Source organism: Micromys minutus (genome assembly GCF_963924665.1).
Source record: "Micromys minutus genome assembly, chromosome: 3".
In the NCBI taxonomy this organism is placed as follows: domain Eukaryota; kingdom Metazoa; phylum Chordata; class Mammalia; order Rodentia; family Muridae; genus Micromys; species Micromys minutus.
The window spans coordinates 51,082,629-51,154,717 of record NC_137972.1 but is presented as its reverse complement, the minus strand read 5'-3'; the positions used below and the strand labels follow the sequence as shown (position 1 = coordinate 51,154,717).

The window sequence follows — 72,089 nt, the reverse complement described above, 5'->3', positions numbered from 1 at the left end:
TTGGGCCCATTGACAAGTCATTCTAGCCTAATTGTTGAGCTCCATGTTCATCAGAAGACCCTGTCTCAGAAAACTAAAGTAGCAAGCAGTTGAGGAAGACATGAATGTCAGCCTCTGGTCTCCACACACATACGCACACATACATAGTCCCTTACGCACACATGCATAGACCCACTTGAACATGAACATGCACCATATACACATACACAAAGGGGAAAATGGTCAGTTATTTTGCATAACATTCCTCAATTTATGTCAGTGTGCTGTTTCCTCAAGATGAAATTTAAGCTGTATATTTTTGGCAATGATGCCACTGGAGCACCTGTGGGTGCTTACTTGCTTATGACACATTTGATAGTGTACATTTTCCCACTAACTTAGCTCTTGTTATTAATGTCACACATCTGTATTTATGAACTATAATTTTAATACAATGGAGAAATGTCCTTTCCCTATTTCATTTCTTTATTCAATTACTTACGAATTTTTTATTATTAATTATTATTTATTAAAAAGCTAACAACTTATTTTATTCAATACTTATCAGTTATATACCTTTGGGAGGGGTGCTCTGTGTAGCCCTGGCTGTCTGAAACTTGCTCTGGACAAAGCTGGCCATGAACACACAGAGATCTGCCTGCCTGGGTGTTGGGATTAAGGGTGTGTGTGCACCACCATCCGGCTCAGTTATATGCTTTCTTATAAGTTACTTCTCATGCAGCTCTACAAAATGCCTGACAAAAGCAACTTAAAGTACAAGGTTGGTTTTGGTTCCCAGTCCTAGGCTGCTGTCCTTGGAGGTGGAGTCATGGCTGCAGGAGCTTGAAGCAGTTGGTCACACTGTGTCTACAGCCAGGAAGTAGAGAGCAACGAGAGCTCGTTCTTAGCCTGCTTTGACCTTTCTATGTAGTTCAAGAGGCAGCCCGTAGAATGGTGCTGCACACATTTGACGCTGGTCTTCCCATACCACACTGGGTCCTCACAGGCATGGCCAGAGGCTTGTCTCCTGCCACAATGATATGAACCATTCATTACACCTTGTGTTAGCTGTTTGTTTACTTGGTACCAACCTATATCATAACTATTTAATTCTTTGCATGCTATCCGTAATTGTCACATTTTTATTACTCATCTTGTTCCACCTCTGTTCACTGGGTGACCCTCCAGGTGGCTTCTACCCCACCATTTGTTCATTGCTTGATTTCTTTATTCCCTTTCTTCTTTGTTTTTTGTACTTCCCTAATTTTCTAGACTCACAAACTGTACAGACTCATCTTGTGCTTTCGCTGGCACAGCCCCAGAATCAATCATATCTGTAAGAAGCCATTGTCCTTTTCACTGGGAAATGTCCTTGACACCAAGGTCTAGGCTCTTTGTGTGGACAATGTGATATGATGTCATGGTTTGCATTGTTTCCAAGTTCTCAGAGCAGAAAGAACCAGAAAATATTTATATGTGTGTGTGTTCTAACAAACACATACACAATACACTTATAATTCTGTAACTATCATTTGTCTCTGTTTATCGCTATCCGTGAGGATATATTTTATATACATAAAACCATGGTACCATACCAATAATTCCAGTTTCAGTTAGAGCTGCTACCCTTTTCTTATTTCTCATCCTCAGTTTTTGACCAGCAAATATATAATCTCATGATATATAGAGAAATCTAAATAGGAGAGTAGGTTTTCAGCATGTGCAAAGCCCCTAGGTTGATCTCTCACAACAGAATAAAATAAAATAATAATGTATTCATTAACTTGTTCTGCCTTTTAATGAATGTAGGTTCAGAATTAATAATCTGCACCCCCTGGAAATTTAATTTTCTATAATTCTTTATTCCTGCAATGCATAGTAAAGACTGCTACCATCCAGTTTTTTATAGGTTACTTTGTCTCAGCCTCTTCCCATCTGCAGGGATGGCTGTGTCACTTGGAATACAAGGCCCTCTGTTAGGCCCTGTTCTGTCTGGTTTCCCACTACATCCTGATTGAGTTCATCTGAGTGTTCATGTTTCAATATAGAGCGCCCACAGTTGGACACTGTAGAGTTCTTGCTCAGGTGTCATCTCTCGTCCACTCTTCTCATGGTTTCTTGTTTCTCATTAAACAAAACAAAGCAAAAAGAAAAACAACAACAAAACAAAAAACAAAAAAACAAAAAACTCCAAAACCCAAGGTTACTTTTCTAGTATTGAGATTCAAAACACCATGACCAGGGAAACTTATAGAAGAGCTTATTTGGACTGACAATTCTAGAGGGCTAGAGTCCATCCTGATATGGAACCCTGGCAGCAGGCACTGTGGTAGAAACACTTGAGAGTTCACATCTTGAAGGCCAAGCAGGAAGCAGAAAAAATTAAGTAGCATATGTCTTTAAATTCTCAAAGCCCGCCCACAGTGGCACTCTTCCTCCTGCAAAGCTGCATATGTCCTAAACCTTCCAAACAGCACCACCAACTGGAGATCAAGTGTTCAAATGCCCAAGAGTGTGATAGAGGGACACATCATTAAAAGTAACACAGGTTCTTACTGTCTAGCCCTGGCTGACCTGAAACTTCCTATGTAGAATAGGCTGGCCTTGAACTCATAGAAGTCCACCTGCATCTGTCTCCCAAGGGCTGAGATTAAAGACATGTATCACCAAGCCTGGCTCCACTCATTGTTTATGTGTGTATGCAAGTACCTGTGGAGACTGGAGGACAACCATCATTCCTGGAGGTCATCCTCAGGAATACCACCCTGTTGCAGGAAATCTCCAACCCCAATAAGCTCATGCAAAGGCACAACTTAAAATATTTATAAGTTGTACTCATACATCGGGCAGATCCACCACTGCACTACTCTGTTCCCCAGCTATGAGGTCCCTGCTACTTACAGCTTCTCTGGGCCAAGTGGTTCTGCTCCATCTTCCTTCCATTTCCTCTTCCTCATCTTCTTCCTCTCTCATTCCCTACTCTTCCCCTCTCTCTAAAACCTCCAATCCCACCTGTCCCTTCCACTGCCCTATCGCAGGTTCTAGCCTTTATTTGACCTGTTAGAATGGGGAGAAGGTTCTCATGAAATCACCTGAGTACATGATTTATTCTTCCTCTTGAGGAAGCAAAATTAACAGTGGTATTTTCTATTTCCATGTTCTCATTCTTAATAGCTGAATGGTATTCCATTGTGTAAATGAGCCACATATTCTATATCGTTGGTTGAGGGACACTTGGGTTATTTCCAGCTTCTGGCTATTACAAATAAGACTGCTGTGAACATAGAGGAACACATGCCCTCATGGTATGCTGTGGTAATTTTTGGGTATAGGCCCAAGAATGGTATTGCTGGGTCTTCAGGTAGAACTATTTCCAGTTTTCTGTGGAACCACCAGATTGATTTCCAGAGTGGTTGTACCAGTTTACAATCTCATTAGCAATGGAGGAGTGTTCCTCTTTTTCCACATCCTTGCCAGCATGTGCTGTTGCTTGAATTTTTAATCTTAGCCATTCTGATTGGTGAAGGTGGAATCTCAGGGTCATTTCGTTTTGCGTTTCCCTGATGACTAAGGACTTTGAACATTTCTTTAGGCGCTTCTCCACCATTTGAGATGCTTCTGTTGTGAGGTCTGTTTAGCTCTGTACTCCATTTTTAATTGGGTTATTTGGTTTTTTGGAGGTCAACTTCTTGAGCTCTTTATATATTTTATATATTAGCCCTCTATCTGTTAGTGAAGATTTTTGTTTTTGTTTTTCCAATCTGTAGGCTGTTGATTTGTTCTAACAGTGTCCTTAGTCTTACAAAAGCTTTTCAGTTTCATGAGGCCCCATTTATCAATTGTTGATCTTAGAGCCTGAGCCATTGGAGTTCTGTCTAGAAAACTTCTGTCCCATTAAAGAATTTGAGGCTCTTTTCCACTTTTTCTTCTATTAGATTCAGCATACCTGGTTTTATGTTGAGGTCCTTGATCCACTTGAAATTGAGCTTTGTGCAAGGTGATAAATATGGATCTATTTTCATTCTTCTACATATAGACAACCAGTTAGACCAGTACCATTTGTTTAAGATACTTTCTGTTTTTCCACTGTATGTTTTTAGTTTCTTTGTCAAAGATCAAGTGTCATAGGTCTGCAGGTTTATTTCTAGGTCTTTGATTCTATTCCATTGATGGACCTATTAGCTAAAAACTACAGAATACCTAAGATACAGCCTACAGACCATAGAAAGTGTAACAAGCAAAAAAGCCCAAGTGAGGATGCTTCAGTCCCTCTTAGAATCAGAAAGAAGACAATCACAGGAAGTAGAGGGAGGGCAAGTACATGGGTGGGAGAGGGGAGGAGAAAAAAGGGGAACAGGATTAGGTATGGGGTGGGTGGGGATAGGAGAGATGCTCAGAGGGCCAGAAGATTGATTAGAAATATGCAGTCTCAGGGGTGGGAGGTGGGGGAGACCCTCTAGAAAGTACCAGAGACCTGGAAGGTGAGAGACTTTCAGGATTAAATGGGGGTGACCTTAGCCAAAATGCCAAAAATTGGGGAGAAGGAACTCGAAGAGCCCACCTCACTCCAATAGATAGACAGGCTTCAAGTGGAGGGGCAGAGTTAATCCACAGTCAAGATTCTGAGCCAGAATTGTTCCTGTCTAAAAGAACTGCAGGGACAAAAATGGAGAAGAGACTGAAGAAAAGGCATTCCAGAGGGAGTCAACTTATTGGTGGTGGTGAACCAAAGCCTGACACTATTTCTGATGATATGATTTGCTTCCAGACAGGAGCTTAGCATGGCTGTACTCTGAGAAGCCCTATCAGCAGCTGACTAAGACACAGATACTTACACCCAACCATTGACTGAAGTCAGGGACCCCTATGGTTGAATTAGGGGAAGAATTGAAGAAGCTGAAGGGGACGGCAACCCCACAGAAAGGTCAGCAATCTCAACTAACCATGTAACCATATACACAGGCTGGTCTGAGGCCCACAGCACATTTATAGTAGAGGACTCACTGGTCTGGCCTCAGTGGGAGCAGTTGCGGCTAATCCTGGAGAGAGGGGGGAGGCCTGGTGTGTGTGGGGGGAACACCTTCTTGGAAGCAAGGGGGAGGAGAAATGGGATGAGGAACTGTGGGAGTAGGGACAGGGAGAGAGGATAATGACTGGAATGTAAATTTTTCAAAAGTCAATATGTATAATTAAAAAAATGGTGTTTGATACTGTTCATTCAAGAGTTCAGGAAAGATGAATTTATCAGAGACTCCAGGATGGGGTGGAGTGCTAGTGGTTTTGGTAAGAGCCACATTAGGATGTGTTCTTTATAAGTAAGAGATGTTAACAGATCTGAGCTGACATGCAAACCTGTAACAGTTCGGAAAACACCACCACCAAAAACAAAAACAAAAAACAGTAAAAACAGATAAAAAGTGAAGTCTCTCCAGGTACTTGGAATCACATGTGGGTAGATTTACATTGAGTTGAGGTTCTTTTTTAAATTTAATTTTATGTACATTGCATCCATATATGTCTATGTGAGGGTGTCAGATCCCCTGGAACTATAATTACAAACAGTTGTGAGCTGTCATGTAGGTACTAGGAATTGAACCCAGGTCCTTTGGAAGAACAGCCAGTGTTCTGAATGGCTGAGCCATCTCTCCAGTCCTGAGTCAAGAGTTCTTTTATTTTTTCATTTTAAAATTAACTTTTATTTGAAATTACTCTTCCCCACATGCATTTCAGGATCCTATACAATAACCCATGTCCCAATACCAAAACTTCTAACAGCAAGTTATACAATTTTCTAGGTAATAAATAAAGGTTGTCCTTCAATGATTAAGGGAATACTTAAGTTTCCGTAAATTTAACTTAAAGATCACACTTTAAGTTTATGAGGTTTAACATGTAAATTCAAATATAACATGTCTTGTAGGAATTACAAGTTTTTAACTTCTAAAAGGTGACTTAATTTTTAGGTTCAAAGTTATCTTTAAAAGAAATATCCCACATTTTCTCCTAGAGCTTCAAACTTTCTGCATTCAGCTGTTCAACTGTTTCATGCCGCTCCAGACACACCTGACCTGACTGACCTAAAGTGTTATTTATCTTCCCCAAAGATTAAAGAGCAGTTTGTCATAACCACAGACTTCTAATGTCTACTACAATATCCATCAGAGAGAGCTTTCAATAAAGCGGCTTCTTTCCTCATAGTAAGAAGCTGGCAAAGAAGAAGTACAAAGCGTAGCATGGCGCTCCTTTACTGAGATGTTCAACTGCTAAAGAGACAGTCACACCTTTAAGAGTACAACAAAGGGTGGGAAACAGCAACACCACTGGCCATGAATAGATTAAAATAAACCAGATTTTTGTTGTTGTTTTTTAAAGGACTGGGAAGCAATGGAAGCTTGGAAATCCAAAATCAAAAAAAAAAAAAAAAAAAAGAAAAGAAAAAAAAGAAAGAAAGAAAGAAAAGAAACAAAGTCCTTGAGCACAATCACTCCAGTATTAATAGCGTCTTGGGCTATAAGAACGGGATCTTGATCGTAACCTGTAGCGACTGTAGTAAGGAGAGGGCGACCTTCTTCTGTACCGGTAATCATAATCTTCGTATCTGTCACAGCTTCGATCATATCCTCTATCGGAGTAAGAATCTCGTTGTCTGCCTCCGCCACCACCGCCACCGCCTCCGCCACCACCGCGTGAGTTGGTCTGCCCATGTAAATGCCTGGCGTAGGTGTGTGTGCTCTCTCGGTGATAGAATAATCCACGCGAATTCTTCTACCATCCAGCTCCATCCCATTTGCTCTTTCCATAGCCTCCTTGGAGTCCTCTATCCTCTCAAAATACACAAAAGCAAATCCACGTGACCTCCCAGTTCGCTGATCATAAACAACATTAACACCACTCAGAGGTCCATATCGAGAAAACACGTCACGAAGATCTCTCTCTGTTGTATACAGACTGAGGCCAAATACTCCCAGGCAAGTGTTAGGATCTGGGTTAGCTCTGCTGCCAGTGTGCCTTCTGCGGTTAGACATTGGAGAGTGACTCCGGTCCTCCACCACCTATACTCTGGTGTGTGGGACCTACTTCAAGATCGTCTCCTATGAGAGTGCGACCTGGATGGAGTGTAGCGTCTATGAGAATGCTTCCTTGACCTTGACCTGGATTTTGATCGTGATCGAGAATGGGATTCAGAATGTTTGGAAACCCTTGATGGACTACGAGATCCTGACCTGCTCTCTGATTTTACACGAGCAGGAGTTCCAGTTGGAGATTTTGACTGAGAGCGAGACTCTCTGCCCTCGAAGTTGTTCCCCTCTACATCGCTCATGTTGGCCAAGTGCTCCCGAGAACTAAATAAGAGAAATGTCTCGGCTTGGGGGCCGACTTGCTAGTTAGTCACCGTGCGGTTTGGACTGTGGGGAGTAAGAAGGCGGCTACAACGGTCGGTGCGCTCCACTCCCACTAGCTCGTACATTCAGGCAAAAGGGCCAAGTCAAGAGTTCTTAAGAGAAGACATTGATGTAAGATCAAATGTAAGACTGGTGAGCCTTAAGGCCTGATGAGCAGTTCACCAAAGAGGGAAAAAAATACAGAAAACCGAGAGATACAGGCATACCCCACCACCAGCCCCTGCTGTGGAGAAGGAGGTTTTCAGGAAATGGGCCAGAGATGCTTGAGGTAAAGACCATGTACAGTGCCGGAGATCCCTATGTTATATCGTGGACTTATTGGTCATCTATTTGTGATAAAAAAATTTTCTGGAAGCAGATGTGTCTTGGTTCTTGGTGTCCCAGGAATATCAAATGCACAGTGGATAGACCTGCATAGATAACAGTGCAAGTCAAAGACATTAAGCTCAGAGGAGGAGTGGGCAGCTGTCTCCTCTGAGGAAACCGGGTGCACTTCTTTCCTGGGTGCAGAGAGTGTTCATTCAAACTAGTAGAGGGGTATAGGTCTAGCCTAGGAGTTGGGAACAGGGATAGCTAAAGAGGTGAGTGACTATTTCTCCATTGACCGTAGGCTAGACTAAGCAGATAAAGCTAGTCCATGAAGTTCACTAGGGTGAAGGAAATGTACAGCGACTCAATAAAAGTGCTCCAGGATGCACCATCCAGGTAACTAATCCCATGGATGAAATATTCTCATGCTGTTATACTTTGCTGAGAGCTTGCCTTAGCATAGACTCTTCTCTGTGAACTTCTGTAACCACCTGACAACTTCTCAGAACAAATTACAGTAGACTTTCTGAGAGTCCCCTGGTCTTATTGAGGAGACCAAACTTGGTTACAGAATGGGGGCTCAGGACTTCACACTATTGTCCTGTTTGCCCTCTACAAAAATGTCTCATTCAATATACATAACCTAAGTGGTTTTCAGATATAGAGACACATTTAAGAGATATTCCAGTGCACCCAAAGAGTGAAGAGAGAAATTGATTCATAAATAGTAAAAATGGGTATTATAGCAGAATAAAAAGAGATGCTCCAAAGCCTATGCTATTAAGAATCCCAGTGCTGAGAATGGTTTCCTCCTAAGGAGTTTTTGGCCAGGGAAGCCCTAGACACTCCTGAAACAATAAACATTATTACCAGTGATGTTGGTCACATTCCAGAAGTGGATAAGACCCTATCTCAGAAGGCATCACAGGCCTTGGTTATAGGACTAGAAGAAAGATTAAGAGTGAAGACTAAGAAGTCTAAGATGAATGTGTCCCTTCCCTGCGGTCTACTCCGTATAGTGCTAGAATGTGCTGTTAAATTGCTATAGATAATTATTGCTCAAAGTCCTTCTCAGCTGTGGATCCTGTCTGTGCCAGATGAAAGTGCCAGACACTATGTGTCAGCTAGAACTATTACTGTGTGAGGGATTATGGAGAAAACTAATTTTCTGATTGGATTTAAGGGCCTGCTCCACAGGGAAAACATCACAACTGGTTCTAGGAACTGAGATAAGTGTGTGACCAGGGAAATAATAGGCCCTCAATGGAAAAAAAAATTGCTTTAGTTTCAATAAATAAATATGGCACACAGGATAAGATACTTTCCAACATTTGTAATTACAACCAGAGTATGACATAATTATTGCTGATGATGTTCATTTATATATTTTTCCTGTTTCAGATTTTCTTCCTTTTCTACATTTGTATTTTATAGCAAAAGAAATACCACTAAGACTAACCTCTCTAAAAACAGACAGAATGATTCCTACTTGAGTTAGAAGACTAAAGAGTCAGACTTGTATATCACTCCACCCAATGGATCATTGCAGAATAGCACATGGAAAGGATGCAAGAATAGATGGAGTGTTGTATAGCAGTTTCCTCCAAGATTAAAACTTTCTATTTTGGGGGAAAACTTATAAGATATAGGATCTGAAAATTGAAGTGAGGCAACAGGATGTTCTAAGGGAAGGTGAAACATTCCCTTTTGCACAGAAGTAAACAACTCAAAGGTTTCAGGAAGTCCCTGAAACTCACCAGATTCGCTAGGCTCTTCCTTGTTCAAGCACATATACGCCATAAGGGTTGCTTAGAGACATTTGCAGACAAACCAACCTTCCTGAAAGGAGCAGATTCTAGCCTAGGTAGCTGCCTGGAAGAGGTTCAGAGCAACTGAAGTAACTGGAAAGGACATTCTACAACCTGTTGAGTTGCTGTTTGCTTCATGTTCCCGTCTTTTGAGAGCTGCTACCCATGCTTAGATTGGGTTTTTGATGATGCAACTGTATTTGAACCTTTCTGTTCCTGTAACTAACCCCTTATCCACATTCCTGCAAGTAACCCCAATAAATCTCATTGGTTCACTAAGTTAGACTCTGGTGGTATCTTTACTTTGGTGTGTCATAAATTCCCTATTTGGGATAATTAGATCTTTGTTCATGTCTCCCTATGAATAGTATCATATTACATTTTCTTATTTCCCATGAAAGCTGACAGGTTATAATATTATGTTGTCTCCTCCCCACTTAATCCATATTACTGGAAATAACTTTATATCCCTTCATGGTGTACCTCCTCATCTATATATATATATATATATATATATATATATATACAATATTAATATATTGTATAATATAATATATATAATATAATCGCAGCTCTTTCATGTATATTACTCAGCCACTTGGCTGCATGTGGCCAGTGAAGCATTTTTTGATATTTTGCTGTGATTGACAATGATATAATAACTTGTATGTGTTTTTATATTTTTTTGAATCATAACTTCAGTATCATTTTCTAAAAAGGAAATTACTGAGTTTGAAGGTAAATTGATATGTAGTTTTATTAGATAATCCAAAATGCCCTCCACAAGGATTGTACTGGAGTGAATTCTCACAGCAGTGCCAGATGATGCCATCTTCTCTTTTTATTCCTTTCAATGCTGACTTGCCAGAGTTTATAATCCTTATAAATCTGACAGTAGAAAAATTAACTTACTTTTAATTCTGTGTATGTGTGTGAGTGTGCGCACAGAAATGCAGGTCTTCCTGGAGCTGGAGTTACAGACTGTTGTGAGCTACCCACCATGCCTGCTGAAAGCATGACTCATTCCTTCTGCAAGAGTATGTGCTCTTAACTGTTGAGAGCACAGGAATTTTATTAGCCCCCCCCATGGTAGTTTGATGCTGTTTTAATTTTTGTTTAGCTAACTAGGAGGGAATTTGAACACATAAACATTGGGGCCATTTGTGTGTATACATATGTATGTGTTGAATTATGTTTCTTTGTTCTGACTCTCCTCCTCTTCCATTAGGTTTTAAATCTTATTTCATAAAAATAAAATGCTTTGGAGACGTTGTATTATGTAGCCAGGGGTGTCCGCAAACTCATGGTCTTCCTACTGTAGTACCATAGCCTCCTGGGTAAGAGAAAGGATCTTGGATTTGTTTGGTTTTTTTCATATATGTGTACACACACACACACACACACACACATACACGAGGGTTTGATGATCTGTAATCCTGTCTGAACTCTTGGAAGTGGAGGCAAGAAAACCATGAGTTTTCAAGGCAGCTCTGACCCTGTTTCAAAACCCAAACAAAGACATGCCAGAAGAGGGAGGAGAAAAGAAAGAAGAGCGGGAGGAGGGAAGATGTCCCCAGGGATTGCTTTTGGATGTGGAATGTCTGTATATGATGCTCAGACCTATGGCAGCCTTCTCTCAAACTGATTAAAGGCTCAGAAAAAGTAGAGAAGAAGTAATAAATATAAGGTCTAGAACTTTTCATGTTTTAGTTCAGGTATTGAGGCCAGAAGAGGGTGTCAAATCCCCTGGAGCTTGAGTTCTAAGTGGCTGAGAGCCATCATATGTGAGTGCTGAAAATTAAATTTGGGTCCTGCAAAGGATATGCTCTGAACTGCTGAGCCATCTCTCTACCTCTTATGAAATATATTATTCTTGACCTTCTAGTGCTCTTTAAAGCACCAATTCTTCAAGACCAGTTGGGTTGCCTTGTTTATTCTGCTTTGTTGGTGTAGCAAAGAGGAAACAGGTCTCATCTGTCACCTTTATCTGCAATTGTCCATCTTTAGCATGCAACCATGTAGTCCAGGGGCTACTGAAACACGCTGCTAGACCTGCTGGCATAGCGCTCTACTCAGAGAATAGACACTATTATACTACATTTAGTAATGGACTTTATTTTTGAGACAAGGTCTTACTAGATAGCAGGCTGTCTTCAAACACATGACCCCCTTGCCTCAACTTCTTGAGCACTAGTCTAGAAAGGGTGTGTTGGCACACCCAGCCAATGATAGGCAAAATGAAAGCTCAAATAGAGGCTCAAATAGTTAAAAATTCCTGTTTCTCTTGCAGAGGATCTGGATTTGATTCCCTGTATCCATATCAATGGTTCACAGACACCCGTAACTCCAGCTCCAGGCGAGCTTCTGGCTTCTAAGGACACCTGCGCTCTTATGCACACACCCTCCCTTGAGACACACATACATACACATAATTAAAATAAACAAGTGAAAGAAAGCCCAAGCATATTATGGTTTCTTTTGATATCAAGAAATATAAATCTTGGAACTGACTATATAAATCTTGCAGCTTGCTGCACAATCGTAAGGACTAGAGTGCAGATCCCAGCACCAACAAGCCAGGCATCTCTCAAATACCTTGTAGCTCCAGCTCCAAGAGATCTAGTACCCCTTCTGGCCTCTGTGTGCATAGAATAGTGCATCCGCCTACCCACACATCACTACTCTCTCTTTCTCTGTCTCTCTCTCTCACACACACACTCACACACATATGCACAAATGTTCACATACACACAAATCAGTCTGCAAAAGGAAACATAGCTATCATTTTGAGTGAAAAATTTATTTTCTTACATCATATTGATGATACTGTGTGTTACTGTTACTATTTGTTGCATTATTACAGTAACATAAACAATTTTTCCAAGATTTTTCTAAACTTCTGTGTGCTCATGAATGTGGGAGGGTGGGTGTGTTTGTATAAGTGCAGGTTATCCCTGAAGGCTAGCAGAAGGTGTTGGATCACCTGGAACTGGAGTTATGTGAGGACTGGTCCATTTATAATACTGAATTTAACTTTTACCAACAAGGACATGGAAGCCCAGGTGTATCTTAAGCCTTTCTTTCTCTATATCATAAGAATTTGAGCATGCTTTCTTCTCTCTTTGTGGTATTTCTATTTGAGCATAAAGGCAACCAACTGCTTCATATTCCAGAAGGAAGGGAAGAATTTATATTTGGATGTTATATGTCCATTATCTCACACATAAAAGAAGGTCACCCTGCAGGGGCAAAGTGAGATCCATTCTGTCTGTGTCTTGACTATGAAAGAATTGATTTCCAGGTATATGTGCCCCCCTTAGTCAGAGCAGCCCCTGTTCTGCTGGGACCTTAATGTGATTCACATAGAATCTTCAGCAGATATCATAATTATAATCTGGCTTGAGTATTTTTACAAGGTAGAGTCTGAGTCATTAATTGAGGCACATAATACAATTTTATTTTATTTTACTTTCAATTTTATTGGATATTCTCTGTATTTACATTTTAAATGTTATACCCTTCCCCCCCACTCCCACCCCCACTCCCCTCAACTTGTTTCCATGAATGTGCTCCCTCTCCCAATCACCCTCTCCACTTCAGTGCCTTGGCTGGTTGGTGATGTTGTTCTTCCCATGTGGTTGCAAACCCTTTCAGCTCCTTCGGTCCTTTCTCTAGCTCTTTCATTGGGGTCCCAGTGTTCAGTCTCATGATTAGCTGCAAGCATCCTCACCTGTATCTATATGACTCTGGCAGAGCCTCTGAGGAGGCATCCATAGCTGGTTCCTGCCAGCAAACACTTCTTGGCATCAGCAATAGTGCTTGGGTTTGGTGGCTGCATAGGTTCTCCAGGTGAGGCAGTCTCTTGTAGGTCTTTTCTTCAATCTCTGCTCTTCTATATGACCTTGTATTTCCTCCCATGAGTGTTTTGTTTTCCCTTCTAAGAAGGACTGAGGCATCCACATTCCGGCCTTCCTTCTTTTTGAGCTTCATAAGTTCTGTGGATGGTTTCTTGGGTATTCTGAGCTTTTTGAGCTAGTATCTGCTTATCTGTGAGTACATACCATGAGTGCTCTTTTGTGACTGGGTTACATCACTCAGGATGATAGCTTAATTCCCACTCACTTAAGAAACAACACAGGGCTGAGTGGTCCATTAATGTCATTGTTCTATAGCCTTTAACCCTTCCAATTTGTGATGCTTCCCAGCCCATGGAGCTTCAGGTTGGAAATAGGAAAATCAGAGAAAAGATTCAGTTCTTTTCAGAGCCAGAAGCTGGAATTTGTATATGATACCTCTGTGTGCATCCCATTCACAAGAACACTCTGGTACCATCAGTTCTGAGGGTGTGTTCTCTAGTCAGGTTGCCATGTTGAAGGCATTAAAAACTGATTTGGGAGCTTCAAAATGGGGTGGGAAAGATATGAAGCATTGTTCAGCTTTGAGCCATGAGCCAGTCATGAGGAGGGTCATAGACCACTTACCAGCCTTACTTGACATGTTGACATATTTTGATGCAGAAGTAGCCCTGGAGAGGAGGGGCAAGTGTTCTCCTCTTCTTCCAATCACCTTTCTCATTGGCCAAGGTTACCCCACAGGGAGCTAAGTCTCCTCCTTCTGTGGCATGATCCAGCCATGGAGGCATCCCTAGGAGTGCACATACCATGCTCCATGAGTGGATAAGACAGCCACTGTGAATGGACAGGGGTGGGGAGGGGTCACAACAAAGAGAACCTAAGAAGTTTCCGGGATCTATGTTCCAATCCAAAATGCCATTTGAGTTTGTTGAAAACTGTTCTAACTAGTTCCTCTCTTACAGTAGATGATAAAATGAAATAAGTAATCAGAGGCTAATAGAGAGAAGGAAGTTCCCATTGATCTTTGGACAAACATTCTTACATTATAGAAGAATCTTCTTCATAGAAGGGGTTTTGTCTAGCATCTCAGGAACCTAAGGAAAAAGTCCATCTTTCTACCCTTCTGCCCTGTGGGTATCAATTTGGATAAAATATCTGTCTCCCTCCTCTCCTTTCTCTTTCTCCTTCTTTCCTTCCCTTTAGTCCTTCCTCTTGAATGTCAATTATTTTATTAAAAGCTTGTCCTTCATGGCACTTCCTTTCCTGGAAAGCAAGCACAGCTCACCATTCCAAATGGTGCTCAAGCAAGTTTGCTTGTGTTTTAGGCTGTTTGTGAATGAGCCTGACATATTTGTCTACTGTTTCAGTACTAACTGTGGGGTAACCTTAGCCAATGAGAAAGAGGTGATTGGAAAAAGAGGAGAGTACTTCAAAAAACTTAGAAGCACACATAAATCAAAAGCAAAACCAGGGGCTGCAGAGATGGCTCAGAGGTTAAAAGCATTTGTTGCTCTTGCTGAGGACCTGGGTTCAATTCCTGCCACTCACATGGTGACTCACAACCATCTGTAACTCCAGTTTCAGAGGAACCAATGTCCTCTTCTGCCCTCTCCTAGGACACCAAGCATGCACACGTGTGTGCACACAAACACACAGACACACACACACACACACACACACACACACACACACACACGAAGCAGTGTCCAAGGATTCTGAAACTCCTTTCTTTGCTTTCAAAACATCTTTTAAAATAGAAATTTTCTCCTAGTGGCCCTTGTGCTATTTGAGAGTAAGACTACTTAGAAGTTGCTCTCAATATTTCTAGAGTTAGCTCCTAGGCTTCCCTCTGAGCACCTCTGTAACTTGGGCAATACTTAGGTAAGTTTCTCCACAATTGGGTTTATAACAGTGTCAAGTATTTCATTAGTCAGATGTATGATAGGTGCGGCTCCTTCACAGGAGTTTTGTGGTGGATAATGAGGTTAGGGATGCCAAGTTTCTGTCACAAAATACTTAAGAAATCCCACGAAGCTGTCATGTTGTTTGGAACTGTCGTCATTCTGTGCTGGTCATGGTTTTTCCATTGAGGTTCTCAGAAGAGAATGTACTCTGCTCAAGAAATGTACTGAGCTTTAGGAAGGCACTAAAGGCCATGTGAGTGGAGCTCGCACAGCTCAATCTTTCAACCATTCGGTTGTTGGGGCCAATGCCAACATTGTGCCTTAGCCCTCCATTGAAGGGCAAGCATGCAAACCGTGGGTTCCTGAGCCATTTCTGTTTTCAAAGACTGGTGAACAGAAACTCATGGGAAGCTAGGTCTCATCCACAGAAGCAATTCCGATGCTTAGTGTGTACAAGGTCCCAGGTTCAAGTTTAATCCATTTGTTTACCGTTGGCCTAGAGTGGGTTCTTAGTTACTCGGTCTATTGCTCATTGGTGTCTATAAGAAACCAAGGACTTGTCTCTCAATTCTGCAGCTGTGGTGCTAAGGGCAGCAGGGCCGTCCCTTCAGGTTCGGTGCTCATATCACTGCTTTGACTCCTGACAGATTGTGAATGGAATGTTGGTTCTCTAAACAGGCACATCACACTTTCCTAACCCAGCATTGCTAACTGCTCCACAGGCTTGCCTATAGCCTGAACTTATGAAGGCATTTTCTCAATCAAGATTCTCTCCTTCCAGATGACTGTTATGTTGAGTTAACACAAAACTATCCAGTGCATGTTTTCTTACAGTATCCTCCACCAGGCAGATGCAAGGTCCCACAGCCAAATATTAGGAGTAACTCAGGGAGTCCTGAGCAGAAGGAGGATGAAGAATTGGAGGAGTCAGAGGGATCAAGGACAGCACAAAAACATGGCCTACTGACCAGGACTCAAGTGGGCTCACGGAGATCAAGGGGCCAGTACGTGTCTGACCTCAGGTCCTTTGCACACATGTCTTGTGAGATTCCTAACAGTAAAAGCACAGGCTGTTGCTGACTCTTTTGCCTGCCTTAGGTGTGAGACTATGTGCCTGGTCTTATTGTTATGCTGTATTTGGTTGGTGTCCCTGGAAGACCTGCTCTCTTCTTGGGGGAGGTAAAGGGGGGGATGGATCCCAAGGAAGAGGGAGGTAGGAGAAGCTGGAGTGGGATGAATGGAGGGAGGATAAACTGCAGTTGGGATGAAATACATGAGAGAAGGATAGACAAATAGGAGGACTATCGCCCATTGTGTCTGGAGTTGTGCCTTTCTTTGTGTACTGGGAAATTATTTCTGGTGAGCATCATTATCTTAGGTACCACATATAATCTGCAACATTCTGGCCCACAATGTGCTTTTGATGCATGTCTGCCTTCCTCTGCTCTCTGATGAAACTCTTGTTCACAGAATCATAACCAGGAAATTGGTGTCATGAAGGATAAGCTTCAATCTATAACTTTGTAGGTCCACAAAACTTAATGCTAAGGGGACTTCCGGCAAGGTTTGTATTCAAGTAGTAGAGACAATATGAACCATGGGGTTCACTGTTCAGCTAGTCTAGCCAATTTGGTGAGATCCAGGTTCAGTGAGAGACATGGTCTCAAAAAATAAGGTGCAGAATCATTATCCTGACTTTGGTCACTGACCTCTACATGCATGTGCATACTGATGTGACTGGAAACTCATGTACACACTGACACAAACACAAGGCTGTACTGTCTTCTTTCTTACTGCCACTTCCTTTCCGTGGCAATGTCACATCTGTCATGATACCAAGTGTCTTGTGGTCACATAGAAGGAAGCTTGAGAGTGATTGGAATCACAGATGTTGGCTCTGAGTTCTGTTAGAAACTCAACCAGTTCCAGCAGCCATATAAAGAATTCACTTTTGTCTAGGCTTGTAGCTGTCAGTACTTAATTCTTTTAGAGGTTTGATAGTATGCATAGAAATCCCACTAGTTACCATAAGCATGAAGTATATGCAGGGCAGAACGTAACATGGAAACAGATTTCTTGTTGGGTATAGATTAAGCATAATGCTCTGTGAATACCAAAAAATGCCACAAGACTATTATCTTAGCTCTTGGATTATTAATGATTTGAGGTCCAGGTATACCACACTCTGTTTTTTTTTTCTTTGAGTTTTTTTATATGGTGGATTACGTTGATGGATTTCCATATATTAAACCATCCCTGCATCCCAGGGATGAAGCCTACTTGATCATGGTGAATGATCATTTTGATGTGTTCTTGGATTTGGTTTGCAAAAAATTTTGTTGAGTATTTTTGCATTGATGTTCATAAAAGAGATTTGTCTGAAGTTCTCTTTCCTCATAGGGTCTTTGTGTGGTATAGGAACAAGGGTTAATGTGGCCTTAAAAAATAAGTTAGGTAGTGTTCCATCTGACTCTATTTTGTGGAATAGATTGGAGAGTATTAGTATTAGGTCCTCAATAAATTTCTGATAGAATGCTGCACTGAACCCATCTGGACATGGGCTTTTTTTGTTTGGGAGGCTTTTGATGATTTCTTCTATTTCTTTAGGTGTTATGGGATTATTTAGATGATTTACCTGGTCCTGGTTTAACTTTAGGATCTTGTATCTGTCTAGGAATTCATCCATTTTCTCCAGATTTTCCAGCTTTGTTGAGTATAGGCTTTTGTAGTAGGATTTGATGATTTCTTGAATTTCCTCAGTTTCCGTTGCTATGTCTCCACTTTCCTTTCTGATTTTGTTAATTTGGATACTCTCTCTTTGCCCTCTAGTTAGTCTGGTTAAGGGTTTATCAATCTTGTTAAATTTCCTCAAAGAACCAGCTCTTGGTTTTATTGATTCTTTGAAAGGTTCTTTTTGTTTCTATTTGGTCAATTTCTGCTCTGAGTTTGATTATTTCTTGCCATCTTCTGCTCTTGGGTGTATCTGCTTCCTTTTGTTCTAGAGCTTTCAACTGTGCTGTCAATTTTCTAGTGTGTGTTCTCTCCAGTTTTTTTTTTTTTTTTTTTTTTTTTTTTTTTTTTTTTTTTTAAGAACTCAGAGCTATGAGTTTTCCTCTCAGTACCTCTTTCATTGCATCCCATAGGTTTGGGTATGTTGTGTTTTCATTTTCATTAAATTCTAAAAAATCCTTGATTTCTTAATTTATTTCTTCTTTGACCATGCAATCGTTCAGTTTCCATGTGTATATGGCCTTTTTGTTGTCTCTGTTGTTATTAAAGACCAGCCGTAGTCCATGGCGATCTGATAGGATGCATGGGAGTATTTCAATCTTCTTATATCTATTGAGGCTTGTTTTGTGACAGATTATATGATCAATTTTGGAGGAGGTGCCATGAGGTGCTGAGAAGAAGGTGTATTCTTTTGTTTTAGGATGAAATGTTCTGTAGATGTCTATTAATTCCAATTGGTTCATAACCTCTGCTAGTTTCACTGCATCCTTGTTCAGTGTCTGCTTCCATGATATGTCCATTGATGAGAGTGGAGTGTTGAGGTCTCCCACTATTATTGTGTGGGGCGCGATGTATTTTTTGAGCTTTAGTAGGGTTTCTTTTATGAATATTGGTGCTCTTGTATTTGGAGCATATATGTTAAGGATTGAGAGTTCCTCCTGATAAATTTTCCCTGTAATGAGTAAAAAGTATCCTTCCTTATCTTTTTCTTGATAACTTTTGGTTGTTAATCTACTTTATTCGATATTAGAATGGGTACTCCAGCTTGTTTCTTGGGGCCATTTGCTTGGAAGTTTTTTTCCCAACCTTTTACTCTGAGATAGTGTCTGTATTTGTCTCTGAGATCAATTTCATGTATGCAGCAAAATGCTGGATTCTGTTTATGTATCCAGTCTGATACCCTATGTCTTTTTATTGGGAAATTGAGTCCATTTATGTTAACAGGTATTAAGAAATTGTGGTTGCTGTTTCCTGCTATTTTTGCTTTTAGAGGTAGAATTGTGCCTGTGTGTCTTTCTTGTTTTGGTTTTCTTGCTTAGTTACTTTCTTGTTTTTACAATGGTGTAGTTTCCCTCCTTGTATTGAGTTTTCCTCCTATAATTCGTTGTAGTGCTGGATTTGTGGTCAGATATTGTGTAAATTTAGTTTTGTCCTGGAATATCTTGGTCTCTCATCTATGGTGATTGAGAGTTTTGCTGGGTATAACAGCCTGTGCTGACACTTGTGGCTCTCTTAGGGTCTGCACAATGTCTGGTCCAGGATCTTCTAGCTTTCATAGTCTCTGTTGAGAAGTCAAGTGTGATTTTGATTGGTCTGCCTTTATGTTACATGACCTTTTTCCTTTACTGCTTTTAGTATTCTTTCTTTGCTTTGGACGCTTGGCATTTTGACTATTATGTGTCGGGAGGAATTTCTTTTCTGGTCCACTCTATTTGGAGTTCTGTAGGCTTCTTTTATGCTCATGGTCATCTCATTCTTAAGAGTAGGGAAGTTTTCTTCTATGATTTTGTTGAAGATATTTACTGTGCCTCTTCGTTGATATTCTTTGCCATCTTCTATTCCTATTATCCTTAGGTGTGGTCTTCTCATTGTGTCCTGGATCTCCTGGACATTTTGGGTTAGGAGCTTTTTGGCTTTTGCATCTTCTCTGACTGTTTTATCTGTTTTCTACATTGTCTTCAGCCCCTGAGATTCTCTCTTCCATCTCTTGTAGTCTGTTGGTGATGCTTGTGTCTGTGACTCCTGATTTCTTTTTTTGGTTTTCTACCTCCAGGGTTGTCTCTTTTAGTGTTTTCTTTATTGTTTCCATTTCCATTTTCAATTCCTTCTTCAATTTCTTCATCTCTTTGGTTCTGTTTTCCTCTAGTTCTTGGATTTCTTTGAGTGTTTTTTGTGTTTCCTCTTTGAAAGCTTCTATTTCTTTATGGTTTTCCTCCTGTTCTTGATAAGTGAGTTATTCACGCTCTTCTCAAAGAGCTTCATCATCATTTTGAGGTATAATTTCAGGTCTGAGTCCTCTTTTTCTGGAGTGTTTGGCATTCTGCTTGCTTGCTCTGATGGGATAGTTGGGTTCTGTTGTTGCCAGGTTGTCTTGGTTTCCATTGTGTAAGTCCTCTTGCCATCTTGTTGTCTGTGATTATATGTGGTCTTGTTGTCAGTGATTGGTTCCTGTCTCTCCTGTGTACCTGACCTATGTCCCTGGATCTCCGCTGTTTTAAGTGGCAAATGGCTTGAGTGTTTGGTCTGCATGCAAGGGCATTCCGGGTGAACACTGAGTCCCTATGGCATATTTCCTGCTCCCGTGGACCACCCAGAGGGCCTCACCTACCACTCACTATGTCTAGCCCTCTATGTGCCCTGACTACTCACAGTGCAGTCTCGCCAGGCCTGTGTCCCTGGATCTCCACTGTTCCTGGTGGCAAATAGCTTGAGCGTTTGGTCCACACTGGATGGCTTTCTGGGCAGATAACAAGTCCCTATTCCAGGGTTCCTGCTCCCCTGAACCAATCTGGGGGCTGTGCTTTCTGTGCGCTCGGCCCAGACCTCTCTGTGCCCTGGCCACTCACGGCACAGTCTCACTAGGCCTGTCTCCCTGGATCTCTGCTGTTTTCGGTGGCCGATGTGGGAGGGTCCGGGCCATTGTGGTAGTACTGCCCTGGGGCTGGTGGTCCTGGGTTCTATAAGAAAGCAGGTCGAACAAGCTGTGGAAAGCATCCCTCCATGGTTTCTGCATCAATTTCTGCCTCTAGTTCCCTGCCCTGCTGAGTTCTTGCCCTCACTGCTTTTGATGATGAACTATTGTTTGAAACTGTGAGCAAAATAAAGCCTTCCCACCCTAAGTTGATTTGGTCATGGTATTTCATCACAGCGATAGTAACCCCAAGTAAGACAACTGACTCTAAAATACGAGGAGCCGCATTCATAAAATATTTTTTAAGTTGCCTGCATTTCTCACACCTGTGTTCAGAGAGCGTGAAAAAAAATGCATGGAAAAAGCGGGTCCTCACGGTATATTCTGGAGTGAGAGGGTGTTGGTGGCAGAGAGCAAAGACCATAAGCAGAGCGAGGCGGCACCTGAGTACCACGTACTCCGTGTGTGCTGCTTCCTGAGTCAAAGCGCTGCTGCTGCCTGAGCTCCTTTATCTGGAGGTACAGCCTCTCTCCAAATGCTCTATGCAGAGACTTGGCCCACGTGGTATTTGGACTAGGGTTTTGTCAGCATCAGTGTTAGCAAGTCTTTGATTCTGTTTGATCCTCAGCGTGGACAGAGGAAAGTGGCTGGGCTCATTTTAATGCGGGGTAGGATAAGAAACAGGCTTGAAGAGTGTCCAGGAGGAGAAGTTGAGGCTTAGGGCAGAACAGCAGAACGCTGGAATCTGATGGGAGCCACAGAAAGAACAGGCTGGGGTGCAGTGGGGGCGGGGCAGGAATAAGTACTGTATTCTTACTTGAGGATATCACTCTGTAGGCCAGGGTTACCTGGAACTCACTGTGTCCCTCATGCTGGCCTCTGACTGTGGCAATCTTACTTCAGCCTCCTTAAATGCTTCGATTTCATCCATCACACCTGGCGGTTTTCTCCATGTTGATTTCAGGGTAAAGTCAGACGTCTAAGAGAAGCTAAGTAGTTTAACGCCTGTGCTTGGAGTTCGAAAGGGGGCTTGCTGCTCAACAGACACCATTTGTGAGAGGTTTTTTTTTTGTTTCGTTTACACGTTTACACGTGAGTGATGTTGAAAGCCACAAGGCTGAAGGAAATCACCAACAGGTTGTGTCTAGAGAAAAAGAAAGTAATCAGGACTGAACCCCAGGAGTTTTAAAGCCAAAGGTTGGTCCAAATGCATCTGTAAGATTTACACGGTTATCTTCTGAATAACTAACTCCAGCAAAGGTCTAGTAAGTTTCTGTCTTCTCTCAGATCTCCAAATTCAGTCTTTTCCTTTTACTTTCTCATCATTCAGATCATGTTTCCATGATATCTGCTATGACATGGTAAACTTTATCAAACAGTGGCATCACCTTGTTTCTTAGTTGTTATTGGCATATGCTAACTATGGATAACAATGGCTGTGATGTGTCTGTGGTGTATTTTTCTCATATTCAGTTATCCTCTCTTGTTCCTACTCCTGCTGATCTCTTCCTTTTATCAACTAGTTCCTCTTCTATTTTAATGACCCCCCCCCCTTAAAGCACCAAACATCTAAATATAGCTTGTTATTGGCAGACAGAAGGTATGGGCTGAGCTGGAAGCACTTCTGCTGAAAGCCTCCCCTTGTTGCTCAGGGGTGGATGGATTAGTGCATTCACCAATGAATGGTGATGGTGATAGTGATGATGTAGTAAAGTGAATCTTGTTGCTAACTGTGCACAAGCAGATAAAAATAACTTACATTGTTTGGGCAGTGGTGGTACAGGCCTCTAATCCTAGTACTTGGGAGGCAAAGGCAGGCAGATCTTCCTGCATTCAAGGGTAGTCTGCTCTACGGAGTGACTTCCAGGACAACCAGGGCTACCCAGAGAAATTCTGTCTCAAAAAACCAGAATTACAAAAACAACAACTGTATATTATTTTTCTGCTTCTCAAGTGAGATGCACCTCTATGGTCTCATGTGTTGCATGCTTGCTCTCCAGCTAATGGCGCTGTGGAAACTTTATGAGATGTGGGCCAAGCCCTCTCTGGAATAAGTAAATAATTAGGGTGTGACTGGATCCTCTCTCTGTCTCTTGCCCACTCTGAGGTGACTGAACCATCCCCCACACGTTCTGCCCAAGCACACTAGACCAGGCACCCATGTACCAAACACAGGGGCCAAGCACCCATGTACCAAACTCAGGGGATCAAGCACCCCTGTGTACTGTGAGCCCAGCTACATCCTTCCGCATTAAAGTTGTTCTCTGGCTCTTTTGGTCATAGCCACATGCAGACAACCATATTATAGCCATAGTTTTCTGGAAGAGAGGGTTGTGTTTTTCTGTATTCAACCCTTCAGTCTTCTTGAACTCCAGGTCTTTGATAGAAATTCGGGAAAACAGCAGGTATTTGGCAACTACAGCGTAAACCAGAAGAGACAAGTCTCCCTGCGTACAGAGTCCAGCCCATGTGCAGACCCTTCCCGTAGCTCATCAGCACTGAGCCCTGACCCCCAAGCTGAGGGTACTTGTGTCAGAAGCTTTAATTCTGTGTAGTTCTCAGGGCCCTAAGTGCAAGGCTTCTCCAGGTAGTACGGATTGTGTCCTCCGCTGTGGTTTCGAAGCATTTTAAACTCACAGGAAGTCCTCAATAGTCAGGGAACACTGACTCCAGACAGAGGTGTCAGCGGTGGTACATGGTATGGGATACTTAGGGAGAGCAAGCTTAGCAGGAAAATGAAAGAATTGTGTTCTCAGCCTTCGTCGCGCCGCCGTCGCTCTTAAACGCCAGCGCCGCCTCTCCCTTGCTGAGCTCCAGTCGAAGAAAGGGGGTAAGTAAGGAGGTGCCCATACCATGGCTCGTACAAAGCAGACTGCCTGCAAATCCACCGGTGGTAAAGCACCCAGGAAACAACTGGCTACAAAAGCCGCTCGCAAGAGTGCGCCCTCTACTGGAGGGGTGAAGAAACCTCATCGTTATAGGACTGGCTCTATGGCACTCCGTGAAATCAGACGCTATCAGAAGTCCACTGAACTTCTGATTCACAAGCTCCCCCTTCAGCATCTGGTGCGAGAAATTGCTCAGGACTTCAAAACAGATCTGCGCTTCCAGAGCGCAGCATTGGTGCTTTGCAGGAGGCAAGTGAGGCCTGTCTGGTTGGCCTTTTTGAAGATACCAACCTGTGTGCTATCCATGCCAAACGTGTAACAATTATGCCAAAAGATCCAGCTAGCACGCGGGGAACGTGCTATGAGGGGAAACATTTCATTCTCAAAAAATTTTTTTTCCTCTTCCTTTTATCAGTAGTTCTAAATGTTAGATTTCCCCCCCCCCCCATGGTGTCAAAGGTACCTAAGGATATGATTGCGAGTGGAAACATAGGGGACAGAATCAGGTATTGGCAGTTTTTCCACGTTCATTTGTGTGTGAATTTTTAATATAAATACAAGATGTAAAGCACTAATGCAAGCAAAATGTTTCAGTGAACACATTTCAACAGTTCAACTTTATAACAATTATAAATAAACCTGTTAAAATTTTTCTGGACAATGCCAGCATTTAGATTTGTTTTTAAATAAGTAAATTTCTTATGGACAACTAAATGGTGTTTGTAGCGTTTTTATCATCCGGTAGATTCTATCCATCCACTAGACTTTTCTAACTGAGTTGTCCTACATGCAAGTACATGTTTTTAATGTTGTCTGTCTTCTGTGCTGTAAGTTTGCTATTAAAATACATTAAACTATAAAAAAAATGAAAATACTACTATAACAAGAAAATTATTTTCTCTGGTTCAATAAACTATTATTTCTCATGATAATTATGCACAAGAGGCAAAGATATGTTATTATTTTCTGGCTCAAAGTTTCATCTAATAAAACTTTGTAAAAAGGCGTGAAAAATATCCTTCATTCAAACACCAGGTTTTTTTTACTCTGATAATGGAAAGTTGATTTCTATTTCTATACAGATGTATACATATATACAGTTTTTAAAATTTAAATAAAATACACATACAGAAATGGCATAGATATACCAAATATTCATTTTTCCTAACTGTCCACATTCATGTAGGTAGCACCTACCTCCAGAACAGAACATGACCCTACCCCAAGTGTCCCTTTTTTGTTCAAACTTAATTGCCATTCAACTCTCCCCTACCAATAACAACTTTCTTGAATTCTAATAGCTTGCATGAATTTTAATTTTTCTTTAACTACGTTTGATAAAATCACTTCTTTTTCTTCATATCTGTAAACCCTTACAGGTAATGTGGTTTGAAGTCTTTACATATTCATTCTTATTTCTGTGTTTTCTATACCATGCACATCAAACTTTATTCTACCATTGGTTGGTAGTTGGAAAATTTCTAGTCCGAGGCTATTGAGAGTATTTGGCATGTGCTGTCCCCAGATCTGCTACCATAGTATTTGAGAAAGCCACAGAGCAAGACTTTCCTTTCTTACACTCCCTGAAGCAGTCCAGAAGATGCAGAAGAGCCTCCCCTGAAACAGGTCATATAGCTCTAATTCTCGTGAGTTCACTCCCCCCCACCCCCGCTCCCAGAGATCTGGAAGAAAGGACAGAGACAGAGACACTGAGATGCCAAGAACGGAGGGAAGATACTGCCACGCCCTCTACTTCTAGGTGATTCTCATCAGGCCACACTCCTTTACCCACCCACCATAAAAAATGTTTACTTTTTGGGTGTCCTTTCTAAAAGATCCCATATCATGTATAACATATACAAACTGGAATTCTTTTCTCTTGTTCATGTCTTTCCTTGTGGGGACCTCAGCCAGTACTCAAGTCAGTGTGCAAGGTTTGGTCATATGCTTTCTAATTGGGACACATGGTAGTGGTTTTTTTTCCTTCTAACCTGGTGATCTGTTCATTTAGTCTGTTTAAAATTTTTGTCTCAACAAAGTCTGTTGGATCTGAATGTGTCTAGGTTAGCAATTAGTACATTTACCCAAGAGAGGATACAGTGATACAGCTGGAAAATGAGAAGCCATTGTACCCACAGCCTTAGTGGTGATAGAGACAAAGTAGCAGAGTCCAGAAGACATTACTGAAGCAGGTATTTATGAAAGGAAAAATGCCAGTGGTTTCTCTAAATGTTTTATAGAAAGATATCAGAAGACTTCTGAGGCATCTAGTTACACTTTCTTTCATGCTGTTTCTTGGATACAGGCAAAACCATTTCCCATCTCACATCATGCACACAGTTGATTAATGGTCCAATTCTTTGGACAAGATGAAAGATATTTCAGGTCAGTGAGAAGGTGACATATCTCTTGTGTACCCTACAGGATGGTCATGGAGGCCTGGTGTCATAGTTTAACTGGCAGTATTTTTATTCTTCCTTGGAGGTGGGTAAACAATAACACATTTAAAAGCAATGTTGGCTTAGAGCTGATGAAATGTGATCTTTAAAATAATATTCGTGTTGTAATTTCTTAGCATAAACATTGAGCTCAGCAACTTGAAAACACTGTCTCATTTAATTTAATCTTCAAAGTGGCCTCAGATGGTGGCCATGGTGTTTTTGGCCATGGAGAGCCAGACCCTTTAAAGAAGGCAGATGAGAGATGAGTGAGGAATCCAGGACTCAAGCTTTGCTATGTGTCGCTTACTGAATGCTGACTTCCCAGGAAAAGAGACCCAATGACTTTGGGCTGCTCTGTTGGATGATGAGCTCAACTGAGATGAAGGGGACAAGAAGATGGGTTTGCCAGTGTGTGCATGTGGTGCGCGCGCGCGCGCGCGTGTGTGTGTGTGTGTGTGTGTGTGTGTGTGTGTGTAGTTGCCTGTGCAAATGTGTATAGAGGTGAGAAATAGGTGTCGAGTGTCTCCCTCTGTCATTCTCTACCTTATTTTTTGAGGCAGGGTCTCTCGCTGAACATGGACCTCACTGTTTAGGCTAACCTGATGGGCCAGCGAGCCCCTAGGGTTTGTTTGTTTTACCTGCCCTCCAGCACTAGAGTGGACGCTGCTGTTCCCAGCTTTCACATGGACCCTGGGGCTCTGAACTCAGGTCTCCACGCTTTTGCCGCCAGCACCTGACCCACTGAGCATCTCCTGAGCTCGACTCCAGTCATTAGAGATAAAGGGCCACCTCCCTGACCTACACTCTGGTCATCTGTTGCTAGCAATTGTTATAACAATGGATGGCTTCCTTGTGAGCATGCCTGCTCCTGAGATGCCTGCTGTGGTCTGTTATCAATACAATTAGACTAAGGTTCAAAACACAAGTCAGAACATGTTTCTACTCTGCCTCAAGCTCTCCGAGGCTTCCTGTCTTACTTGGACACAAGTCCAGAATCTAGGCACTCTTATGCCACTGTCTGGCTACCTTTCCTATTACTCCCTGTTCCCTCAGGCACAGGACACTTTTCTTATTTGGCCAACTTGGCTCTGTCTTAGTTTGTGTCTCCTGCCTATAGACTTGGAGACCAGGATTTGAGTATAAATCACTTGCTTGGAAACTGCCCTTAGGAAATCAAAAAGGGAGCCAGAAAAGAGAAACACTCCTCTAGAGAGTGTTATCAAGCCAGCAGCTGCTGTGGGCAACTGGTCTGATTCCTCCTGCAGAATCAGATCCAGCACTGACCACGTGGGATAACAGTGTTAGCTTGCCTGGATGGCAGGAGCTTGGGGAACTTCTATGCCAACTGTTGCCTCTGTGTGTTCTCATTCCTGATAGTGGGTGGCTACGTATGGGCACAGAGCAGCCTCTGGTGCACAGAAGGAACCCCGAAGCAAGAAGGATCCTGATGCTGCTACGTTCTTGTTGGGCTCAGATGAAAATAATAAAGCTTAATACACAGATGTGAACAGGACCTGGGAAATGTCCACTGCAGGCCATGAGCGGGCTGCTCCCTCCACCCAGACACTCTCCCCTCGATGTTCCTTCTAGTAATAGTTCCCCACAGCTCCTAACATAGGAACTTAGCTCCTGTATGTTGACTTTCTTCCTCCACTAGAGGCTCCACAAAGTGGTTGCTCTTTAGCCTGTTACATTTGCTGCCTTATTACCAGGTTCTACCTGGCAGATTGCAAGAGTGCAATGAGTATTGAATGAGTAAATAAATAAATTAAAGATTTAAAAAATGTCTATTTCATCCCTCTGTTTGCAATCCTTAGGGATAAAGACTATAACTTATTGGTACCTTCAAGTTTGATATTCCTGTTATTTTATGTTAGGTCTTAATTGTATGTATGTATTGTATATAGGCTTTAGATGTATGACTTCCCCCCCCAAAGAAAACACAAACTCTGTCTTTGTTGTGTACATCTTCATGTGTGTGCCAGTACACATGCATGTTTGTATACATGTACATGTATGTACATGAGTCTTTCAGGCTTGCTTATTCTTTAGATACCATCAAAGTATTTTTATTCTTTTTTCTTTTTCTTTCTTTCTTTTTTTTTTTTTTTTTTTTTTTTTTTTTTTTTTTTTTTTTGAGACAGCATCTCTCACTTGCCTAAAATTTGCTAAGTAGGAGAGCCTGGCTGGCCAGTGAGCCTCAGGAATCTCTCTGCTGGGGCTAGAAGTGGGAACCACTACAACTGCCTCCCTCTCCCTCTCCCTCTCCCTCTCCCTCTCTCTATTCCTCTCCCTTTCCCTTTTTCTCTCTCTCTCTTCCTTCCCCCTCCCTCCCTCCCTCTCTCTCTCTCTTCCTTCCCCCTCCCTCCCTCCCCCCCCTCTCCTCACATGGGTTTTGGGGATTCAACTCAAGAACTCACGCTTGGGCAGTAAGTACTCTAATCACTGAGCTGCTTGCCCAGCCCAATATTAAATATCTTACCATGTGCCAGGCTATATTCAACGTGCAGGGACACTGTGATATGTCAACAGGGAATGACTTTGGCAGGAAGCACCAGAAGCACCAGAGGCAATGGCATTAACCAAGTGACGGCTTTAGCTTTCTCATGTAATTAGAAGTCTAGACACAAGCAGTTCCCTGCTCATATGGTGGCCCTAGGGGGCTATCAGGGACCATGTCTGCTTCTCCTTCAAATTGTCCCAAGTTTGTTGCCTCAACACCAGCAGCTTCTGTGTTCCAGGCAGGAAAGAGAAATGGCAAAAGGGACATTTTGTGTTCCTGAGAACCCTTTACCTTGGCTTGCTTTCCTAGAAAGCTAAGCCCAACAATTCTCACTCACCGTGTATCTTTTCCTGGCAAAGGGGGCAGTAAGAAAGGCACTATCAACTTCTTTATTGTTCTGTTTTGTTTTAGTTCCTCACTTGCACACAAAATTTTTTTTGGGGGGGGGAGGGGAGGGAGGAGATACAGATGCTTGTCTTTGATTGAGGACCAGCAACATTGGTCATGAAATGAGTAAGAAGCCTGGCCTACGGAGGCTGTCGCGCAGAGATAGCAGACAAGGCAGCAAACACTTCCCCTCTACACACCTACTTGCGAAATACTCCCAACAGCCGAGTGGTGTGCAGAGTGACCAGGGCAGGGAGGAGCCGAAAGGAGATCCAGGTTCCAAGTTTTCCGTGGAATTAGGAAAGAGCTGACCTTGGAGCTGGCTTCCGCCGATGAGAAAGAAGCAGGCCGGCCAAGGTCAGGCACACCTTTACTGATTTGATGTTGGTTATAATTTAACCTGGGAAAAGAAAGCAGAGCCATGCCTACCTACTTCTACAAACAGAAGATAAGTAACATGCTCAGCAAGCTGGATGAAGCTCTCCTCCCCCCCTTCCCTTCCTTCTCTCCTTACAACCCCGCACAAAGCAGAAGTTCAAGTTGTTCTTTGAGAGTGATGGGAAATGAACATTGGGGGATATGCTAAAATGTGTTTGTTATTTTCTTTTTGGGAGAGAGAGAGAGAGAGAGAGAGAGAGAGAGAGAGAGAGAGAGAGAGAGTATGTGTGTGTGTGTGTGTGTGTGTGTGTGTGTGTGTCTTTCATATTGGTGAAGCATAGGAGGGAAAGCATCAGACCTCACACTAACTTTTTTGTATAAGCATGGAGCCTTTCAAACAAAGCAAAAGAAAGAATTAATAGTGCTTTTCTTAGTTCTTTGGTTGCCAAGGCTGGGTTGACACAAGGTGGGTGAGAATGTTCTTTACTGCCCCAGGGAAATAAGGCAGCTATGGATATTTAAATGTTCTTATTACATGTATTTATTCATGGACGCACTCCTGTGAATTGTGGAGGTCAGAGGACCGCTTTCGGGAACCTGTTCCCCGCTACCCACATGTTGGCCTAATTCAAGCTGCCAAGCTTGGCAGAGGACCCTTTTACCCACTGAACCGTCTCAGCAGCCTGGATGGGGACAATTTGTAATAGAGAGAAGAGTTTGAAGAGAGTTCTGTTAGTGAGTAGAGCAGCCTGTGACTGGAGAGGCATAAAAGGAAGTGCTAGCTGGTAATTCAGGACTGTTGCTTCCAGGGTCTATGTGTGGCACCCTGTCCCCAAGTGTGGCACCCTGTCCCCATGTGCACAGTGCACATTCCTGTTCACATATGGCCTCAGAAGCACTCATGTGCTTCTCACTTCAACATTGTTGTCAGGAGGCATGTGACAGGATTTGATTTGGTTTCTGTGCTGCCAGAGCCTGAACCCCAAAGCTTGGCTGTAGGGAAGAGTTCCACCACTGAGCTACGATCCCCCCACCCCCAGTGGTTCTTGTGTCTTCTGCATGATCACAACAGGCATCTAATGTGACCAGACTTGTTTATCCTTGAGCCTCAGCTGATGTAATTTTTTTTTTTTTTTACTAGCAGCCATTTTCTGTCAGTGTTTTAGGCTCTGCATAGCTGTCCTTTGCACAAATTGAGAACGCTGGAGTCCTAACTAAACCCTGACTCCAAGCAAACCAGCAGGTGCACTCGAGGTCACTTGCAAGAGCATCAACAGGGAGCCGGCCAGAGAAGGTCAGTGAACGTCATGGATGTGGTACTGTGGCTGCTGACTGTTTAATCGCTTTCCAAAAAAAAAAAAAAAAAAAAAAAAAAAAAAAAAAAAAAAAAAGTTTTCCATCTTAGTTCATTCTTAGGCTGCTGTGGGGTCAGCCTGTGTCCCCTTCTGAGTGATGACTAAGTGCTCTTTCAGCCACAGGTCCCCATGATCCTTAGAAGACCCAATGCTTCTAAAAGCTGCTGCTATATACAGTGAGAAGATTTCCCCTTTATCTGGACCTTTTCATTCTTTTTGTTTAGTTTTTCAAGACAGGGTCTCTCTGTGTAGCCCTGGCTGTCCTAGAACTTACTCTTTAGACCAAGCTGGCCTCGAACTCAGAGATCCTCCTGCCTCTGCCTCCTAAGCACTGGGATTAAAGGCGTGTGCCACCACCCACCAAAACCATATTCTTAACTTCTGAATTCAATCACACTAGCACACTAATTCTACCTATGGAATAGGCATGAAAACCAAAAGACTTTGAGGACCAAGATTTGTTCTAAAATGTTACTTGAATGATTTAAATATTCTATTAACATGAAGAAATTTTTTTTGGAATGGTTTGTAAACAAAATTTTAAAATAACAAGGAATACTGATATACTCTGAGTGAAAAGGAAGGAATAGCATATAGTTCTGAATGATTCTGGTTTTTAAAAATGACTTAGGAAATCTGAAAATGTGCAGCTGGAGTGTGGCCTAGCTGGGGAGTGCTTGGGCAGCCTGTATAGCCCTGGGCTTTATCCCCAGCACAGCCCAAACCAAAACTAAACACTCACCTCCAGAAGACACTATATCGAAGTATTAAGTACTGAATAGTAAAAATGTAACTTTTTGCTTTCTTATTTTGCATTTCTTTACAAAGTTTGAATTATCTTCATAGTGGACATGTGAGTCAAAATTTAAAATGGTATAATCTGGAGATGTAGTGTGGTGGTAGAACATTTGCCTGTCACATGCAAGGCTTAATTTCCTGAATCTGCTCTTTGTCTGTCCGTCCATCTGTCTGTTTGTCTGTCTCTGTTTCTCTCTCTTCCCTCTCTCTCTCTCCCCTTTCTCTCAGCTCAAGATTAAAACAAGGAGTATGCATGTACTGGAAATCTGCCCATTCCCCATACCTGGGGACAGAATCGGGGCTGCAGAACTTTCATAATAAGTCTAAGAAGAGGATACATGGGTCTCCGAAGCTCTGCATTTTTTCTTTTTCTTTTTTATTGGATACTCTTTGTATTTACACTTGAAATAATATCCCCTTTGCCTACCCCGCTCCCATTCCCCCACTGTCTTCACAAAGGTACACTAGCTCCCAATCAACCTCTCCACTTCAGTGCCTTGGCATTCCCCTACACTGGGAAAATGTGCCCTCCCTGGACCAAAGGCCTCTTCTCATATTGATGCCAGACACTGCTAATTTCCACTGCATATGCAGCCATGGGCCTCTCAGTGGGTGCTCAATGGTTGGTGTTCTAGTCCATGGGAGCTGTGGAGGAGTTGGTTGGTCGACAATGTTGTTCTTCCCATGAGGCCACAACCCTCTTAAGCTCCTTCATCCCCCCCCCAGCACCCTCACTGGGGTCCCCATACTCAGTCTGATGGTTAGCTGCAAGCATGCTTAGCTGCATGACTCTGACAGAGCCCCTGAGGAGGCACCCCTATCTAGTTCCTGCCAGCAAGCACTTCCCAGCATCAGCAATAGTGCTTGGACCCTGTGGCTGCATATGGAGTGGATCCCCAGGTGAGGCAGCCCCTGAAAGATCCCCTCTTTAATACCAGCTCTTCCACTTGATCATGTACCTCATCTTGTGAGTGAGTGTTTTGTTCTCCCTTCTAAGAAGGATTGAGGCTTCCATATTTTGGTCTTCCTTCTTTTTGAGCTTCATAAGGTTTATGAATTGTTTCTTGGGTATTCAGAACTTTCTGGGGCTAGTATCCAATTATCCGTGACTGCATATCATGTGTGTTCTTTTGTGACTGGGTTACCTCACTCAGGATGATATTCTCTAGTTCCATCCATTTGTCTAAGAATTAGGTAAAGTCATTGTTTGTAAGCTGAGTAGTACTGCATTGTGTAAATGTACTACAATTTTTGTATCAATTCTTCTGTTGAAGGACAACTGGGTTCTTTCCGGCTTCTGGCTATTATAAATAAGGCTGCTATAAACATGGTGGAGCGAGTGGTTGTACCAGCTTACAACCCCACCAACAGTGGAGGAGTGTTCTTCTTTCTCCACATCCTCGCCAGCATCTGCTGTCATCTGAGTTTTTGATTGTAGCCATTCTGACTAGTGTGAGGTGGAATCTCAGGGTTGTTTTGATTTGCATTTCCCTGATGACTAGGGATGTTGAGTATTTCTTTAGGTGCTTCTCAGCCATTCAGTATTCTTCAGTTGAGAATTCTTTGTTTAGCTCTGTACCTTATTTTTTAGTACAATTGTTTGATTCTCTGGAGTCTAATTTCTTGAGTTCTTTTTAATATATTGGATGTTTTTTTATCACAATTTCTTTGTAATATAGCTTGAGGTCAGGGATGGTGATTCCTGCAGAAGTTTTCTTGTTGTTGAGAATAGATTTCGCTATCCTAGGTTTTTTTGTTATTCCAGATGAATTTGCAAATTGCTCTTTCCAACTCCATGAAGAATTAAGTCAGAATTTTGATGGGGATTGCATTAAATCTGTAGTTGCTTTTGGTAAGATGGCAATTTTTTACAATGTTGATTCTTCCAATCCATGAGCATGGGAGATCTTTCTATCTTCTGAGATCTTCTTCAATTTCCTTCTTCAGAGATTTGAAGTTCTTGTCATACAGGTCTTTCATTTGCTTAGTTAGGGTCACACCAAGGTATTTCATATTGTTTGTGACTATTGTGAAGGGCATCTTTTCCCTAATTTTTTTCTCAGCATGTTTATTCTTTTAGGCTACTAATTTGTTTGAGTTAATTTTATATCCAGTCACTTTGCTGAAGTTGTTTATCAGCTGTAAAAATTCTCTGATGAAATTTTTGGGGTCACTTAAGTATACTACCATATCATCTGCCAATAGTGATATTTTGATGTCTTCCTTTCCAATTTGTATCCCTTTGACCTCTTTTTGCTGTCTGGTGGCTCTGGCTAGTACTTCTGGTACTATATTGAATAGGTAAGTAGAGAGTAGGCAGCCTTGTCTAGTTCCTGATTTTAGTGGGATTGCTTCAAGCTTCTTACTATTTAGATTGATGTTGGCTACTTGTTGACTGTATATTGCTTTTACTATGTTTAGATATGGGTCTTGGATTCCTGCTCTTTCCAAGACTTTTAATATGAAGGGGTGTTGAATTTGGTCAAATACTTTCTTAGCCTCTAGTGAGATGATCATGTGTTTTGTTCTCTGAGTTTGCTTATATAGTGGATTACGTTGATGGATTTCCATATATTTAAACCATCCCTGCATCCCAGGGATGAAGCCCACTTGGTCATGGTGAATGATCGTTTTGATGTGTTCTTGGATTCAGTTTGCAAGAACTTTATTGAGTATTTTTGCATCTATGTTTATGAGTGAAATTGGTCTGAAGTTTTTGTTCTTTGTAGGGTCTTTTTGAGATTCTCTCTTCCATCTCTTGTTTTCTGTTGGTGATACTTGCATCTATGACTCCTGATTTCTTTCTTTGGTTTTCTATTTCCAGGATTGTCTCTTTTTGTGATTTTTTAATTGTTTCTATTTCCATTTTTAATTCCTTCACCTGTTTGGTTGTGTTTTCCTGTCATTCTTTGAGTGATTTCTCCTGGTTCTCCTGTAATTTTTTCAAGGGAGTTATTCATGAGCTTCTCAAAGATCTCCATCATCATCATCATGAAGTATGATTTTAAGTCTAAATATTGTTTTTCTGGTGTGTTGGGAAATTTACTACTTGCTGTGGTGGGAGAACTGGGTTCTGTTTTGCCAGTTTGTCCCGGTTTCCATTGCTTAGGTTCTTTCACTTTCCTCTTGCCATCTTGTTGTCTGTGATGATAGATGATCTTTTTATCTCTGAATGGTGCTTGTGTCTCCTGTGTGTCTGAGAGCCCGTGGGCTCAGGCGGGAGTTTGCTCCTGGGTGTTTGGCTTTTTGTGGGCAGGCAGTGAGTTCTGATGGCAGTGACTCAGTTCTGTCTCTTGGCTCAGGTATGAAAGCTCTTGTGAGGTTGTTCTGGGAGCTCAGGTTTCTGTGGGAAGATCTAGAGTCCTGATGGTGGAGACCCAGCTCTCTCTCTGGACCGGAAAGGACTCTTTCCCAGAGGGCACTACTCTCCCTGTGCTCTGAGAACTCCCAGTGTTTCCTCCCTGGATAGCTGGTGGGTTGGTGTGTCAAGCCCACCCTTGGCTTATGTGGAAGAATGCTTGCTTGTTAGGCTCTTTTGGGAGCTTATCATTCTGTGGGCAGATCCTGAGTCCATTTTTTCTATTTATTTAGCAGGCTTTATTTATGATTACCATTTTAAATAAATATGAAGACAAAGGGTCAGAATGGCAAGCAGGATCAGAGAGAGAAGATGCCAGGCAACAATACATGATGGGATATTCTTATAATCCCAGCACTTGGGAGACAAAGGTGGGAGGACCACAGGCCCAGGCCACCCTGAGCTACAGAGGGAGATTCTGTCTCAAAGTGTAATTTGGAAAGGGCTTAGGTTGTAGTCTAACAATGAACACTTGGCTAGCACAGGCCTAGCAGTACCACATACAACAAAAAGACGGAAGAAGAGAGGTCATGAGATGGATATAAACAGACATGCTCAATGGAGAGTCATGCTTATCAGCCAGCCATCCACATGCAAGGCTTATAGAATCTGGCTACTCTTGTTCTGTAAGATGGTCATGCAAATAATACTACATACAGATGATAAGAAGCCATGGAAAATACTACACACCACAGGAATTCAATTAGAATTAATATATTGGGTTCCCCCGCCTTATTTTTATTTTGTTTTCTTGAATTTCCAGATTTATTTATTTTATCTCAATCTTGCCATCTTCCTGCCTCAGGCTCTCAAGTACTAAAAAGAATAGATGTGTGGCCCTATGGGTAGATATTTTGTATTGTGATCCTTGCCACCCACCCACCCCTGGAAAGAAAGAAGAACTCAAACATTAAAACTTTCCATTGCTTTGAGATGTAGCTTTTGCTCTTTGAAAGTTCGTTTCTGTGGCCTTCTTTCCTCAGACCACATAGCAGGGCAAATGGCTTGCCTGATCTTTTTATCTATTGCCATTTAAACAGATGTCCTGTTGTGATAACCTGTCAGACTCTATTACAAGTCAGGGAAAACTATTACTGTCCCCCACCTTGTTGTGTTCCCTCTGCACACAGGGTGACATTAATTGCCCAACAAGGAGGTTGATGGCTTTGTGATCAGAAGGAAATGTTCTCCAAATGTATTTCCTTTGCTGTATTTGCTAAGTCTACTCAAGGAACTGGGGTGGAAAAAATGGCAAAGAGAGAATTATTAAGTTGGTTTTTCGCAGAGAAAGACCCCTACACCAAGGATAAGACCCAAACTTATGGGGATGGTGGCAAGATGTTAAATGGCTTTCCTGAGAAATCTAAAAATGACCCCTAAAAGTCAGAAGTTGAACAGATAAAATGGGAAACAGCTGTTGACAATGAATAGTTGTTCTCTGACGATATCGGCAGTGGGAATGATTGTGCAGTGATTATCTGTCGGGGAGGTACTCTCAAGATGCCTTGATTGCATGGAGTTACTTCAGTTACTATTTTTAATCATATAAAGTGACACCTAGTGTCACCTAGACACATTGAAGGACTTAAATGGATGAGTTAAAAATTATTCAAAATTATTGTGGGTATCAATTTGAATACAGCCGTGGGAAACTTTTCTTTGGATTTCTGTGTTGATCATGAGGCTGGAGTGAAGATGGTGTCAGCTGTCATTATGGACAATTGTCATTTCTTACATATAAAAATGCCCTGGATTTTTATAATTCAAGCCTTACTGAAAAGTCTTTAACAGAATCTGCACTGGCATATATCCCTTGTTCATAGTGATGGGTTCAACAATACCATGTATTGTGATTGTCTCCACCCCTTCCCTTCCCTCCCTCCTCCCCACAGATATACTTTAATTTCATTCTTATATAATGAACTTCTCTTTTTAATTAACTTACACACTGCACATTAATTTCAGGTGTGCTTTTATCGTTGTTCCTGATTGATTTTAAAATTTGACTCTAACCTTTTTTGAACTCAGCTTTAATAAAACATAAATCCACCCTGTAGTGTGCGAGGTGATAGATTTCTACAGTGTTGAATTAGAAGAGCCTTAAAGAGCATGGCTCCTCTCATTCTTGTTACTAATTACTACAGAATTATTAACAGAAGTGATATTTTAATATGAGTAAATGTTAATCTGAGAGGTTATTTTCTAGGTGGTCTGTTTTGCATTATAAATCTGCTTTTTAAAAAAGAAACTTAAAAAAAAATTAGGCAGAAGGGAACAACACTTGCCTAGTATGTTCAAGGCTAGGTGATCCATCTCCTGAATTGTCCTGTAGTGCAGGCTGGCCCAAACTCATTAAGTACCTTGAAGAGGAGTTGACTTCAAAGTTCAGATCCTCCTGCCCCATCTCCCTCCACCTCCAGAGTCCTGGGATTAGAGGTGTCACCACCATGCCCAATTCATGCTGTTCTAGAGATGGAGTCCAGGGCTTCGTGTGGGCACTCTAGCAACTATGCAACATGCCCAGTCTGAACGCCGAAGAGGATTAATTTGCTAACTGTTCATCTGCAGTTATCTGTGTTGACCTGGACAGTTAGAACATTGATGAGACAGAACTGCAGGGAGCTCCTTCTTGGTTGTGCAAAGCAATCAGCCCTGTGGACAGCCAAGTGCTGTCCCTCTCACACTGTGCGACATTCTAGTGCTCATCTCTCTCTGCTCCTTTCCTTCCCCTCTGAGTAAGCTGAAAAGCTAACAGGCTCTCTCACTAGGATGAGTTATATGGAGTGTTTGCAGGCACTCATCTGATCTCTATGCTTTTATCTTTTGGGGATATGGTGCCTTAACCTGAGTTGTACCTACTGTGCACTAGGAAGCTGCTCATCCCCTTTGCTGGTGTTCAGATGAAGAACTTAGGGACTGCACATAGTAGGTTGTATTGATTACCTAGTCAGATCTGAATCCATGTTTATTTGGGTCTTATGCCATTGTTTATTTTTTTGTATCTCACTGAACTACCCTATTGGATAAGACATCAGTAGTCTGTAAGAATTGGCTTTTGGTTTCAAATTTGAGTTGCTGCTGTTCCAACAGCAATTGCTTGTTACTGAAACAGAATGCTCCCACCACCATGAGACTCCTTTTTGCTTTACATATTCCTCTACGGAGCCTGACCTTTCCAGTTGCTAGTTTCTTGGTTTCTCTTTTGGTTGGAATATTTCTTGGACCTTGCATTAAACAGCCGCCATGCTCTGCAGGTGTCCCTTATAGCATGAAATCGTATGCAAAGCCATTGCCTTTTAGCACACATGTAGAAATTCTGATGAAGTTAAGAGCAGAGCCTCTGGGAGGTGGAGATGTGACTTTCCAAACCTGGGTCACATTTACTGCATGCATGTAAACGCTTTGTTTTACTGTGTTAATTTAGCGGTTATCTTCTTATTTCATATATATATATATATATATATGTATATATATATATACACACACACAATACTATATATGTTTCTCAGTTGCATTTATAGTAGTCACGTAAAGCTTCTTTCAGAATTGATTTCAGAGCTGGGAAGGTAGCTCAGGTGTAGATGGCACGCTTAACATGTGCAAAGTTTTAGGTTGAACTGCCAACACTAGAAAGAAAAATCCAGATACAAATCAGCTGAGGTAAAGAAAAGTGTTGATTGGGGGCTGGTGATGTAACTTAGTGGGGGAAATACTTACCTGACATGTGCACCCAGGCCTAGGATAGATACTCTCAATTCTTCATAAACCAGATGTGATGGCCCAGATCTGTAATCCTGCACTCAAGAGGTAGAGACAAGGAGAACCAGAACTTCTGGATCACCTTTGGTTACGTAGCAAGTTCAGTACAGCCTGGGCTATCTCAAAGTAAATAGATTTTAAAGTAAAAGAATAAATACCTTTAAAGAGTATTGATTAAACGCTCAGAGAGTTGTTATGAGAGCTAAAACCTCTGTTGTGAAGGAACGAAGTGTAGTTCGAGTCACATCTTCTCAAACGCCCCCACCCTTTTTTGAAAAAAAGGTCTCACTGGGAAGGCCAGGCTGGCCTCCAAACCATAGAGCAGCACCTGTCTCTGCCTCCTGAGTCCTGAGGTTACATGTGTTGTCACCTCACCCAGCAATCTCGTCGTTTTCATGTATAGACTGCTAAGTTACCCTTACTTGAACAAACCACCTGGAAATGTAAGGCTCCTGATGCCCATCTCATACTGAGTGCAGACGTCTCTGCAAATGCATCTGCTAGAATTTACCCGTGTGCGGCTGGTTAATTTCTGCTGTCAACTTGGCTGGATTAAGAAACACCTGGGATAGGCTGAAAACTGACTCAGTGGTTAAGAGCACGTGTTCTTGCAAAGGACCTGAATTCAATTCCCAGCACCCAAATGAAGGCTCACCTCTTTCTTTGGCACCAGAAATGCACAGAGTGCACAGATATACATCCAGGAAAAGCATGAATATACACAAAATAAAATAAAGAAGAAGAGGAGGAGGAGGATGAGAAACAATAATGATGCAACTTCTGGGCATGTGTGTGAGGATGTTGCCGAAAAGGCTTAACCGAGGAAGGCAAGAACTAACTCCCACAAGCTGCCCTCTGATCTCCATACATGCACCATGGCAATACACTTCCATCCTCTACTTACTCTCTCTCTCTCTCTCTCTCTCTCTCTCTCTCTCTCTCTCTCTCTCTCACACACACACACACACACACACACACACACATGCACAGAGGCACCTTCACTCATATATGGATTCACACACAAGGACATAATGCACAAAGTGGAGACTTTAGGATCTTTGAAATCACAACCCTCCTAAGTAGGATTTGTGAACTCTCAGAGAAGTGCAAGGTTTTGTCTTTCCTTTTCAGCCCCATGAAGACACAGAATTTGTTCTTTTTTGCTCTAGACTGACAAGCTGACAGAACATGCCATGTAAGAAACAGGTCCTCACTGCATGGCCCTATCTTCTCTGATCTCCCAGCTTCCAGAGCTGTAAGAAATACTCCCTATTGTTTATAGATTGCCTAGCCTGTGGCATTTTACTATGGCAGAAGGAATTAACTAAAGCACTCAGAGTCAGGATAGAGTGCAGTGTATAAGCCTCCTGACAGCACAGAAGGCATCTAGCTCCTCTTTTATTCCCCAATCCCCAGTAAAGCCCCTCACATCTAGGATTCACTAAGACCTCATTTTCCTTGTTTCGTGGTGCTAGTTAGTATAGTTGGAGCATCTTCTGCAGCATTATTGAGATTATTGAACTGGAACCCAGAGAAAATAAACAAGCATTTACACAGCTTAATTAGCTGAAACCGAGTTAGCTCAACACATATAGTAATACACTATATAACATTAAGTGCATACAATGAATACATTCAAAGCATAATACACAATGAATTAAAGAAAAATAAACAGCTCGTTGACCCACACACCCACAGTGTAGAGCAACTAAACATTTCTTTTTGGGAGAGAACAAGGAGGCTTAGAAGAGACTCCTAGGCACAAATGGATCGGGTGGTCCCAGGTCAGGAGCCTGTGACCTTGGCACAGCTTGGAATGCACCCACTAACCTCTTCCTCCCTCTGCTGGCCTTGACCTGCATGTGCACTGTGTTATGAACAGGAGCCCGGCTACTGTATGTGTCCATGGAAATTGCTGATGACAGACAGCGGACCGGGCAGCTGCCTTTTCCGCAACAGTTGTCCTATGAAAGCCTACAGCAACACAGGCCGTTTGATTGATTGTGTTTATTCAGGTCGCAAGGAACTCTCAGCCCTGACTGCTCTGGTCCTCCTCTGTCCCTGGGAAGTGAACTGAGCTACCTCGCCCACGCCCAGTAGTCTGCTATCTCCCCTCCATCTCCCTGCTATCTCACTGGTTGCGACCGTGTTTTGCTGCTTTTCTCTCCTCTCTCACCCTCTGCACAGCTCCGACCCCTAGCTGGTGTCATTTGTGAATCAGTCACCATGCAACCCTGTTGCCTAGCGGAGCTCTTGTTAGCCGCTCTAATTAGGCGGCCTCTTACGTCTCCATTTGTGCTTAATTCAAAGCTGCAAAAAGCTTTTCAAAATAGGTGTGTGCTCAAGTTGACAGTTGTGCTAAAACAATGCCTCCAAAAAAGAGAGAGCAAGACACAGTTGCCATTCTCCCTTCTATAATTTATAGTGATTTAGCAGCCCCTCCCCCACCGGGAGACAAGCGTCTCTTCGGGAACAATTCTCTGTAAGTAGCGCCATCGGAGGCGGAAAACGTTTCTTTTGCGGTTATTCGAGCCTTCTAGCCTGCAACACAGTGACTGGGGAGTGAGTTGGGACTGAGCGAGGCTGTCTGCATCCCATAAATAAACAATGAGGGCTCGGCCATTTCATTACAGAGCTTGAATACACAGTGCAGATGGTCCGCAGCAGCGCTACTCGTGCATAACCCATTTAAGAGAGGACATTATGGGGTCAGAAGCGTTAATGTGCTCTCTGTGCCATTCATCTACTCAAGTTACGAGTTACATGTTATACTTAACACGGCATCAAAGCTACAGGTCAGGCAAATTGCTGCAGTCGGTGACGCTGGGAAGACAAGGGGATTGTTGAATAGCAAGATAAATCCTAAATTGGCTTGGGGATTTATAGCTTGAGCTCTATCTAATAGATGCTATTAGCCACTGATCCTTTTTATGGCATTGTAATGATAAAAAAAATCAATTTGAATTCACTTACATACACACATGCAAAGGTAATTAATCGGTTAGCCCATTGGCTCATCTGAGAAGTCTAGAGCTTCAGATATAGGTCGTTTTGGTACTCAGAAGTGAGCCTGGGTTCTGGCAAACCTAGACTCAGCCACTTGTCCTGGAGTACTAATTATGCTAATTAAAGAGCCACGTCGTAGTCCAAAGCTATGGCAGATTTACTCAGTGTGGATAAGGAGATGCTTTGGACCCATGTTCCCCAGACTGTCTTCATCCAGGCTTCTGAAGCAGGGTTTAGATAAAACAAAAGCCTTCGTAACTAGGTAGTCCTGGCCAAGGCGTGACCCTACCCATAATTGACCATCACTACGTCGGCTCTAATCCGCCCTGTGAGGTGACCTGACACTGTTGTGAGAGTGGCGTTCGAGGCCTTTCTGAGAAGCCCCACCCCAAACCCGGAAGGAGACTCCAGGGAGAACTCCATGGGTTATTTGTCTGAAAAGGAGCAGCATTTGTATTTAAGAGCAGTGGTTTTCAACCTGCGAGTCTTGACCCCTTTGGGAGTATGAATGACCCTTTCACAGGGGTCATCTAGGGCCCCGCATTGAGACTGATGTTCCAGCTAGGTGAACCAACCATCTCATGTAGGCATTACTCCTCTGGGAATAGGGATTGCTCCTAGAAAAGAGGGTTCACCTGAAGCCACGCTAAAGAGACAGGCAGAATAATTGTCCCTTTAACGGGATGCCATACTTTTCTATCCCAGAACCCCTGCCCTCGGCACAATGCTTTGCAGATGGCAGCCAGGCTGCTCTGTGAGTCTGCCCACTGAGTTACTCAGACACAGTCACTGTTCTGTCCCAACTCTCAGCTGGCTTTCCTTAACACTTTGGGTGGGGCTCCTGGTGTTTTCTCTAATGCTTCCTTTCCCAATATATGGCTCCTGCTGTTGTGTGTCTGATCTTCTGGCGAGCTGGCCATGGTATCTCGAAGGAAGAGACAAGCGAATGGCTTTTGAAAGCATGGTATGAATGTGTTCTCGCAAGCCTTGTTTGCTCATGTGTTCTGCTGTGGGCGTGCCACTGTGCACACGTGGAGGTCAGAGGACAGTGTGTAGGAGTTGATTCTCTTCTTCCTTCATAACGGTCCTGGGGACGACACTGAGGCCTTGACCCTCTGCACCATTTGCTAAGCCTATCGAACATGTTGTTAAGTTCATGTAGAATGCAAGTCTGGACTTGACTCACAGAGCCCTCTTTGAGCTAACAGCATCCCACCGTCCTGGAAAGGAGCCCTGAAGCAGCCAGCACACGCTTGTTCAAGTTCCAGTTTCCTTTTGAAAGTTTAGATGCTCAACATATAACCTAAACTTAACTCTTTTAAAACGTAAAACTCCAGGTTGATTAAAACTAACCATCACAAAGTAATGATGTAATTCAGTGGCAGCTGGTTCATTCACCATGTTGTAGTTAGTTACCTTGTCTACCCAGATGTTCTTACTAACAGATTTTGAACTCTATTATCATTAAACAATGATGCTTCCCTCCCCCTCCTGCTCTGAAAGTCTCACTATGTACCTAAGCCTAACCTTGAACTCCCTGACTGTCCTGCCTACCCCACTTGCCACTGGAAACAGGGAGTCTATATTCCATCTTTCCAGATTTACCCACCATGGGCATTTTACATGAACAGAAGCATCCAATGTGTACCTTTTTGTCTTAGGGTTTCATGACTGTGAAGAGACACCATGACCCAGACAACTTTTATAAAGGACAGCATTTGATTGGGGCTGGCTTACAGGCTCAGACATTTAGTCCATCATTGTCATGGTGGAAAGCATAGCATCCAAGCAGACGTGGTGCTGGAGAAGGAGCTGTGTTAGACAACATGATCAGAAGGCAGCCAGAAGAAGAGTGGAATTCCACACTGGGTGGAGGAGCATTAGCCTAGGAGACCTCAAAGCCCACCTCCACAGTGACACACCCTCCAACAAGGCCACACTTCCTAATGTGGCTACTTCCCATGGGCCCAGCATATTGAATGTACCACACCTGATATCCCAAAATGCAGTGCTTTAGCATTTTAGAAAATTGCAAAGGCAATGAAGGTCCCAGCCCCACTCTCTGGAGTAGGTCACAGAGTTTTCAGATCCTCCTTTGGAGAAAGTAATAAAATTCACGCCATCAAGTGCCCATCCTGCACATGAGCATGAATGATGAATGAACAATGGAAACAGCTTAAGGAGAAGGTGTTTATTTCCCTCCCATTTTGAGGGTAGAGTCCATCTTGGAGGAGAGAGTGTGATCCAGGGGTGGTATATCCAAGCAGGAAGAAGATATGAAGCCAAGCCCCTCTGCATGTTTCTGATGGGATCTAGTTATCTTTACGTCTAGGTGTGATTTGTAACACCAAGCTTCTTGAAGAAGGAACCCACGGTTTAACGTGTCTAAGTAAAATTGGTTTTTGTTCTTTGGCATGGGACCAGTGAAAGGCCACTGTGGTAGCACCAGAGTCTAACTCACAGTTCTTTTTCTTTCTTTTTCTTTCTCTTTCTCTCTCTCTCTCTCTCTCTCTCTCTCTCTCTCTCTCTCTCTCTCTCTCTCTCTTGCAGATAAGTAACTCACAGTTCTTAAGGAGGATGACACAGCACTTCCTAGACTTTGCCTGGTTTATTCTGTGCAGCAGAGACTGAACACTGTTTGTTGACATGGTGGGGGTGGGGCGGATGTGGGGTGTAGAATGCAGTTTGAGTCAGGAAGTATTAAGTTAGGAAGTGACACCCTCATCCCAGGCCTGCCAAGTTGCATCTGAAGAGGATGTGTGCCTCTGAGAGTCCCATCCTTGGAATAAAGAAGACTGAACAGTGGCTGAGTCAGAATGATTCATGTGCCACTCAGATATCCCAGATGCCTTTGAGCTGGAATAGCCCTACACTGCAATTGCTGATGGCTGCCTGGGTGTCTCCTAGGCCTTTTAAAATTCTAATAGTCATGAGGTTCTGGGAACTGGAAAAAGGTGAGAATGTCTCTAGACAACATTTACAAGGACCATATAGGTGAAAGAGTCAAGTGTCTGTCTGCCCTGCCAGCTCCCTTTGCAACTGCAGAAACCCAGGCCAAAGAAGTAGGTTCCATCTCAGCCAACACTTTCAGAGCCGTGGGAAGGTGGTGGCTGAGTCAGAGAGATGAGGTCTGCCAGGAGAAATCCCACAGGCATTACTGTAAAATCAATGCCAGCGCTTGAGAAAATTGAATTCATGAGACCAGAGACTATTAGTGAAAGGTGAAAACAATCCATATTTCCCATCACTTCCCAAAGCAGAGTCACCAGCAGTGCAAGAAGACCAGTGGGCACCATTGACGGGAGAAAGCAAAGACGGCAGACTGCATGAATGAATGGCAGCTGTCTGGTGCCTCCCAGTGCTTCTTTCCATTATTTTGAAGGAAGAGAGAGAGAGAGAGAGAGAGAGAGAGAGAGAGAGAGAGAGAGAGAGAGAGAGAGAGAGAGTCAAGAAAATAAACTGTAAAAAGACAAAATGTATTTGGACTCAAGAGATCTCAACCTAGCATCATTGCTTTTAAGCCTAAGGCAGGGCAGAGGCTGGCAAGGGCATGTGGAACAAAGCTGCTCCCTGAGTAATGGCCAGGAAATGTTGCCTGGGTCCAGTAATTTCACCTCTAGGGGTGCAATGTGACTGTTCCCCAACCATCCCTCTTGATTATGCCTTAGTTCTGAAAGCCAGTAGGATAAGAGAGGTGCAGTGCTAACCCATTATTACTAGCCATGGTATCCTGACCTTTTGAGTGAGTGCTTCAGGCCAGTTAAGAACACGGAGGGGGCACCCAGAGGCAAGGGGCTGAGGAAGGCACGGTAGGTTCCCTGCTCTCCCAAGATCCAACTATGACCTTTTAAAGTGCAGCAACCTTTTTCTTTCTTTTCAAGAATTATTACTTGAAAATTTCACACATAGGTACAATATATCTTGATCAAATTTATCCCCACTCCCACCCCTGCAGCTCCTCTCTACCTACCCTCCAACACTTTTTCCTCCCAACTGTAGTAACTTTACTATACCCTATTGGGCTAGAATGGCTGACACTTCTGGCACCAGACATGCCCTCTAGTGCATTCAACTGCAGGTCCTCCAAACACAGAGTCCTGTTTGTCCCTACCCTCTGTCCCTGGTCAGGAGTAGATAGAGAGGAGTTGGGGAAAGACATTGCTTCCAAAGGAATATCTCCACTGATCCACCTGTACCATTCACCAATTCCACATAATGCCAGATTATAAACCCATTAATGGATTAATCTATAGATGGGGGTTTAGCCATGATTGATCACTCCCCACAAGTCTCATCTCTGAGGCTGGGGAGTTGGCTCAGTAAAGTACTTGCAGTGTAAGCATAAGAACTTGAGTTCAAATTCCCTAGCACCCACATTGAAGAAGGAGGAGGAGAAAGAGAGAAGGAATAGGAGGAGGAGGAGAAGGAGGAAGAGGAGGAGGAAGAAGAAGAAGAGGAAGAGGAAGAAGGAGGAGGAGGAGAAGAAGAAGAAGAAGCAGAAGCAGATACAGACACAGACACAGATGCAGCACCAGCAGCTGGGGCACAGTAGCCCATCCTTATAAGCCAAGAAGTAGGAAGAAACAAGAGGGTCCCTGAACTTGGCAGTAATTCTAGTTGAATAGGTGAGCTCCAGGTTCAGTGAGAAACTGTCTCAAAAAGATGGAGATTGATTGAGGAAGATGGCCAATATTAGTGTTAGGCCTTCACACTCCTGTGTGCCCCCACACACCCTGTGAATGCATACCACATGTGCTCTCAACACTGCCTCATTAGGAATCAAGCCTTCAACGTGTAGGTCTTTTTGCTTTGTTGTTCTTGTTGTTGTTTGAGACCGTCTCACTACAAGCCCTGGCTGTCTTGAAACTTGCTATATGAACCAGTCTGGCCCTGCCTCTCCAATACTGGGATTAAAGTTGTATATCACCATGCTTTGTGTTGTGTGAACCTTTTGAGAGGACATTTCATACCCAAACCAGGACAGTTTGCACTAGTGTTTCCTAGTTTTTGGTAGATGAACATTGTGTTATTTTAGGTCATTCAACATGACTGGGCCAGCCATGTGGACCTTCAGGGTCATTCCTGTTTCTTCAGTGGCCTTCCTACTCATTGCGCTTGTTGAAGTAACAGTCAGCAGGAACACCGTGACTGGTTCAGTCATGTGAGGGAGGTTTCTCCAGAGATCCTTGTGCTCTGGTTGTACTTGAAGCCATTGCTGAGTCAGGGCTCATTTGGCCAGCGCAGGACACAGCTTCCCTGTTCTTAAACTACTCCTCAGGATTTGGAAACTTTTAAAAATATTCTTTCAAAATGAAGTACCTAAGGGAAATACTGCGTCACCCTCTACAGCGAGCAATAGAAGCTTTAGCCAGTGTTCTCCCTGCTCTTGTCTCCTTTATTCTCTGTTGGGAATGCCAAAGTTCACTGAAAGCCACCTAACTCCCCAAATATTCCGCACATTTACTTTACTTGGCCTGAAAGTTTAGTCACTTGTTTACAAGAGATCTCTGAAGCTGATTATTTTGTAATTGTTTTGTGGTTAGACTTGTAATGGTGTTCTGAAGGTCATTTTTCCGACTTGCCTTTGAAACCATTAACTTCTTCCTATTTCCAATCTCAAAAAAAAAAAACTTCAAAGTTTAAAAGATAATGGTAATTCTACTGTTATCTTTGAAAGTCTGCATTGTATGCATTTATATACAAAGAATGAAAATGGAATGCTAGGCGTCACAATATTACATCATCTAGGGGTTAAGATAATCTCTCTTCCCCCCCTCCCACCCTGTTTTTTTGAAACCATGTGCCATTACGTCCAGGCTTCAAACTCAGTGTATAATAAAGATGACCTTGAGCTTCTTATCCTCCGGTGCCTCTTCCTGCAGGATTACAGCTATGAGCTACCACATCCACTTTATATACCTGTTGGGGTCAGATACAGGGTAGCACTCTACCAACTGAGCTACATTCCCAGTCTACGTTATTCCTTTTCTGGGGTCATATTTTTCTGTAACAAGCACACACATATAATATATAAATTATATATATATATTATTTGTAACATATAGAGGGGAAAAGAGGAAAAATAACCCAGGTACACTGGAACACTGTGGGTTAGGATCTTAAGTGTTGGTAGATGACACACTCAAGGGGCGTTAATCAAAAAGATCTGAAATGAGTGTGATGGCTTTGTGGGAGGATCCAGCCAAGGCGATGGGGCAACAGGACCTGAGCCATCACCAGAGGAATTGCAGGTGGGAAGCTATTCTCACTATTAAACATGAAGGCAAAAGACAAATTATAGAGCCTTAGGCTGACAGGACTGTGATGGGGCCAGGACTGAGGACTAGGAGGCAGAGAGAACGTCCGTGGCCTTGCTTTTTTTTTTTTTTTAACCTGATCTGAGCCCCATAGATCCCAGATTAGACATCACCAAGGGTCAGCCTCAGGCCACAGAGGAGGCCCAGGAGCAATGGGGATGGAGGAGCAGGACAGAGGAAGCATGAACACAGTGCCAGCTGCTCTATAAAGATGCTTATCCGACATGGGCTGCGACTCTTCTACAGCTTCGCTATTGAAACCCAAAATACTTTTTATTGCTCTTTATTTTCTTCTCTTAGCTCTTTAAAACACCGAAATAATTCTGTGACCAGCAGAGATGATTGTCAACAGGAGAGGACTGGGGGGGGGGGGGAGAAGATACAGTTTAAGTCTCGTTATAGATAGATGTAAGGGCCATCTTTTTTCTTGGTCTAGCCTTCACCCTTTCTAGAGAACTGTACATCCTCAGATCTGTGTGATAGAATCAACAGTAACTGTTTTCTTTCCATGGGATGAACATGTGACTGAACCTGGCTAGTTAGTGTGTCCTGTGTCCTTGGATGTAAGAATAAGTGGGTACATGACCCTTTGAGCCACCCGGCTTTTTCCTGGAGACTGACATGAAGTCTCGGAATAAAAGCAATTTTTCATTCTGATGTCAAGACTGTAAGTCTATGCAGTGAGCTTGGAGGAAGCTGCTGACAGGGAGGAAGAGAAGATGGAAGAGAAAGGGCATAGATTCCAGGCACTGCTGTATTTAAGCTTTTGGACCTTTCGTTTACCTGAAGCTAGCAAATGACCTGGACATATCAGCTTTTGTAGACTAACAGTCTCTGTGAATATTATTTTGAGATGCTTTTCTCACACTTGAATCTGAAAAAATCCTGACTCAGAGCCCCCAGTGGGGAGGACAAAGGAACGGCAGCAACTGTTCACTGAACTCCTGTCGATCTGTTTCCATCCCTTCTTGTGATGAACTTGGACTCAGACGCTGTTTTGTTGTGGTGCTGGTAAAGGTGAGGTTTGGCAGGCGGCGACCCTGAGGAATTAAGTCATTAAAGGATTAACGTACCTGCAAAGCTCACACTGTTTACAAAATAATCCCGCCATGTGATATCAACTGGACCAGTTTACAGTTGGAATAATTCCCATGCCGGAGACATGGACACGAACTTGGGTTGTTTCAGGCCAAATGGAAGCTCCAATGCCCCTATGACACTTAACAATGATTTTCTCCTTTTTTATTGAAGAAACACAGACGGACAGGGTAGTAATATTCACAATGTCACATGGCAAAGTATGTGCTCCGGCTGAGGAAGGGCTGAGGAAGTGAGTCTCGGTCACTGCATGTCTCCTCTGTGACCAAATTCGGGGAATGTCAAGGCTTGTGGTTTCCCCATTCATAGATAGGTGCATGGGCCACCTAAATTAATTATTAATTAATTAACTAGTTAATTATCTTATGTTGCCTAGGCTATCTTTAAATTCATGGCTCTTCTACCTCAACTTTTTGAGAACTAGGATTGTAAGTATGAGTATCATACTCAGCTACTTAGACAATATTTCATGGAGTCTCCTTTAGATTGCAGGAGCTGGTGGTGAGAAACTGCTGCCGTGTGTGTGTGTGTGTGTGTGTGTGTGTGTGTGTGTGATATCCCTTTGAGAGTGTGTATACATGTGTGCATGTGCTGTGTATATGATATATCATGTGTACAGATATAATGTGATGAATATATGACTTGTGCCCAGAACGGTACCCTGTACTAACAGCCTCCTCACTAGTACAATCCTATAAAACAGATTGCCAGTATCTGATTACACAGACCAGGGAAGGAGCCTGGGTTAGACCATTCATCCAGTGTGTGTTTATCTCTTTGAGTCAGGATACAATGTGGAGAACTGAGCCCTGTGAAGGCGATGTCATATGTCTCTACTTCCTGTTGTCTCAGTGAAGGCGATGTCATATGTCTCTACTTCCTGTTGTCTCAGTGAAGGCGATGTCATGTGTCTCTACTTCCTGTTGTCTCAGTGAAGGCGATGTCATGTGTCTCTACTTCCTGTTGTCTCAGTGAAGGCGATGTCATGTGTCTCTACTTCCTGTTGTCTCAGTGAAGGCGATGTCATGTGTCTCTACTTCCTGTTGTCTCAGTGAAGGCGATGTCATGTGTCTCTACTTCCTGTTGTCTCAGTGAAGGCGATGTCATGTGTCTCTACTTCCTGTTGTCTCAGTGAAGGCGATGTCATGTGTCTCTACTTCCTGTTGTCTCAGTGAAGGCGATGTCATGTGTCTCTACTTCCTGTTGTCTCAGTGAAGGCGATGTCATGTGTCTCTACTTCCTGTTGTCTCAGTGAAGGCGATGTCATGTGTCTCTACTTCCTGTTGTCTCAGTGAAGGCGATGTCATGTGTCTCTACTTCCTGTTGTCTCAGTGAAGGCGATGTCATGTGTCTCTACTTCCTGTTGTCTCAGTGAAGGCAATGTCATATGTCTCTACTTCCTGTTGTCTCAGCCCTCGTGGCAGAGAAAGAACACGAGCAGACTGACCCTGTCCCCATTCTGCTGCCAGCACCAAATAGCAAGTAGAATATGAACACCTGAAGCTATGTTGGGCTGCTTGGCTCAGTGACAAGTCAGAAGAGAGACGACAAGAGAAGGTGTTAAGAGACAGGTTGAGGTTCCATGTCATTGGCGGTGGCCATGGTAGTGATACACATGTTTAAAATGCAATACTTCTGGCTAGTTTAGGAATTACACAAACTTCCGGAACATGTTTCTTTGTACTCCTTTAGGTTGGGAATTGGATCCAAGGCCTTGCACTTGTGTAAGCTAGCCCTCCATCCTATTTAACACAGAGTTCATCACAGAGCCCTTGCTTGTCCATGCTGAACGTGTCTTCCAGGCTCTGTCCTTCTCAGGAAACAAGAGGTTTATCCTGCTGCGTTCTGTCTAAAGGCACTCATTTCCTCTGTTCTTTCTACTGCTGGGCTCCTCCACCCTTAACCTGCCATGCCCTTCACTAAAGCCTTCTGGTCATCACAGAGCGAACTGTCCTTCTTCCCATGGCCTCTCAGGGTTCCACTTTCAGGTGAGTCCAAGCTGCGGCCTGAGAGACGCATGGGTCCCCCAAAGGGTCCCCCAAAGGCTGCATATGTGACTCGATACAAAACCATAAGCTTGCTTAAGACATGGTTGCTTTGCAATTTTTTTTCTAACCCAATTAATCCATTTTTAGACATGAAGCTGGTAGATGACCATGTGATGTCACAGGATCAAAAGTGTGCGCTCCGCCTTGGTTCATAAGATTATATTTTTTTCAAGAAGTTAGTGATTCCTTTGGGGCAGAGATTCCTTTTCGTTTTGCTTTTCACACACACATGCGCACACATACACACCGTTTATTTATAAATGTAGAGCTAAAATTTACTTACTAAATGAAAGGATGAATCACACATGCATGAAATTGAGACGTAGCTGAGTATACAGCGGGCATCTAGTCCAGTTAGAAGCAGCCACGCTACCTTGTCCACCAGTGGCTGATAATCACTGATTCCTTCGCTCACAGCTCCATGCTTCTGTAATTTAATGTTGATGCTGACCATGCAAGCCTCTTGTTACAGCTCAGCTTCAGGCTTAGTAAACCTGGCAAAGAACTCTAACGCCTGCATCTCTCACAAGCTTCCCAGAACTGCTGACGCTACACATTTTGAGCTCTAGAAGTTTAAACAATATAATGTAGTTATGGGGGAATATTGGGTTAGGCTAAGATATCCACACATGCTTCTGGCTGCAAGAAACAGAAAGCACGGCTCGACCTGGTTTACTTTAGCCTAATGTAATGGCTGCACAGCCTAATGCCTGTGGCCACTTCTTCCTAAGGAGCCAAAGAGAGAGGAACCGAGGAACCCTTTGGCTTGTGACCTGGAACCTGCACTGGGAAAACTAGCAAGATCCTGTTTTAACCATTATAAACTGGTTTAAGTTAAAAATTAGTTCCTAGGATGAATGTGGTGGTGCATGCTTTGATGGCAGTACTTGGGAGGCAGAGGCAGGTGGATCTCTTAGTTTGAGGCTGGCCTGGTCTACATAGTGAGTTCTAGGACTACATAAATAGACACAGCCTCAAAACAACAACAAGAAAACCTCCTTAACTTCCTTACTCCATATAACCCAAGTTGATCAAATTAGCTAAGAGATCATTTAACCTCTTGTTGGCTGAAGGAACAGAAACCCTCCTTTCTGCCGGATCACACCATATGGAACAGCAACAGCTTTAAGAAGATGCAGCCATTTGCCACTGTCAGGAGAGTCGACTAAGAGATGAAAAGGTGCTCAAGATGAACAGCATGACAGAGACCATGCCGAACCTTGACTATGTTCTTTCTGATGCCGTCCTGTTAATATTTTACTTTTGAAAGACAGAGGCTTACTCGGTAGACCTCTAGGCTAGGTTGACCTTGAACTTGCAGTAGCGTGCTTGATTCAGCATCCCAAGCACTGGGATTATAGGTGAATACCTGGGCACCGGTCATTTTTTAATTTAATTTAATTTATAGACTCTTTTTATGTAGTCCAGACCTTGTAGTTGTGATTTTTTCTACCTCAGACCTCCCAGGTATTGCATTTTAGGTCAGGCTAAGAGATGTTTTTTGGGGAGGGGGGTGGTTACAACTGATATCAGTGGGATGGTACCACGTATCTTACAATAAAAAGAACGAACTCCAAACACAATGCTACTCAGAACAAAATGTCCAAGCATGAGAACCTGAATTCAATGTAAAAATAGAACTTAGGTAAAATAGGTGTGGTATTACACACTTGCTGTCCTAGCATGTGGAGGCAGAGACAGCTCACCCACCCTGGGGCTCACTGACCAGCCAGCCAAGACTCTTTGGTGAGTTTCTGGCCAAGGAGAGACCTTGTCTCAAAAAAGAAGGTGGGCGGTATCTGAGGAATGATACTCAATGTCCGCCTCCCCCATCAATCCACGATTTATAGTATATTCTGGAATACTGATAGGTGAACATAACAGAGCTTCAAGCTTTAGTGTACTTGAGATTTAGCATGGATACTTGTTTAAAATGAAGGTAACCTGGACCTCATACTGAAGACTTGTGCGCTCAGCCAATTCATTCCAATAAAGCTTTTTTAGATGTAGGTATTCAACGCGGTTTCGAGAGCACAACTTGGAAGTGGTGTTGCGCTGTTAGCTTTGAGCCTAGGTAAAGTCCAGAAATAGCCTCCGGTGGGGCGCCATCTTGAGCCAGGAACACATCTCCTGGTGGAATTCCAGGCACCATCAGTGGGCGGGAGGTATTTCGGGCTGCACTGCTCAGGGCCCTTGCAGCATCTTGCTTCTCGCTGTGGTGGGTCTTGGGGAAGCCAAATGCAAACCCCAGCTGGTTTCTGATCCTGTCTCCTCCGGAGAAAGCTGGTCTGAAAACAAGGTTACTGTTTCCAAGGCGCTGAAGGAGCTTTGGGGTTTTATTGACATTCATTTTTATAGCTCTGAGGAGGTTATTTCTATCCTTTCTGTCAGAAATGTGAGATAAGCTGGAAAGAAAATGAGATTCCCCCAGGACTGTGCAGTTTAGCCAAGTCCCGCAATGTCACGGTGAACTCTGAAGAGATTTGTGGAGCAGGTCTGAAGGGCACCCTCGCAAGCTCTGTGTTGGGTCTGTCTTCATGGCAGGGTCTGGATGTGAAAGTCAAGTTCGCAGGCCTCACCCACTTCAGTCATCCTCCATCCCCCAAACCCTGGTGACTTCAGGCCCCCAGGAAAGAAAGATTGACAGTGCTGCAAATAGACCCACCTTGCAGCAACTTCGGCGGGGAGCTGGCCGGGGCCTCTGTTCCTGGCTGCTGGCATTGTTTTGGCAGAACCGATTCTTAAAATAGCACAGTCTGGATGCCTTCTGCGGCAGGTTTGTACAGGGCTATGCCCTGTGTGGAAGAGAAGAAACACAGAAGACACGGGGCTCTGAAGACAGCATGCTGTTTAGGTTCTGCCTCTCTGTCTTAGCTTTGTTTGCTCTGGACAGTCACCCAACCCTTGCTTAGAGGGCCAAGTGCTTCAAATTTATCTATAAAACGGACACAGTCTGAATCCAATCTTGTAGAATCTAAATGTGAAAACAGTTCTCTGACAAAGAATGGTACAGCTTTCCTCTACGTACACACACTGAATTCCCTTTAATGGTTTTTGTTATTGTTCTTCTTTTTCTGTTTTCTTTTGTTGTTGGTGGTGATATGTGTGTGTGTGTGTGTGTGTGTGTGTTTCTTTTCCTTTTTGAGACAAGGTGCTACTATGTAGTTCTTGGGCTTACAGAGAGCCGCCTGCCTCTGTCTCAAGTGCTCGGATTGAAGGTGTGCACCACCTATCACATATGAGTTGGTCATTTTGATATATCTCTTGGTTCATAGGCAGTATGAGATACACGGTCACCTCACCATTTCTGTTCCCGTTCCTGAAAGTTGTCTCCCCACCAGAAACCCACAGCTGGTCTGATGTTTACATTGCCCACCTATGGCCTTTACCTTCCCGCACACTCCCCTGTTCTTATGTGTTTCTCCAGTAAGTGGACAAATGGATAAGAAACACATTCACATTAGCACAGGTTTTGAGAATGCTTTCCTGTAGAGTTAGGAATTAGTGTTTGCCAGAAATCAAAGACTAACCAAACTAATAATATAACCTGAAAGTGATGATCAAGTCTGGAAGTGTAGCCAGGCCTCAAGGGACCACACAAACTGAGAACTCAGCCCATTCAGATTGGCAGGTTTGCTTGCTCAACCTCTTTCTCCCTGTCCCCTTCTTCCCTTTCCCTTCTTCTCATTCCCCACTTTCCCTCTCCTTCTGTTTCCTTTCTCCTCTCTGAAGTTAGTGTTGTTGTCTTTACATTCAGGCAAACTCCTATTTCTTATCTGAGGTCAGATCACCTCAGCCTGCCTTTCAGTACCTGGACTGTATCATCATCATCATCATCATCATCATCATCATCATCATCATCATCATCATCATCATTTGCAATGCTGAGAATCCTACTTTGAGCTTTATAGGGTCCTTATATTAATTTATTTTATGTAATGGTAGCAAAAGTATCAGCGAGAACAGTTTATAAGAGGAAGAGTTTCTTTGGGACCACTGTTTCAGAAGGCTAAATTAACAGTCCCGCTGGGACCCATTGATTCTGGGCTGGTGGAGAGAGCAGGCATGTGTAATGGGGGGGATTCTTTGCCTCATGGTGGACAGGAGGAAGACAGGCCAACAGGAATGGATCATAGACAAGGTATGCTGAAGGACCCATCTCCTATCCTTTTAGAGGTGAGCCTATCCTTCAATGGCTAAGCCATCTCTCCAGCTGCCCCTTAAGGGTTTACTCATGTATTTTATGTATATAGGTGTTTTGTCTGTATGTGCATCTATACACCAGAAGAAGGCATTGGATCTCACGGGACTAGTTACAGCCATGTGCATGCTGGGAATTGAGTTCAGGACATCTGGAAGAACCACAGTGCCCTTAACTGCTGAGCCATCTTTACAGCCCTGAAGGACCCATCTCTAATATCCCACTTTGTGGTGGTTTGAATGAGAATGGCCTCAGCAGGCTCATGTGTTTGAATTCTTGGCCTCCAGTTAGTGAGACTACTTGGGAAGATCTGATGTTTTTAAAGCTGATGTCACTATATTATGAAAGCCTATACCATTCCCAATTAGTTCTCTTTCTTTGACTTCAAGTTGTGAATAAGGATGTAAGTTCTTGGATGCAGCTCCAATGCCATTCCTGCCTGCCTGCAGCCATCTTCCCCACCATAATGGTCATAGGTGTGTCCCCTAAAACTGTAATGAAGCCTCCAATGCGATGCTTTCCTTTGTAAGTTGCCTTGGTCATGGTGTCTCTTCACAGCAACAGAATAGAAACCAAGACATACTGATCTTAACAGATGAGTAAACGTCAGGTCAATGAGAGATGCTGAAGGAGTAAGGAGGAATCCCCGTGGTCTTCCCCATGCCACTATTCAGGGCCCCAGAAGCAGGGCTCAGAGGGAGGGACTGCTATTGAGACGTGATCATTACTAAGTCTTAACTACAGTGCTGATATATTGCTGCATACTGGAGAGACATTCATCCACCCATTGATCAGTTAGTTAAATTAATTATTAATTTATTTCAGACATGTTCCTAATGTCTACTATGCCATTGTGCCAGGAAGTTTCTCATATGCTGAAATAAAACAGTAGTAAGGAAGAGGGGCAGGTACCCTGACCTTCTGGGACCATCTACCTGCAATGTAGACATTTTTACATTTTAGCAAACAAGTTCAGGGGTAAGATAGCCTCAGAGTGATAAATGTGCAGAAATTACTAACATGATCAAGATGACGTGGTCATAGATGGAAGAATTAATTTTGGATTGTCATTTTAGGAATCATTTGGTACTGACCTAAAGAACTAAAGTTACCCCAAAGTTCAGATTTTAAAATGGGATTAATGTGGAGCCTTGCCTATGTCTTACACTGCCCTTATACGTAAAGATGAGTGCAGGCAAAGGAACCAGCTTGTGCTTGGAGGAAGGACAAACAAGCTGTTTAGTCACACTTTGTGACCCTCTTTTGGGACCTTGGGAGCTGAGTGCTTTGGGTACCCCCTAACACACCTTCAGATGCAGAGGCCAGCCAGCTATTGCATGAAAGTGGGGCTTACTTGTGTACCTCAGTTTCAGGCCTCTTGAACTTTTTCTGAGAGTTCCACAGAAAATGTTACAACAGCTCCTGAGTAAGGTGACAGACTAAGGGCCATCGTCCTGTGACTCTGTGAATAGTCAAGGTTCTCTGAAAGAACAGGATGATAGAATGAGTGACTGTATGTTAAAAGAGGGATTTGTTACATCGGGTTACACAATAGGATCTGCGTAGTTCAGCAATGGCGATCTGCACACTAGGGAGGCCAATGAACTCTCGGCTGCTCCGTCCAGGAGGGTGGATATCTTTGTAGCTCAACTAGAGCTCTGAAGGCCTGGAGAATTTCTGCAGTCATTTGTCTTCCCTCCATGCTGGACAGGTGAATAAAGCCATGAAGGAGGGTAACAGCGGCAGCAACAGGAAAGATTAGCAGAAGCAGGCAGGCAAGCATTGCTTTTTCACCTCCTTGTGTCTGGGGTGGCACCCAAAGGCCCTGCCCATTCTGGGAAACAGCCTTCTCCTCTCAGTCCATCCTTCCTTGAAATGTCCTCACATACTATTCTAAAGATGCATCATGTAGCTGATTTCAAATCCAATCAAGTTGATAATCAAAATTAACTATCGTATCCAGTTAAGGAGAAGAATCACTGTAAGAAGGAACAGACTCAGGACTGGAGAGATGCTCTTCCGGAGGTCCTGAGTTCAATCCCAACAACCACATGGTGGCTCACAACCATCTGTGATGGGATCTGATGCCCTCTTCTGGCATGTAGGTATGTGTAGAACACTCATGAATTAAAAATAAATAAATAAATAAATCTCAAAAAATTTTTTTAAAAGAAAGAACAGCTTATCCTAAAGAAAGAAAGAGAAAGCCTTTAGAAATCCATAAAGGTAGAAAAAAATCTGAAGAGTGCTGAGAAAAATAAAGGTAAGACACCAAAGAGAAAGAAGGGTGCTCCACCCAGTCCCCATGCTGCAGCTAGAGCAGCAGGGGAGGGGACTCCTCACCCAGAAGGTAATCCAGTGCCTCAGTCAGGGTTCCACTGCTGTGATAAAACACATCAAAGCAAGTCGGGTAAAAATGGGTGTGTTTAGCTTATAGCTCCTATTATAGTTCATCCTGGAATGAACTCAAGATAGGAACTCAAATAGGACATGAACTTGGAGGCAAGAGCTTCTGGAGAGGCCATGTTCTCCATGCCTTTCCCAGCCTGCTTTTTACAGACCTCAGGACTGCCAGCTCAGGGAGGGCTCCACACACAACGGGCTGAGGCCTTGCGCTTCAATCACTAATTAAGAAAAAGCTTTGCAGGCTGCTGTACAGCTTGGTCTTATGGAAGCATTTTCTTAAATGAGATTCCTTCCTTCCAGATGACAATTTGTGTAAAGGTGACATCAAACTGGCTGGTACAATTGACCCCTTGTTAACTTGACAAACACTTCACCATTAAGCTACAACTTTGCCTTTCTTAGTCATCCCCAAGATCTCACGGAAAAATGTAAATAATTTTTAAAGGCTGACATTCTTTAAAAAAATCAAACACATTAAAAGTTCAGTTCCTTAAAAAAACCCAGGTTCTTTAAAAATCCAAAATCTCTTTTAAAAGTTCGAAAACTCTCAACTGTGGGCTTCTTAAAAAAATAATTTAAATACTTTCTTACTTCATGAGGAAAGAATCGGGGCACAGTCACAATCTTAAAGCAAAGCCAAACTCTAAAAGTGTAATTAACTCTTTGTCCAATGATCTGGGATTCAGTCATGATCTTCTGGGCTCTTCTTAAAGGTCATGGATCACGTTCTTGATTCTGTCCTATGAAGCACACACAGCAGTCTTCTACACTCCAGCTGACTCTACTCCATACCTGCTGCTGTTCTTGGTGGCCATTCTCCACGGTATTGGCATCTCCGGTACCAGGTGCCGTAAGTACCATGTGCGGTACCATGCACAGTACCACATGCAGGGGCTGCAGCTGGGATGCACATTCACTAATCACCTCTCTTGGAGTCTCTTCAGAAACTCCAGCTCTGCCACACAATGTCAAGCCTTAGCTGCTCTCTGTGACCCCTTCATGAAATCAAAACCAGTTCCACATGGGAGACTCTTACACTAGCGAGTTCAACTACCAGCAGAAGGTCCAACCTTGGCTATTTCTGGGATAGCTCCCGTGTGCTGACCCTGAGGAAACATTAGAGTCTTTGCTTCTGTCTCAAACTTCACAGGCCAGGCCTCCATCATTTACACTGCTCTTTCCTTCTTCTCTTTCAAGCTCCTACAGCACAGTTCTGAGTCTCAATCAATGAGTTTTTCTAGGCCAAAGCTCCGAAGTCCTTCTACAATCCTCTCCAAAACAACTTGGTTAGGTCTGTCACAGCAACACCTCACTCTCTGCAGGTGGTCTTTTGGCTACTTGGTGGGTTCTTCTTTTTTCCACTCTTTCAAGCCCTAACCCTAGATAGGAGAGGAAAGGGATAGGAAGAAAGAGACTGACTTTATCTTTAGACTACTTCCTGCTGATTAGGGGCATTGGGATCCTTGGGACAAGTTTGATCTTCGCTTTCAGAACATCTAATTTCTTCTCTTGTCATTTTGAACATGGCTACTTGACAAACTGCAACAATGGCATTCAACCACCAAACAGCCACCAAGAGTCACAACAGCCAACTGTCATTTTAATTACCTCTGAAAGGCTCCCAGAATTCCAAATGTCACACACTGCAGCTGGCAAAACCATGTCCTTTCTAGAGCACAAGGCAAGTCATTGTCAGCTGAGGTGGACAATCTGAAACAGCCCCATATCCCACACCTAAAATTTAAATGAAAACACATTTTTAAAGTGTTCTCATGTTTTTTTAAAAAAAATGTCACTACAACTATCCTGGTATCAACTTGTCTCAAGCTGACTATCCAGCACATCCAGACAGCTCCAAAGCAAAGAGACTTACTTCTAAGCTCAAGGCAAGCCCTCAGCCTTTAACAAGCCTTAAATTAGATTGCACATTTTGGTGACACAGTGAACCCTCTATTAAATGAGTCACTTTACTCAGAGGGCCATATCTATCCACAATTTTAACACTGAAACTGTGGTGGCTTGAATAAAAATGCCCACAATAGGTATTGGAATACTTGGTCTCTAGTTGATGGAATCATTGGGGAGGTGCATGAGGCTGAAGGAAGTTTATCAATGGTGTGTGTGTTTGTGTGTGTGTGTGTGTGTGTGTGTGTGTGTGTGTGTGTGAGTGTGTGTGTGTGAGTGTGTGTGTGAGTGTGTGTGATATTTGAGAATTTATAGCCTTTCCACATTTACAGTTTACTCTGTGCTCCATGTTTGCTGTTGAGAGTCTCAGCTTTCTGACCCTGCTATCATGCCTGCCACTTGCTGCCACGCTTCCACGCCATGAGGAACATTTATCCATCTAGAGCCATAAGCCAGAACAAACATCCTCTTCCTCAGGTTGCCTTTCCTCCAGTGTTTCGTCAAAGCAACACAATAGTAACTAGTGCACTCTGAGAACCCAGTAACAGGTAAAATCCACAAGCTAATGATCTCTTGAACAAAGTAAACACCATCTGAGAGAATTAGGGTGATTGAAAATAAATAAATCAATCCAACCAAGGGCCTAACTCCAGAGATTCAATTCTCAACACAAACCTACAAGTAACTTGAAAAACCAGCCAATACCGAGTCCTCAAAGAAAATTCTAATTTCACAGCAATGGTCTCTACTGAGAAAGGATTAGATAAAATCCCCACAAATAACTCAGAAAAAATGATTTTACATATATTCAAAGAAACCACAGAAGATGAATAAATCTCAAGAGAATGCAGGTAGGTGAAGTAAGTAAAGAAGTCAAAAAGGTATAAAAGAAATATTACAAAGAGACAGAAATACTGAAGAAAGCCAAGTGAAGAGGCTGGATAAATAGAACAATAAACACAAAGCTCAGTGAAACAAAGCAGATGAAGGAAAGCTTCATGAACATGACAGGTCAAGGAAAGGACAGAACATCAGAATTCAAAGATATGGAGGGCTATTTGAGTAATTCAACAAGAAGAAAAATGATAAGAAGATACTAGTGAGTCTTTCAAGATATATATGGTACAGTAAAAAGACAAAATGTAAAAATTGTGGGCGTAAAAGAAAGAAATGCTTTTATTACAAAAGCATAGAAAACATTCTTAACAAAATGATAGCATAAAATTTCTCCAAATTAGGGAACAGATGCCAATTCAGATGTAGAGGACATTTAAACACTATATAGGTAAGAGCAGAAAAGGAAATTCTCTCATTATATTATACTTAAACCACTGGAAATACAGGAAAAAGAAAGTGTATCAAATTTCAAAGGAAACATCAAGACACATATTAAGGCCAGACCATCAGAATAATAGCAGATTTCTCAGTAGAAACTTTGAAAGCTAGGAAGGCTTGAAATGATGTATTAAAAGTTCTTAAAGGCCTCACCATACTACAATACCCAGCAAGGCTATTATAATTGAAGGAGAAAGAAAAACTCTCTATTAAAATCAAATATGCTAGAGGAATTCATTACCACTAAGCAAGATCTACAGATATATATGAAGGAATCCTTCAGACTGAGGACAAAGGCAAAGACATCCATGAGACCATGAGGAAGAATAGATCATGATAGAATAATAGTTAAGACAGGAATAGGAGGACTGGAGAGGAAGTTCAGTGGTTAAGAGCCCTGGATGCTTTTCAGAGGTCCTGATTTCAATTCCCAGCAACCACATGGTGGTTACTAACTATCTGTCATGGGATCTGATGCCCTCTTCTGGTGTGTCTGAAGACATCTACAGTATAGTCACATGCAAAAAAATTAGTAAAACATCTAACACCAAAAAAAAAAAAAAAAAAAAAAAAAAAAAAACTCAGCAAAATGATAAGAATTATTACATACCTTTCAATAGTAACTCTGAATATCAGAATACCAATAGTCTCAATTCTCCAGTCAAAGACACAGATAGACAGATAAGAAAAGAAATCAGGAATTATATATTTATTGTGCCTATGAAACACATTTAACTGTAAGAGACCTTTGAGTGAAGGATAAAAACAAATATTCCTAGTAAAAGACTTGTGGAACAATCAGGTGTCATTGTTCTAATATCTGACAAAGTGGATTTCAAATAAAAAATAATCAGAAGAAATAAAGACTACACTACATACTAACATATCAAACATCAAATGTATCTGATAATACTAAACCTATATCAACCCAACATAGGTGAATTAGGTTTCATTAAAAAACTACTAAGTATAAAGTCACAGATAAACCAAAACACAATAACAGTGAATGACTTCTATACTCTTAACAATTGACAGGCCAGTCCCTCAGTGGAGAAACATTTGAATCAAATGGCATCATAGACAAAAATATGTCATTCAAACATTGAAGAATGCATTCTTCTTAGAAGTTCATGGTACTTTCTCTAGAAAAGACCATAGATTAGAACAGAAAGCAACTCTTAGCAAGAAGAGAAGAGTTGAATAGTCTTTATATTCTACCTTATCACAGTTCAGTAAAACTATAAGTAAATAGCAATAAAAATACAGAACACATGTGAATGCATGGAGTTTAATCAACATATTGTTGAATGTATTTATTTCATCCCTGAAGGAAGCAAGAAGGAAAATTTAATAATCAGTAGAAGTTAATGAAACTGAAAACATAACACACCAAGAATCAAAAGTTAGTATACGTCTTATATAGAATAAAAAAAACCTGCTGAAGAAGAAAATAGGGAAGTACTCCCATTTGCAATTGCTTTTTTAAAAGCTTGAAATAAATGTAATCAAATAAGTAAAAGACTTCTAAAATGAAAATTTTAAAGCACTGAAAAAATTGAATGAGACAGTAGAAGATGGAAAGACTTTCTATGCTCACAAATTGGTAGAGTCAGTATCTTGAAAATGGGATTTTCTTTCCTAGAAGCAATATACAGATTGAATGCAGTTCCTGTGAGAATTCCAATGATGTTCTTTCCAGAAATTAAAAAAAAATTAACCTTACAGTTCTTTTTGAAGTACAAAAGATAATGTATAGTAGAACCAGTCCTAAGGAACAAGATGACAGACTACTTGCCTGATTTCAAGTTATATTGCAGAGCCATAGCAACAAAAGCAGCATGATATGGGCACAAAACTGCTCAGTGGAGCACAACAGAAGACCTACATACAAACCTTCACAGGCATAGCAGTCTGATCTCTGACAAAGCCGCCAAAAGTACACATTAGCAAAATGACAGTCTCTTTAACAAATGATGCTTGGAAAACTGGATATCCAAACTCTCTCTCTCTCTCTCTCTCTCTCTCTCTCTCTCTCTCTTCTCTCTCCTCTCTCCCAACACACACACACACATCAACTCTGAATGAATCAAACACCTTAACTCATGATCTGAAACTGTTAGAGTAAAAAAGTAGAGAAAAGTAGGGAAAACACTTCAAGATAGAGGCACAGGTAAGGAATTTTTGAATAAGGCTCCAGTCATTCAGGAAGCAAAGTGTTTTAATTTCCTTTCTATTGCTGACGGTGGTGGTTTGAATATGCTTGGCTCATGGGAAGTGGTACTATTAGGACATGAGGCCTTGTTGGGGTAGGTGTGGCTTTGTTGGAGGAATGGGTTGTGCCTTGAGGCTCCTATGTGCTCAAGCTCCATTGAATGCACAAAGGGAGCCTTCTGGAAATTTAAATGTAAGATGTATAAACAACTTCAACAGGTCCATAGCAATCAATTAAATAAAAGCAATATCCCTATAAAGGAAACCCCAGGACTGGATAGATCACTGAAATTCTACCAGACCTTCAAGGAAAAGCTAGCACAACATTCTCCAAAATAGAAATGGAAAGATAAACACAACACAAAGAAAAACAAGAAAGGCAAGAAATGCCATCGAACTCATGTTATAAAGCCTATATTACTATGGTGGTTTGAATATACTTTGACCAGGGAGTGGCGCTATTGATGCCTTTTTGGAGTAGGTGAGGCCTTGTTGGAGGACGTTTGTCCTTATGGGAATGCTTTGAGATGCTCCTCTTAGCCATTTGGGAGCCATGTGGGAGGCAGTCTTCTGTTTGCCCTCAGAAAAAGATGTAGAACACTCAAATGCCATGCCATGCCTGATTAGATGCTGCCATGCTCCCACCTTGATGATAATGGACTGAACCTCTAAAACTGTAAGCCAGCCCCAATTAAATGTTTGCCTTTATAAGAGTTGCCTTGGTCATGGTGTCTGTTCACAGTATGAAAAGCCTAACTAAGACAAATTTACAGTAAATTCTAAAAAGAAAACAGTCTACAAAGACAATTATAAAATAATTTCCCTGATCAACAGAGGTGTAACAAAATATTCAATGAAATACCTGTAAACTCAACTCAGGAATTATATAAAAAGATGACACTATAGGAGTTCATGATTCACTGAAGAATGACACTCTGGACTCAAATAGTATGTAAACACAAAGAGTGTTTTATTCTGCAGAGGTTCAGCACTGGGGTCTCCCCACTACCAAGATAGAAAGACAACCAAGTGAGCTCACAGGCCTGATTTTAAAGCACATTAGGGAATTCCAGTTTAGATGACCTATATGTTAATCTCTACCAAAAGAAGCAGAAGGGACAAATGTCTATCTGTGATGGCTATTAGCATACCTAAGCACTTGCTGGTGCCCAGTCTCCTTCAGTATCACAAGTGCCTGTTACACAGCTTAGAGACCATTCTGGCATTTTGATTCTTCACAGCTCTCCCCCACCTACCCACTACTAACTTCTCCAGTTCATGTGTTTCTTTCCCCTTAGTTGTCCATTCTCTTTATAACCCTGGTATTTTAGTTGTGCACCTTCTTGGTCCTCTCTTTATCTTCATCTCTTCCTCGTTTTTCTCTCCCTCTATCTCTCCACTGGCCAGGTCCAGTCTGCTGGCCATATTCAGTCTACTACTTTCTTTCTTTCCTCTGGAATCTTTCCCATGCTCTGGATGTTCTCTCTCTCTCTCTCTCTCTCTCTCTCTCTCTCTCTCTCTCTCTCTCATAGCTACGATAAATGCCTCCCCCTTTAACTATACCATGGAGTGGTCATGTTGAGAAGACTAGGCTAATTCCTCGACAGGCTTCAAATTGGAAATTAAGGAGACTAACTGTTTCCAAGAACTGGGAAATTTCAGGCAAGTCCAAGTCCTCAGAAGGTTCCCTGCCACCTGGCCTGAGGCAAGGACAATGGGTCAGTAGCAGTTTCCAGACTTCCTCAGCTACTTCCTCAGCAACAGTTTCCAGACTGCCCCAGCAAGTTTCCAGCTCCCATACTTCAGTAATGTCTGTAGTGATGGACCCGGCAGATTAACATAAGGAATGGAGCAAAGGTCTCTTTTATTTAGTATAGTAATGATTAAAGCCTTAGCTAAAGCATTAACACAAAAGAAAAAATACAAATAGAAAAGGAAGAAAAATTACCCATATATGCAGATCACATGATTTTAAACTTAAATAGCCTGTCAAGTCCAGTGGAAACTCTAATCCTCCAAACTATAAAAGGCAGCTAAAATACCCAGAAATGAACTTAGCTTCTATTAGAGGAGAATTTCTGACAGGTAGATAAAAGCCAGTATTCTTCAGGAACTTGAGAAACTAGTTCTGCCTGAAAGCAACCTAACAGCAGTAAACTGTATCCAATACCCTATACTGAATTTCTTGCACCACAACTCTGCCTGTTTTCCTGGAGGGAGGTCTGCAGGCACCAGGAACCTAAAGAAAGGCCCTCCAGGCCACTGCTTACCAACTCCCCTGAAAACAGGCCCAACAGAGGTAAAATGTACCTCAAACACTGTCCTCATTTTCCTGTTCCACAATTCTGCCTATTATCCTGGAGGCCTGCCAGCACTAGGGACCCTAGGCCATGCTGATACTAGGGATCCTAGAGTGAAAGTTAGCAAACAAAACTCCAGAGTACATAAAAGCCACAAAAACCCAGGGGAGGCACATTACTAGTTCTGCAGACTTGCTAGTCACCAAAAACCCAGGCCACTGAGGCCAGAAGACAGAGGAAAAAGAAATGGGAAAAATATCCAAAACATCTTTCTAACAAAGATAAACTAAAAAATCAGCATCTAAATCTATAACCACAAAACCCAGATGGTTAAAGGCCAGAGCAAGAATACAAACAACAACCAGAGAAATATGGTACAACCAGAACCCAGATACCTTACTACAGCAAGCCCTGAATATCCTAACACAGCTAAAGCACAAGCGAATGATCTTAAATTCAACCTTGTGAAAAGGATAGAGGCCTTTCAAGAAGAAATGGATAAATCCCTTAAAGAAATACAGGAAAATACAATCAAAAGGTGAAGGAACCTGCTCAAGACCTAAAAATGGATATAGAAACAAAGAAAACATATACTGAGGGAATTCTGGAAATGGAAAACATAAGGAAGAGAACAGGAACTACAGATGAAAGCCTCACCAACAGAAGAAAAGAGATGGAAGAGGGAGTCTCAGATGTAGAAGATGTCATATACAAAACTGATACATTGGTCAAAGAAAACATTAAATCTAAAAAGTCTCTGACACAAAACATCCAGGAAATCTGGGACACTGAAAAGACCAAACCCTAGAATAATAGGAATCGAAGAAGGAGGTTCCCAGCTCAAAGGTCCAGAAAATGTTTTCAACAAAATCACAGAACATTTTCCTAACCTGAAGAAAAAGATGCCTATAAACATACAAGAAGTTTACAGAATCTACCAAGGTAGATTGGACCAGAAAAAAATCTTTCTACAACATAATAATAAAAACATGTAAAGGCTACAAGGGAAAAGGCCAACTAACATAAAAAGGCAGACCTAGCAGAACTATACAGAACTTCCCAGAAGAGACTCTAAAAGCCAAAGCGTCTGGGCAGATGTCTTGCAGACCGAAAAAGACCACAGATGTCAGCCCAAACCACTATACCCAGAAAAGCTTTCAATCAATATTGAGGGGAGAAACAAAAATTTTCATGATAAAAGCAAATCTAAGCAGTATATATCCACAAATCCAGCCCTACAGAAGATACTAGAAAGAAAAATCCAACACAGAGAGGTTAAGTACATCTAAGAAAATACATCAGCAAAAACAAAAGAAGGAACACACAAAGGAACACACACACACACACACACACACACACACACACACACTACCACTACCAACATCAAAATAACAAGAAATGATAATCATTTGGTCTTTAATATCTTTCAACATTAATGGACTCGATGTGCTAATAAAAAGACACAGGTTAACATGATGGATTAAAAAACAGAATCCATCATTCTGCTGCCTATAAGAAACATACCTCAACATCAAAAATAGACATTACCTTAGAGCTAGTAAAAGATTTTCCAAGCAAATGCACTCAACAAGCAAGCTGGAGTAGATATCGTGATGTCTAATAAAATAGACCAAAATTTTCAACCAAAATTAATCAAAAGAGATGGGGAAGGACACTTATACTTATCAAAGGAGAAATCTACCAAGAAGATGTCATGATTCTGAATATGTCCCAAATGCAAGAACACTCACATTCATAAAAGAAACATTACTGAAGCTTAAAATATAATCTAACCCCATACATTAATAGTTAGAGACTTCAACACCCCCACTATCACCAATGGACAAATCATCTAGACAGAAACTAAACAGAAAAATAATGAAACTAACAGCAGCTATAAATTAAATGGACCTAAGTGGTATCTATAGAACATTTCACCCAAACATAAAAGAATACACCTTCTTTCTCAGCACCTCATGGAACCTTCTCCAAAATTAGTCACAAAACAAGTCTCAACAGATACAAGAAAATTAAAATAATGCCTTGTATCTTATCAGACCATCATGGATGAAAGCTGGATTTAAACAGAAACAGAAACAACAGAAAACACACATACTCCTGGAAACTGAACAGCTTCCTAATCAACAACCACTGGGTCAAGGGAGAAATAAGGAAATGAAAGACTTTCTAGAATTCAATGAAAATGAATGTACAACATACCCAAACGTGTGGGTCACAATTGAGGCAACACTAAGAGAAATGTCCATAGCACTAAGTGCTTTCATAAAGAACTGAGTGGAGGGGGGGTGTGGGGAGAGGAACAAGGGAGATCTAGTGAAGGGTGGGTGGAGAGAGGACTGGAGAGAAAACTGGAATTGGTGAGGGCCAGGTATCTCTGTGACAGCTAGAAATCTAGGATAAGGAAACTCCCAGGAATATATGAGGATAACCCTAGCTGAGACTCATAGCAATGGGGGATAGACAGATAGACAGATAGGCAGGTAGGTAGGTAGATAGATAAGGAGATTTATTTATTATATATAAGTACACTGTAGCTGTCTTCAGACACACCAGAAGAGGGCATCAGATCTCATTTCAGATAGTTTTGAGCCACCATGTGGTTGCTGGGATTTGAACTGAGGACTTTTGGAAGAGCAGTAAGTGCTTTTAACCACTGAGCCATCTCTCCAGCCCCCAATAGATAGATAGATAGATAGATAGATAGATAGATAGATAGATAGATAGATAGATGGGTGGGTGGATGGATGGATGGATGGATGGATGGATGGATGGATGGATGGATGGATGGATGGATGGGTGGGTGGGTGGGTGGGTAGATGGGTGGGTGGGTAGATGGGTAGATAGATAGATAGATAGATAGATAGATAGATAGATAGATAGATAGATAGATAGATAGATAGACCAACCTAAAACCTCTTTCTTCAATAACCAGAAAAATCTTCCAATGGAGGGATTGGGACACCAACCCAGCTACAAAACTTTTGACCCACAATTTGTCCTGCCTGTAGATGGTGCAGGGGTAAAGATGGATCAGAAATTGAGGGAAAGGCTAACCAATGACTGGCCCATCCTGGACATATGCCATGAGAAAGAGCCCACTCCTGACACAATTAATGATATTCTGCTATACTTGCAGACAGGGGCCCAGTATAACTGTCATCAGAAAGGCTTTACCCAGCAACCGATGGAAACAGATGCAGAGACCCACAGCCAAACATTAGGTGGACCTGGGGAATCTTGTGAAAGAGGAGGAAGAAAGGTTGAAGGAGCCCCTGAGGTGAGAGACAGAAGAAAACTTAACCTGGGCCCATAGGAGCCCCCAGAGACCATGGCATGCTACATATTTGTAAAAGCTGTGTATCTCTTTCATTTTTATGTGGTACTCCTAACAGCAGGAATAGGGTCTGTCTCTGACTGACTCTGTTGCCTGCCTCTGGATCCCTTTCTCCTAACTGGGGTGCCTTGTCTAGCCACAATAGGAGAAGATGCTGCTGAACTCTCCTTCTACTATATCCTGGGTCTATATCCACAGTAAAGATGCTGCAGTATCTTCCTACTGCAATTTGTTATGCCAAGGGGGATTGATATCCATGGAATGAATGACCCACTTTTCTGAGGAGAAACGGACAACTAGAAGATGGGGGAGGGGAGAAGAGGGAGGAAACTTCTGAGGAGAGGGAGGGAGGGAAAGCTGCAAAGGAGATGTAAAGTTGATTAATTAATTTTTTAAAAGATAAAAATAAACTGGTTCCCCTCTACAAAAAGGAGTCATTTCTCTTCCGCGACCAGAAGACGATATGGCCAGGGCTCTATCTGAGAGAAAGGTGAAGAATAGCTGGTGCTAGAAAATAAAGAACACAGTAAAAGAGGTGCACACAAGACAGGGAGAGGGAGAGAGGGAGAAAAAAGAGAGAGGGAGAGAAATAGCTGAAATAGGGTTAAGGGAAGCCTATGAACTGGAGGAAGTTAGGGCAGGGGAGGAGGTGAGAAAAAGCAAGCATGCTAACATGGACTTAGAAAAGTCTAACAAGTGCTTGTGATACCGAGGGAGCCCAGAGGCCTGCAAGAGTTTTGATATGCTAATAAGCACTACAGGTAGCCATATGTCCCATAAGGCCCTAAAGACCCCACAGAAAACTCTTTGATCTAATAAACACTTTCAGCAAAATAGGAGCATGTGAATTCCACATTAAAAAACAGTATCCTGGGAACAATCACAGGTTTGTGGCCAGTGCTGCCTAAGGCCGCATGGATGTCCATTATCCATGGTGCTGTGGGAAAGCATGTGGTAGTCCATGATCTGTGCTTCTGTGGCCTGTTATACAGAAGAAAGCTTCTTCTGCAGTGGTGCTGATGACTTTGGACTTAAAATTGAGAATGAGAAACATTGAAGGCTTCTGTGACAATTCCCTCCCACCCCCCCAAAAAATAACCACTCCAGACAGGAAGCTGTTGTAAAGAGTTCTTAGAAACTGTGATAAAGATGCTGAAATGTAGCCCGTCACAGTTGATGGCTTCTGGAGGGAGTGAGGTGGGAAAAGATTCAGTTACTTTCGAGGGACTGACCATACTCTAAATTGGACTTGATGTTTTTTTTTTCTTCTTTTTTGTGGGGGAGGATGATAATGGTGGGAGGGTAGACCTGGGAGGAATAGAAATTGTGCATTGTATGAAATTCCTGCATAATCAAAAGAAATATTATGTTGGGAAAATAATAATAAAGAGCTGACATTAAAAAAAAGTCAGTAGTCTTTCTGTACACCAATAGTGAGCTCGTCAAGAAAGAAGTCAGGAGAAAATACCCTATGTACTATTAATAGCTTCAAAAATTAAAATATTGTCCCTACATAGTTCTGTGTGTGTAAAACAATAATATTCAAAGAAAAATGAAGCTATCAACCTGAGAGGTAGTAGAGAGGGCATGGAGGAGTTGCAGAGAAGGAAAGTAAGGAGTTAAGTGATGTAATTATATTTTAATTAAAAAATTTAAAGAAAACTATAATATATAGGTATAAATATAACTGAATAAAAACTTTGACATACTGAAGAAAGAAATCGTAGAGGGAACCAGAGGATGGAGCCCTTGTGCTCACGATCGGCAGACTAAATGTTGTAAATAATGCTATATAACCTAAAGCAATCTTTGAATTCAGTGTTGCCTCTATCAAAATTACAATATTCTTCATAAAACTAGGTATCAAAAATCCCCAAATCCATGTGTATGGTGGTTACATTTAATTATCAGTTTGACAGGATTTAGTATCAAGTAGGAGACAAGGGCCTGTGTGTGTCTGTGTAGGGGGTCTCCTGAGACGTTAACTAAGGGATAAAGAGCCCACCTGAACATTGCCTTGTGAGACTCAGATCTGCTTTCAGAGGGGCTGTGGTTTAGACGTGGCTTGCCCTTGTGCCCGTGTGTTAGGACCTTGGTTCAGGTATTGGGAGCTGATGAAATTTTAACGACTGGAGCTAGTGTCATGTCCTTAGATCAGCTATGAACTTGCTCTCAGAAAGCATTAAGGTATTTGTGGGTATTTTTTTTTTTAAGAAAAGACTGTAACAAAAACCTGGGTTAGTCCCATTCCAGACTTTCTTCCTGTTATGATTTTGAGCTTACCGTCTGCCATGAGGCCCTTAGCTTGAGCCCCAGAAAGTGGCTTTACTTGATAAAGTTAGTTTGGCTTAAGTATGAATAATTACATACATTTGGAAGTGATCACTAAAATTTGTGAGATAATCTTTCCCCCATAGGTTAGCAAACTCTGGGATCATGTACACAGATGTTCCAGTGTGCAAACTACAGGTCTCTCTCTCTCTCTCTCTCTCTCTCTCTCTCTCTCTCTCTCTCTCTCTCTCTCTCTTCTCTCTCTCTTTCTCTCTCTCCTAGTTTGCTGATTCTAAGTAGCTTTGACCTTAGTGAAGATAAGAAAAAAGTAATCATCCATGACCTTTTAAAATCCTCAGTTTTTCATTGGTAGTTCTCATTAATTCTACCGACTAGAAGTTAATAGATTTTGTACCATGTAAATTGTAAATTATTCTGAGTTCATGGTTTTGAGCAGGAAATTGGAGTTGGCTCCTCAGAGGTGTTGTCCTGAGCCAGTTAGTATGAGCCCTTTACTGATGAACATAAAACATCCTCACTGCGGCTCCTAATGCAAGCTCTTCATTCAGGATTCCTATGTAGACACGGCTCCACCATGTCAGGCCACGTTCCACCCATGGTAGTTGGTGTCTAATTTTTTCAGTAAGAATACTAAGTTTTTAGAGATAATAGTGGCAGCTATTTACTAAGAGAGGATGCTTTGTCTTCTATTGTTCATTTGATGAATGCTTGCAGTAAAAGGGAAGCCTGGAACCAGTTCCTTCTTGATGGGATTTAAACCCTAAGAAACCCAGCCAGTTTCACCTGAATTCCACAGTATACACTATGAGATAGGATGAAGCAGGCATCTGTCTTGGATTCATGTGTGTGT

The 72,089-nt window shown here is 42.3% G+C and overlaps 2 pseudogenes across 2 annotated transcripts; one reads left to right on the top strand and one right to left on the bottom strand.

Moving 5' to 3' along the window:
- Nucleotides 1-6,471: 6,471 nt before the first annotated feature.
- On the bottom strand, nt 6,472-7,004 carry LOC308418755 (transformer-2 protein homolog alpha-like; annotated as a pseudogene). The gene has a single exon. The product of its transcript is annotated as a transformer-2 protein homolog alpha-like (transcript).
- Nucleotides 7,005-23,751: 16,747 nt separating this feature from the next.
- On the top strand, nt 23,752-40,766 carry LOC308418904 (histone H3.3A-like; annotated as a pseudogene). Its single transcript has 2 exons — nt 23,752-24,142; nt 40,648-40,766. The product of its transcript is annotated as a histone H3.3A-like (transcript).
- The last annotated feature ends 31,323 nt before the right edge of the window (nt 40,767-72,089 follow it).